This window comes from Hemiscyllium ocellatum, chromosome 13, assembly GCF_020745735.1.
Source record: "Hemiscyllium ocellatum isolate sHemOce1 chromosome 13, sHemOce1.pat.X.cur, whole genome shotgun sequence".
NCBI classification, from domain to species: domain Eukaryota; kingdom Metazoa; phylum Chordata; class Chondrichthyes; order Orectolobiformes; family Hemiscylliidae; genus Hemiscyllium; species Hemiscyllium ocellatum.
The window spans coordinates 68,340,229-68,412,317 of record NC_083413.1 but is presented as its reverse complement, the minus strand read 5'-3'; the positions used below and the strand labels follow the sequence as shown (position 1 = coordinate 68,412,317).

General features: G+C 43.7%; 1 protein-coding gene across 1 annotated transcript in view; it reads left to right on the top strand.

Moving 5' to 3' along the window:
• Positions 1 to 70,700: 70,700 nt before the first annotated feature.
• The window catches only part of LOC132821607 (eotaxin-like), a 4,080-nt gene continuing 2,691 nt past the window's right edge, over positions 70,701 to 72,089 (top strand). Inside the window, exons 1-3 of the mRNA XM_060834281.1 lie at positions 70,701 to 70,857; positions 71,167 to 71,287; positions 71,730 to 71,807. Coding sequence (XP_060690264.1) covers positions 70,794 to 70,857; positions 71,167 to 71,287; positions 71,730 to 71,807 — 263 coding nt within the window. The 5' untranslated portion in view covers positions 70,701 to 70,793. The remainder of the gene's footprint in view (positions 70,858 to 71,166; positions 71,288 to 71,729; positions 71,808 to 72,089) is intronic.

Here is a 72,089-nt window from a genome sequence, read left to right as displayed (position 1 = left end):
ACAGTTCTCAATTTTGTATAGCTGGATCAAGTTACATAGACACAATAGGGCAAAGGCATGCAATAATTTGAACATGAAGATAAAAAAAAATAATATTAAGATGTTTACAAAGTGAGGACCAATGTTAAACATCCAGGACAGAAGCTGCCTTATTTCTGAACAACTACTCACACATATGAAAATAAATATAGCTCTTTCCTTATTTAGTTACTGTTATAAAACAGAATAAACTAGAAGAAAATGAATGACTAAGTAACAGGCCAAACCCTGATCTTTGAATCTAAGGGAGCCTCACGCCTCTAGTACAGCAGAAGTTGTCACTTGCCGTCTTTTCATCCTAATGGGTTGGAAGTATGCTAAAAATGAGAAAAATTCCTGAGGGCAAACTAACCACTGCGTTTTCTTCCAGACCAGGTCTTGGCATCTGTTAAGCCCCATTCAAAGGCATGACAGGGTCAGGGCTTAGGTAGTTTAATATTTAAATATGTACCTTGTACATGCCCGCGTCTTTTGGACAACAATGGATATTGGACTTTGAACGTAATTTGGAGAGGAGAATATTTCATGAATATATCTATGTCAGGACCTTGCATGAATGGAGGCTAAGTTAAAATTGTTGGTGCTGTACATGTTTCAGAGGGTTCAGGAAACCCAGCATTGAAAGGGAGGCAGGAGCTGTTGGCTCTATTAGATAAATATCATTGAAAGCATACCTTGAAGGTCATAGCTTTTCAAAGACTTTTTTTAGGTCCTTTTTGACGGAAGACAGAAGCTAACTAAAAAAGAAATATTTGCAGAACACAACATCTTGATACACCGTTCCCAGAAACAGCGATCTCTGCACGCATGTGCAAAATGCAAGAAACAGTCTTTTACGGGCTTTTTGTTGTACATGTTATTCAGACTATAAAAACTGCTGTACCTGTTGTTCGGAGAGAGACAGCATGGTCAATTCCAGCGGTTAGGGTCAGAATCACGCTGCCATCCCAAAAGCTTTTGTTTAAAAAATTTGGTTGACTTGCCTCTATATTTGAGTTTTATTAAGTTCACTACAACATGACATACCAGATGGCTGCCAATAAGACTTTCCCTTTGTCTAGATACTGATAGGGAAACAGAAGTAAAATAATGAGATCCTTACAAGCCTAGGTTCCACCTCACATTAAGGATACCCCTTCATAATGTTGCGTGACACAAGCATCATGCTGTTTGGAGTGAATCTCGTCCAGGCCCAGCAACTCAACAATGATTTGGAGAAAGTGAGGACTGCAGATGCTGGAGAGTCCGAGTCAAACATTGTGGTGCTGGGAAAGCACAGCAGGTCAGGCAGCACGTGAGGAGCAGGAGAGTCAACTTTTCAGGCGTAGGCCCTTCACCAGGAATGCGATGGGGGAAGGGGGCTGAGAAATAATTGGGTGGTGGGGGTGGGGTTAAGGTAGCTGGGAAGGCAATAGGTGGATGCAGTTGGGCGTTAATTGTGATAGGTCGGTGGGGAGAGTGGAGCAAATAGGTGAGAAGGAAGATGGACAGGTAGGAAGGGGTCAAGAGGGCGGTGCCGAGTTGGAGGATTAGATCTGGCATGAGGTGGGGGGAGGGGAGATTTGAAAACTAATGAAGTAAATGTTGATGCCGTGTGGTTGGAGGGTCCCAAGAAGGAAGCTGATGCTTTCTTCCTCCAGGTGTCGGGTGGTGTGGATTTGGTGTGGAAGTGCAGGAAAATCTCTGCTGAATGTGAAAAGATCCCTTGGGGCCTTGGACAGAGGTGAGAGGGGAGGTGTATGTACATGTTTTAAACTTCTTGTGGCAGCAGAGGAAGGTCCTGGGTTTGGAGGGTGGGTTGGGGAGGGAGCATGGACCTAACAAGGGCATCACAGAGGGAATAGTCTCTGTGGAATGCAGATAGGATTGGGGAGAGAAATATATCTCTGATGGTGGGGCCTGGCTGTAGGTGGTGGAAATGGCAGAGGGTGATGTGTTGTATTTGGAGATTGGAGGGGTGGAAGGTGATGACTGTGGTTTTTATCCTGGTTGTGGTTGGAACGGTGAGGTTCAAAGTTGGAGGTGCGGGAAGTGGAGGAGATGCACTGGAGGGTATTGTTGATCATGTGGGAGAGAAAATTACGGAGCCATCTGGGATGTCCAGGAGTGGAATTGCTCCTCCTGGGAGCGGTTGCGGCAGAGGCGGAGGCATTGGGAATAAGGGATAGCGTTTTTAGAAGAGGCAGGATGGGACGAGGTGTAGACCGGGGAGCGGTAGAAGTCAGTGGGTTTGAAGTAGATGTCTGTATTGTGTGGGTCACCGGAGATGGAGACAGAGAGGTCCTGGAAGGGGAGGGAGGTATCCAGGTGAACTTTGAAGGTCAGGGTGGAAGGTGCTCATGCAGTTGACGAATTGTTCAATCTCCTTGTGGGAGCACGAGGTGGCACAAACACAGTCATTGATGTAGCGATGGAAAAGGTGGGAATGGTGCTAATGTAAACGGAAGATGGATTGTTCTATGTACTTGATGAAGAGACAAGCATAGCCGGGGCCCATGCAGGTGTCCATGGCTACCCCTTTGGTCTGAAGGAAGTGGGAAGATTCAAAGGAGACGTTGTTGAGGCTGAGGATCGGTTCAGCCAATCGAATGAGTGTGTCGGTGGAGGGATACTTGTTGGAGGGCTTGGAGGCCTTCACCATGGTGAATGGACGTGTTCAGGGACTGGATGTCGATGGTGAAGATGAGGCATTGGGGGCTGGGGAAATGAAAGTCATGGAGGAGGTGGAGGGCGTGGGTGACCTCCCGAACGTAGGTAAGGAGTTCCTGGACCAAGGGAGACAGGAAGGTGTCGAGATATGAGGAGGTAAGTTTGGTGGGGCAGGAGCAGGCTGAGACATTAGGTTCACCAGGGCAGTCAGGTTTGTGGATCTTGGGTAAGATGTAGAACCGGGCGGTGCAGGGTTCCTGGACGATGAGGTTGGAAGCTGTTGATGGGAGATCCCCTGAGGTGATGAGGTTGTGGATGGTTAGTTCAGTTTTGGGAGGTAAGGTTGTGGTTGAGGGGGCAGTAGGAAGGAGGCATCTGTGTGTTGGTGCCTGCCTTCAGTGGTGTACAGGTCGATGCGCCAAACTACAACCACACACACACCCCACACCCCCCCCCCCCACCCATCCCCGTCTGCTGGATTAATGGTGAGGTTTGGGTTGGAGAGAAGTTGGAGGCAGGGCTGCATGTTGTGAGGGTGAGAGGTTGGAGTGGGTGAGGGGGTGGATAGGTTAAGGTGGTCAATGTCGCAGTGGCAGTTGGGGAGGAAGAGATTGAGGGTGGGTGAATTGACACCAGCACCGGGTGTCCAGATGGATGGAGTACGTTGGATTCGGAAGAAGGGGTCCTCGGTGGTTGGCTAGGACCCACGATTGATTGTAAAGGTAAGCACAAAGGTGGAGGTAGCAGAAGAAACGTTCAATGTTGCAACATGTGTAGAATTTGTTGATCTGGGAGTGTAGTGGGATGAAGGTGAGACCTTTGCTGAGGGCTGATTGTTCATCCTCAGTGAGGGGGAACTCCTGGGTCAACAAATTCCATGCTTATATTTCTCCTCCCCCAGTGCTATCCAACACATCTCCACTTCCCGCATCTCTGCCCTTGATCCCCACCCCTCCAACCACAACGTGGATAGAATCCCCCCCCCCCACACCCTGTCCTCACCTTCCATCCCACTGACACCCTGATACTGCGTATTATCCTCTGCCATTTCTGCCACCTACAAACAGACCCCACTATCAGAGAGATACTTCCCTCCTCACCCCTATCTGCGTTCTGCAGGGATCATTCCCTCCGCTCCTCCCTCGTTAGGTCCGACTTGGGCCCCTCCAACCAAATGGCGTCAAAGGCAACTTCACCAGTTTCCTCATCTCTCCTCCCTGAACCTTCTCCCAGATCCAACCCTTCAACTCAGCACTGTCCTCTTGACTTGTTCTACCTGTCCATCTTCCTTCCCACCTATCCACTTCACCCTGCTATCCGACCTATCACAATCACTCCCCACCTGCATCTAACTATCGCCTTCCCAGCTACTTTTTCCCACCCCCACCCCAACCCCATTTATCTCTTCGGCCCTTCCCCCTCCTCATTCCTGATGAAGGGCTTATGCCCAAAATGTTGACTCTCCTGCTTCTCAGATGCTGCCTGACCTGCTGTGCTTTACCAGCGCCACACTTTTCAACTCTGACCCTCCAGCGTCTGCAGTCCTCACTTGCTCCAAATCATCATCATTCTCCAAATATCCTCCTTTTTAACAACTGTGAGCTCAACATGTCAGTGCAAATGGTAAAGTTGATGTTTTCACAATGCTGTTTAGCCAGAGGTGATCCATCTCAGGCTCCTCCAGAGAGCTCAGGGTTAGCACTGCTGCCTCACAGCACCAGAGTCCCAGGTTCGATTCCAGCCTTGGGTGACTGTCTGTGTGGAGTCTGCACATTCTCGCCGTGTCTGCTTGGGTTTCCTCCGGGTGCTCTGGTTTCCTCCCACAGTCCAAAGATGTGCAGGTCAGGTGAATTGGCCATGCTAAATTGCCCATAGTCAGAGGGAAATGGGTCTGGGTGGGTTACTCTTCAGAGGATCAGTGTGGACTTGTTGGGCTGAAGGGCCTGATTCCACACTGTAGGGAATCTAATCTAATCTAATCTCCACTATCACAGATACCAGTATTTAGCAAACTTGATTTATTTCATGTAACATCAAGAAATCACTGAAGGAATGAAATAATGGAAAGGATATAGGGCCTGACAACATTCTGGAAATAGTTCTGAAGACATATGTTCCAAACTAGCAGCCATCTGTCAGGATGGGGACACAATGTGAAAAATTGCGTAGGTATGCCCTGTGCAGCGAAATGTGCAGAACAAATCCAACCTTGCCAATTACAACTGTATCAGATTACTCTCAATCATCAGTAAAGTGGATGAAAAAGGTCACCAACAGTGCAATCAAATGGCACTTACTTCCTCACACACTGCTCTGAGACTGTGTCCCCACACACTGCTCTGGGACTACTTCCCCACTCCCTGCGCTGAGACTGCATCGCCACACGCTGCTCTAGGGCTGCGTCCCCACACACTCGGGACTGCGTCCCCACACACTGTTCGGGAACTGCGTCCCCACACACTGCGCTGAGACTGCATCCCCACACGCTGCTCTGGAACTGCTCCCCACACACTGTTCTAGGGCTGCGTACCCACACACTGCTCGGGACGGCTTCCCCACACACTGCTCTGGAACTACGTTCTAACTCCCTGCGCTGAGACTGCATCCCTACACTCAGCTCTGAGACTGCGTCCCCACACACTGCTCTGGGACTGTGTCCCCACTCCCTGCACTGAGACTGTGTCCCCACACAATGCTCTGGGACTGCTTCTTCACACACTGCTCTGAGACTGCATCCCCACACACTGCTCTGGGACTTCGTCCCCACACACTGCTCTATGACTGTGTCTCCACACACTGCTCTGGGGCTGCGTCCCAACACACTGCTCTGGGACTGTGTCCCCACACACTGCTCGGGACTGCTCCTCACACACTGCTCTGGGACTGCGTCCCCACACACTGCTCTGGGACTGCGTCCCCACACACTGCTCGGGACTGCTCCTCACACACTGCTCTGGGACTGCGTCCCCACACACTGCTCTGGGACTGCGTCCCCACACACTGCTCGGGACTGCTCCTCACACACTGCTCTGGGACTGCGTCCCCACACACTGCTCTGGGACTGCGTCCCCACACACTGCTCGGGACTGCTCCTCACACACTGCTCTGAGACTGCGTCCCCACACACTGCTCTGGGACTGTGTCCCCACACACTGCTCGGGACTGCTCCTCACACACTGCTCTGAGACTGCGTCCCCACACACTGCTCGGGACTGCTCCTCACACACTGCTCTGAGACTGCGTCCCCACACACTGCTCGGGACTGCTCCCCACACACTGCTCTGGGACTGTGTCCCCACACACTGCTCGGGACTGCTCCTCACACACTGCTCTGAGACTGCGTCCCCACACACTGCTCTGACACTGCGTCCCCACACACTGCTCTGGACTGCTCCTCACACTGCTCTGGGACTGCGTCCCCACACACTGCTCTGAGACTGCATCCCCACACACTGCTCTGGGACTGCATCCCCACACACTGCTCTGAGACTGCATCCCCACACACTGCTCTGGGACTGCGTCCCCACACACTGCTCTGGGACTGCGTCCCCACACACTGCTCTGAGACTGCATCCCCACACACTGCTCTGGGACTGCATCCCCACACACTGCTCGGGACTGCTCCTCACATGCTGCTCTGGGACTGTGTCCCCACACGCTGCTCTGGGACTGTGTCTCCACACGCTGCTCTGGAACTGCTCCCCACACACTGCTCTGAGACTGTGTCCCCACACACTGCTCTGGGACTGCGTCCCCACACACTGCTCTGGGACTGCGACCCCCCCACACTGCTCTGAGACTGTGCCCCCCAAACACTGCTCTGAGACTGCTTCCCCACACGCTGCTCTGGGACTGCACCCCACACACACACTGCTCTGGGACTACTTCCCCACATGCTGCTCTGGGACTGCATCCCCACACACACGCTGCTCTGGGACTGCATCCCCACACACACACTGCTCTAGGGCTGCGTCCCCATACACTGCTCTGGGACTACTTCCCCATTCCCTGCACTGAGACTGTGTCCCAACACACTGCTCTGGGACTACTTCCCCACTCCCTGCGCTGAGACTGCATCGCCACACGCTGCTCTAGGGCTGCGTCCCCACACACTCGGGACTGCGTCCCCACACACTGATCTGGAACTATGTCCCCACTCCCTGCGCTGAGACTGCATCCCCACACGCTGCTCTGGAACTGCTCCCCACACACTGTTCTAGGGCTGCGTACCCACACACTGCTCGGGACGGCTTCCCCACACACTGCTCTGGAACTACGTTCTAACTCCCTGCGCTGAGACTGCATCCCTACACTCAGCTCTGAGACTGCGTCCCCACACACTGCTCTGGGACTGTGTCCCCACTCCCTGCACTGAGACTGTGTCCCCACACAATGCTCTGGGACTGCGTCCCCACACATTGCTCTGAGACTGCATCCCCACACACTGCTCTGGGACTGCGTCCCAACACACTGCTCTGGGACTGCTCCCCACATGCTGTTCTGAGACTGCGTCCCCACACACTGCTCTGAGACTGCGTCCCCACACACTGCTCTGAGACTGCGTCCCCACACACTGCTCTGGGACTGTGTCCCCACACGCTGCTCTGGGACTGTGTCTCCACACGCTGCTCTGGAACTGCTCCCCACACACTGCTCTGAGACTGTGTCCCCAAGCACTACTCTGAGACTGCATCCCCACACGCTGCTCTGGGACTGTGTCTCCACATGCTGCTCTGGAACTGCTCCCCACACACCGCTCTGAGACTGCATCCCCACATGCTGCTCTGGGACTGCGTCCCCACACACTGCTCTGGGACTGCGTCCCCACACACTGCTCGGGACTGCTCCCACACACTGCTCTGGGACTGCATCCCCACACACTGCTCGGGACTGCTTCTCACATGCTGCTCTGAGACAGCATCCCCACACACTGCTCTGGGACTGCTCCTCACATGCTGCTCTGAGACTGCACCCCCTCGCACTGCTCTGGAACTGCTTCCCCATACACTGCTCTGGGACTACGTCCCCACACACTGCTCTGAGACTGCATCCTCACACGCTGTTCTGAGACTGTGTCCCCACACGCTGTTCTGAGACTGTGTCCCCACACACTGCTTGGGACTACTTCCCCATTCCCTGCGCTGAGACTGTGTCCCCACACAATGCTCTGGAACTGCATCTCCACACACTGCTCTGGGACTGCTTCCCCACACACTGCTCTGAGACTGCATCCCCACACACTGATCTGAGACTGCATCCCCACACGCTGCTCTGGAACTGCTCCCCACACACTGTTCTAGGGCTGCGTACCCACACACTGCTCGGGACGGCTTCCCCACACACTGCTCTGGAACTACGTTCTAACTCCCTGCGCTGAGACTGCATCCCTACACTCAGCTCTGAGACTGCGTCCCCACACACTGCTCTGGGACTGTGTCCCCACTCCCTGCACTGAGACTGTGTCCCCACACAATGCTCTGGGACTGCTTCTTCACACACTGCTCTGAGACTGCATCCCCACACACTGCTCTGGGACTTTGTCCCCACACACTGCTCTATGACTGTGTCTCCACACGCTGCTCTGGGACTGCGTCCCCACACATTGCTCTGAGACTGCATCCCCACACACTGCTCTGGGACTTCGTCCCCACACACTGCTCTATGACTGTGTCTCCACACACTGCTCTGGGACTGCGTCCCAACACACTGCTCTGGGACTGCTCCCCACATGCTGTTCTGGGACTGCGTCCCCACACACTGCTCTGGGACTGCGTCCCCACATGCTCCTCTGGGACTGCGTCCCTACACACTGCTCGGGACTGCTCCTCACACACTGCTCTGAGACTGCGTCCCCACACACTGCTCTGAGACTGCGTCCCCACACACTGCTCGGGACTGCTCCTCACATGCTGCTCTGAGTCTGCGTCCCCACATGCTGCTCTGAGACAGCGTCCCCACACACTGCTCTGGGACTGTGTCCCCACACACTGCTCGGGACTGCTCCTCACACACTGCTCTGAGACTGCGTCCCCACACACTGCTCTGACACTGCGTCCCCACACACTGCTCTGGACTGCTCCTCACACACTGCTCTGGGACTGCGTCCCCACACGCTGCTCTGAGACTGCGTCCCCACACACTGCTCTGAGACTGCATCCCCACACACTGCTCTGAGACTGCATCCCCACACACTGCTCTGGGACTGCGTCCCCACACACTGCTCTGAGACTGCTTCCCCACACGCCGCTCTGAGACTTCGTCCCCACGCACTGCTCTGAGACTGCGTCCCCACCCACTGCTCTGAGACTTCGTCCCCACACATTGCTTTGGGACTGCATCCCCATACACTAATCTGAGACTGCTTCCCCACACGCCGCTCTGGGACTGCGTTCTGACACACTGCTCTGAGACTGCGTCCCTACACGCTGCTCTGTGTCTGCTTTCCCACACACTGCTCTGGGCTGCTAAGAAGAAGGACAAAGAAGGAAGGAAACAAGAAGAACAGGCAGAGCAGACGAGATCTGGGTGTACCATCGTACTCTGCCGCCATCTTACACTGTCCTTATCTCGAGCAGGTGTTTGAACAAGCATGGTACTAGGAAAACCTATTCCAAGTGCCATCAATAAGACAATCTCCACTGGTTGGAGTCATATCTAGAATGAAGGAAGATCATTATAGTAGTTGGTCATCGAGAACTGTCAGAGGAAATGGTGGAGGCTGGTATAGTTATAACATTTAAAAGGCATCTGGATGGATATATGAATAAGAAGGCTTTGGATGGATATGAGCTAAGTGCTGGCAAATGAGATTAGATTATTTTGGGATGTCTGGTTGGCATGGCCAAGTTGGATTGAAATGTCTGCTTTTGTACTATACAATACTATAATAGTGTGCTAGGCCCAAATATCTCCAGCAGCTTCATCAATGACTTTCCCTCCATCATAAGGTAGGAAGTGTTTGCCAATGAGTGCACAATGTTCAGCTCCATTCACAACTCCTCAGGTACTGAAGCAGTCTATGGTCAAAAGCAGCAAGATCTAGAGAGCATTCAGGTATCAGCCGGCAAGAGGCCAGTAATATTCATGCCTCACAACTGCCGAGCAATGATAATCTCTAAAAAGAACAGTTAACGTTCCTTTATGTCCAATGATATTACCATTGAAACTGAAACTCCATTATCAACATCCTGGAGGTAACATTAACCAGATGCTGAACTGGATGAGCTATGTAAATACAGTTGCCACAGTATCAGGTCTGTGATAATTCATCTCCTGAACCATAGTATCATAGAATCCCTACAGTGTAGAGGAAGGCCATTTGGCCCATCAAGTCCTCACCAGTCCTCCAAAGAGCATCCTACCTTCTCCCACGCCCCTATCCTATCCTTGTAACTGTGGATTTCCCATGGCTAATCTACCTAGCTTATACATCTCTGGATACATTGGACAATTGGGCAATCCATCTAACCTACACATTTTTGAACTGTGGGAGGAAACTGGAACACACGGAGGAAACCCATGTGGACACAGGACGAATGTGCAAACTCCACACAGTTGCCCGAAGCACCATGCAGCCTCTCAATGCCTATTCATCATGTCCAAGCCCATGTCAGGAGAGTGATGAAATATTTCCCAATCGCCTGGATGAATGAAACTCCAATACCACTCAAGAAGGTTGGCAACATACAAGACCAAGCAGTTCACCCAATTGATACCCCATCCATCAACTTCAATATTCACTCTCTCTGCTGCCGGCACTCAGGAGCAGCAGTGTATACCATCTATAAAGCTAGACCACAGAAACTCATCAAGGTTCCTAAGACAACGCCTCTCAAACCCGTGGCCTCTACCACAGAGAACGGTAAGGCAACAGATACACGGGATCAACCACCTTCAGGTTCCTCCACCAGGCCCTCACCGTATCTAATTGGAATTATATTGTTGTATATTCACTGTCACTGGCTCAAAATTCTGTAACTCCCTTCCTACTTGCACCTACCTTTGGGACTGCAGTGGTTCCAGAACGTAACCAACTCCTTTCTTCTCCAGGGCATTTAGGAATGGGCAATAAATGTTGGTTTACCAGAAGCACTGACATCCCATAGCTGTGTTCAAAACAATGACCTTTTGAAAATCATGATACATAATGGTATTGGGGTTTCCAGTGTTTGGTTGGAAATTTGGTTCCTTAGAAAGGATATTGGCCAGGATATATTTCCTTTGGCTGCTAGTCATTCATTAATTAAGAGATCAGAACCAGCACCTCTTATACTCCACAGTATCCTGGGGGTGGACATAGCTGCTGGCAAAAGGGGATCTTGATGTTGCAGGGATGTGAAGAAGCCAGGGCAAAGGTTAGTGATTTGGAGTAGGGGTGGGATGGTGATGTGGGGTTGGGTGTGTGGGGAGAGAGAGCATGGGGATTAGAAATAAAGACAAGGAGGCCACCTTCCTGCTTGATGTCCATTCCCTTTATCTGGCCATTGAGTCCTTTGATTCCCTGCCCACCTACTGAGGTAATAACTGCCCCTCAGGGTAGCAGCTATTGTGAATGCAATATAGCTGTAAGCCCATTTGCAGCTGGTTCATTCCGGGCTGCGACCCTTAAGTACTCATTAATTGGACAGTTGAGAACCTCGATTTTTTTGGGGGTGTGGGAAGGTTGACCATGAGCATTCCTGTCCCAGAATGGGTTTTCAGGGGAGGCAGGAAGGTCAGAACATTTCAGAGTGTCAATAATTACAGAACCTCCCCAACTCTGAGCTTGTCAGCTCAGGAAGAGGGAGATTCCATCCTTTTCAACTGTCCACATAAATGTTGACCTTCCATCCTGTCTGCATAGACCAGCAAAGCAGTTTTCCTGTTGATGTTCTTTACAGTTTTTTACAGCACTTCACATGACCTGATGAATTTCACAATTATTGAAAACTGAACTGAATCTATGCACTCCCATGACTTTAAAGAATTTTGATTTTTATTTCACAAGTATTAACAAATATACAAGAACAGTTACTTCCTACCATAACCTACATCTTTTATTCTGCCTGATTTTCAATTTACTCTGTGTCAAATATCACACTTAATCTGTTTTTTGTTGCTACGCATTTTAATTTTCATTTGATGCAAATTGTAAATTACTTAAGGATGTTATCTTAACACCATCTTGTGAAGAGGACTCTTATCACTCCATCAGCGTAATTCATAGTTGTCAGCTGTACATTTTCCACTCCTTATTTATCATTCTGAATTAGTTATATCTGTTTTTAGCAGAATCGGGCTCCTTGTGACACATTGACTTTTACCCAAATATTCACACTATCCATCTTGGCCTATCTCATCTCCCAGCATCAGATCTGACTTCATTGGACTAAGACTCTGTTGGTTTTGACTGCACATGTTTCAGGAATTCTTTACTGTCCTTGCTATTCACTCAAACAAATGCCCAATGAATTTTTGAATTCTTCACACCCCCCCAATATCATGCAAATTTCTCTTTCTCTCTCTATTTGATTGCCTTTAGAACATCTACAGGACATTAACTCCCAACATTGGATTCTGCCCTTGCTGTCATGAGGAAATTCTCTTCCATAATCGCCCCCTTTCCCTTTTCCCTTGTGGTCTTTTTAAACATTTTGTTTAACAGCCTTGTCCTGACTATTTCAAAGCTACATTACCGTGATTGCCATGGCATCATATTCTTTTCAGTATGTGTCAGCTGCCTCAAAGCCACCATAATGCTCCACAAATCTAAAGCTTCCCCTCCTGCAACATGCATCAAGCCACACATTCATTCCTCCCTACTTTCCAATTGTACTCTTTCTGAGCATGGCACTGGTTAAATCGAAACATTACTATCTTTGAGATCTCATTTCTTAGTTGCCTCTCTGCCTCCTGAAATGCTGACCATAGGGCCTCAATACCTCATCTCTCTAAGTCATTGGCAGAAATACATACAATGCATAAATGCTCACCCCCTTCCCATTACAGATTATTTTGCATCTTCTTGTAATGTGCTATATTCTGGCACCAGGCAGACAACACAACATGCCGGTTACAGGACCATGACAACAGAAATGCCTTTCTGACCACATAGCTATAACTACTCATTTCTACCAGCACTGATGGCCCTTCACTACCCACCCTCTATGTAATCTTTTGCCCAGAGGTAGCACAGTCTGGACTACACCTTTTCAAAGTGTCATTGCTCTCAATGCTGCCAGTTTGAGAAAGATCCTGATTCCTACTCTTCTTCCCTCTTTCCATGATTCCAAGTGGCCATCCATTTACCATCTTAAACTCTCTATGCCTGAAGGGGCATAGGGACAATGGAGATGTGGAGTTCCTAAATGAATTATAAGGAAATGTTCCTGACTTTACAATAATGCTACATAGGAAAGTCACTAACAGGTGGGCACAAAACCTATTGATAGTCAATGTACCACCATGATAAACAAAAGCAAAGTAATTAAGAAATTTTCTCACATTAGCATTACCATGACCATTCAATGACCAGTAGTAAATCAGTGTATATTGGCAGGTCTGAACAGTATACCAAATAGATGTGCCTCACTCTGTCAATGAACTAACAGCACACTGTTGTTTGTGGAGCGCACATTCATTTTATGTCCATCAAAAACTGATCACTAGCCATTTAAGTGTAAACTCCAACATATCAGAGACCCCAAGCAGAGATCTGGCTGTGAGAAAGTGGAAGTCAGGTTGTTGTGGGTGGTTGCAAGTGTATCATACCTCAGATCATCCAAAAGAGACAGATGGCCACCGTTTTGAATAGATGACATAGAACTGTGGGGCCTTTGTGGGTAACACTAATAGATCTTTGCCTGTTACTTTAGAAATATAATGATGTAATTTCCTGAGTCAAAACAAGCAGTGTCAGTATTGTATGGGTCACTGATGCCTTTGTGTTGCTGAAATATCTGAGAAATGGATGACAATGAGATAGATTTGATATAAATCGATTGCTGTGACCCCATGCTGAATATCTAAAATGTCTTTTTCAAATTTACCGGCTAGAAAACCCAACTGATTTTTTTTACACCTTAAGCTGCATTCCAAGGACATTCCAAGAACTTGAAATTGCAGTTTTCTCACACATTTGGCTCACTGTACTTTATACAAGGAGAAAGTGCGGAGTGCAGATGCTGGAGATCAGAGCTGAAAAATGTGTTGCTGGAAAAGCGCAGCAGGTCAGGCAGCATCCAAGGAGCAGGAGAATCGACCTTTCGGGCATAAGCCCTTCTTCAGGAATGAGGAGGGTGTGCCAAGCAGGCTAAGATAAAAGGTAGGGAGGTGGGACTTGGGGGAGGGGCGTTGGGAATGCGATAGGTGGAAGGAGGTTAAGGTGAGGGTGATAGGCCGGAGAGAGGGTGGAGGCGGAGAGGTCGGGAAGAAGATTTCAGGTCAAGATGGTGGTGCTGAGTCCGAGGGTTGGGACTGAGATAAGGTGGGGGGGGAGGGGAAATGAGGAAGTTGGAGAAATCTGCATTCATCCCTTGTGGTTGGAGGGTTCCTAGGCGGAAGATGAGGTGCTCTTCCTCCAGGCGCCGTGTTGCCATGGTCTGGCGATGGAGGAGGCCAAGGATCTGCATGCCCTTGGCGGAGTGGGAGGGGGAGTTAAAGTGTTCAGCCACAGGACGGTTGGGTTGGTTGGTGCAGGTATCCCAGAGATGTTCTCTGAAACATTCCGCAAGTAGGCGGCTGTCTCCCCAATGTGGAGGAGGCCACATCGGGTGCAGCGGATGCAGCAAATGATGTGTGTGGAGGTGCAGGTGAATTTGTGATGGATATGGAAGGATCCCTATTGATAGGGGAGGGGAGGGAAATATATCCTTAGTGGTGGGGTCTATTTGGAGGTGGAAGAAATGACGAAGGATGATACGATGTATCTGGAGGTTGTATCTAGAGTTCTGGAAAGACCACTCCCTCCATAACTCCCTCGTCAGGTCCACACCCCCCACCAACCCAACCTCCACTCCCGGCACCTTCCCCTGTAACCGCAAGAAATGCAAAACTTGCGCCCACACCTCCCCCCTCACTTCCCTCCAAGTCCCCAAGGGATCCTTCCATATCCATCACAAATTCACCTGCACCTCCACACACATCATTTACTGCATCCGCTGTACCCGATGTAGCCTCCTCCACATTGGGGAGACAGGCCGCCTACTTGTAGAATGTTTCAGAGAACACCTCTGGGACACCCACACCAACCAACCCAACCGTCCTGTGGCTGAACACTTTAACTCCCCCTCCCAGTCCACCAAGGACACGCAGGTCCTTGGCCTCCTCCATCACCAGACCATGACAACATGACGCCTGGAGGAAGAGCGCCTCATCTTCCGCCTAGGAACCCTCCAACCACAAGGGATGAATGCAGATTTCTCCAACTTCCTCATTTCCCCTCCCACCACCTTATCTCAGTCCCAACTCTTGGACTCAGCACCACCTTCTTGACCTTCAATCTTCTTCCCGACCTCTTCGCCCCACCCCCTCTCCGGCCTATCACCCTCACCTAAACCTCCTTCCACCTATCGCATTCCCAACGCCCCTCCCCAAGTCCTTCCTCCCTACCTTTTATCTTAGCCTGCTTGGCACACCTTCCTCATTCCTGAAGAAGGGCTTATGCCCAAAACATCGATTCTCCCGCTTCTTGGATGCTGCCTGACCTGCTGCGCTTTTCTAGCAACATATGTTTCTGCACTTTATACATTCCAAAGTCAGTGAAATGGAGATAACCTATTTGTGAATCCTCAATAAGAATAATTACTAGCTCCTATCACATTCAGACCATCACTCGGATATTCAACTGAATACTGACAAATTATTCGATGTAGTCATTTAGACAATGGAAACCTGGCATTGAATGGAATGTAATTTGATCATGTAAGTTGGAATCCACTAAGGCAACTGGGCAGTTGGCAAAAGAGGGTGATATGAAATTGAATGCATGTGTGCATGAGAACGTTGGAGCATTTTTATTAAATTTCTTGGACTACGTTAGTGTAATAAATAAAAAGAAAATTCTAGGTAATGATTGCAGCATGTAAGCAGTCAAAGGTTCATTAAATTAGAAATATTTCCTTTTTTTAAAAAAACTCCTTTCTTGATCATACAAAGAGTGGGAATAGAGGGATATCATCTTAGCCTTCCTCACCTTATCCTTACAATACGGTAATTTAAAAAAATACAAGAAAATTTATCTCTCACCCATTTCCTAATTGTCCCTTCCTGATGCAAAGACCAAAAAAAACAGCAGGGTGTCTCAAGCACCAATTTGAGGTTCCTCTTAAAAGAGACATTAAAAACCCTCAACATTCATTAGCTCATTTGTGGGCAGGAGTTCACCAACACAATGACGTATGGTTTCAGATGTTCCAAAGCAGGTGTCAACTCTGCAAGCAAAACATCAGCAGACCAACTTTGTCTGTGGCATTTGTAGCAGATGTTCCCTTTCCAGAATTGGCTTGCTCAGCCATCAAAGCAACTACATCTGACCTCAGCTGAGGCTGCACCCTGTCATCTCTCACAGGCGGAAAGATGCCAATCATACCCTTCCAATACAATTAAATAAGGAAGAAGCAGCGAATTCTAATGGAAGTGTGAAATTCCCATTTTATTGTAAGAAACAAATGAAGGATCAAAGTTTCATCTTGTCACACAACCACTATATTCATAAATTATTAAAGTACAGTCTTTGCTTAAATGACCAAGACTGTAATGTTCCTGGTTCTTCAACCGGGACTTGCTTAGAGATGAAATCTCTGTGGATAATCAATTGAGCTAAATGATTAATGTTGCAAAATGTCATGGGGTACTGCCTCTGGTGACTACATTTCTATATGTTAAATGTGGGATAATTGGTAAAGTTATCTGTGTTGAAAAGGTTCATCGATAATCATCAGAACGATTTTGAAAAAAATGTTCAAATACGATTGAATGATATTAAATAAGTCTTTTACTCTCTTTCTTTTCTGCATTTTTTTGTTTGCTATTCTTATGATGCTTTTTGTGTCTTTTACCATGCAAAATGACATGAAATATATGTTCAAAGTTTTAGGATGTTACCACCAAACAGTCAGATCCCAGAATGATGGCATCACTAGCCAGGCAACATTTATTGCCCATCACTAAATGCCCACAGGGCAGTTAAGAGTCAACTACATTGCTTTGGATCTGGAGTCACATATGGACTGGACAAGGATGGCATTTTCCTTCCCGAAAGGATATTACTGTACCAGATGATTTTTCCCAACGATCAACAAGGGAATCACAGTCATCATTAGACTCTTAATTCCAGACTTCTATTAGATTCAAGCTCCAACATTTGCCATGGTGGGATTTGAACACAGGTCCCCAGACCATTATCTGGGTCTCCGGGTGAACAGTTCATTAGACCATTGCCTCCTGCTTGGAACTACACGAACAAGTAAATGGAGGGTATTCCATCAAAATCGTGCCTTGTAGACAGTGGCTAGGCTTTTGGATGAGAGATGGGTGACTTACACATGGTAGGATTCCTAGCCTCTGATCTGCCCTTGTAGCCACTGCATTTATATGGTTCATCCAGTTCATTTTCTGGTCAACTGCGACCCCAGGACATTGACCCAGGGTATTCAGTGATGGTAAAACTATTGAATGACAAGGGGTAATGGATAGATTCTCTCATGAATGGCAGTTTGGTGGCATGACTGTGACTTGCTACCATTTAAACCAAGCCTGAATATTGTTCAGGCCGAGCTGCATTCGAACATAGACTGAATCAGTATCTGAGGAATTAAGAAATGGTGTTTAACATTATACCATCATCAGTGGACATCAACACTTCTGACCTTATGAGAGAGAGAAGATTATTGAAGAAGCTGCAGAAGATAGTTGGGCCCAGGACACTAGACTATGAAATGCTTGCAAAGATGCCCTGGAGCTGAGATGACTGACATCCAACAGCCACAACCATCTTCCTATGTACAAGGTCTGACTCCAGAGTTTTCCTCCTGATTTCCATTTACTCCAGTTTTGCTCAGGCTACTTGGTGCCACACTCAGTCAAATGTGGCCTTGATGTCATGAGCATTCCTTCTCTCTCTCTCATCTCACCTCTGGAATTCAACTGTTTGTCCATGTTTGAACTAAGGCTGTAATGAGGTCAGGAGCTGAGTGACTCTGGTAGAACATAAACTGGGTGTCAGTGAGTAGATTATTGCCGAGCAAGTACTACTTAATAGCACTGTTGATGACACAGTCCATCTCTGTACTGATGTTTAAGGGTAGAAAAATGGGGCACAAATTGTCTGGGTTACATTTGTCCTGTTTTTGTGTATAGGGGCAAGTTTCTACATTGACGGGTAGATGCTAGCATTGCAATGTAACCAGAATAACTTAGCTCGGGGTGCGGAAAATTCAGAGCATTAAGTCTTTGGCACTATTGACAGAATCTGTCAAGACCCATAGCCTTTGCAGTATCCAGAACCTCCAACTGTTCCTTGATATGACATGGAGTGAACCAAATTAGTTAAAGAATGGTTTCTGTGATGTTGGGAACCTCAACAGGAGGCTGAAGCTTAGCACTTCTGGCTGAAACTTTTTGTGAATCTTCCAGTCTTTTGCACTGATGTACTAGGCTGTCACATCTTTGAAAAAGGGGATTTTTTTGATCCTCCTTCTTAATTGCGTTGTTTAATTGTCCACCACCATCCATGCCAGGATGTGGCAAAACTGCAAAGATTAAAGTCAACACATTGCTGTGGATCTAGAGCCACATGTAGGCCAGACTAACTAAGGATGGCTATATCCTTCTCTAAAGGACATTGATGAACCTGATGATGCTTTCCCACAATTGACTGTAGTTTCATATATTATTTATTATTCTATATTTTTATTGAATTTTCACACTCCATCATTTTTATGGTGGGATTGAAGCCAAGTCCCAAGAACATTATCTAGGTCTCTCGATTAATAGTCACATGATAATACCACTAGGTCATTTCCTCAATCTAATTTTTGATTAATAATACAATATGATGCTGCTGCAGTCTTTCTTTTTCAGGACAAGTAACCATTTGGTGAGATTGGATGCTATGGAAAGTAATAAAGATCAGGAAGCAGAAAATATGGAACCATTTTGTATTTTTTAAGAGAAAGCAGAATGATATGATTTAAAATGGGACTGCCTCTTTACAAACAGACTTTTGGTCACCCTAATGCCCATATATTTGGTACCACATGTGACATTCCAACATGGCTGCTGCAGTGTGAACATCACACTTCTGGTTCTGGTGGCCATTTTGGGAAGGAGGTTGAGAGGACAAAGGGAGCATGATGGTGGCATCAGCAAATGCCTTGAATCACAGGAGGCAGCTCCCACAGCTATTTAAAGGGATATTCACGTTAGTTGCTGACTGATTTCTACCGGCACTTGCTGAATTTGTCAAAGCGTTTGCATAGTTACATACAGTTATTGAAGTTTTCACAAAGTTGTGGCATGTGGTGAAGACTTTGGTCATGACTCGAAGGGTTGTGCTCAGACCAATTACACCCATTCCTTGATGCTATAGCCTCTAATCCATTTGGTTTACACAACATTGAGAGAGAGAGAGAGAAAGAGAGAGGGAGACAGAGCAAGAAAGGTCAGACTGCTCAAAGTAGGAGATGGTGGGTGGGGGGAGAGAGGAACTGTCAGCAGGCTACATCTAGGAACATCTCCTTGTCTTACCTTCAGTGAGGATCAGTGTGTCAGATACCTCTGCTTAAAGGAGAAGGCGCGTCCTGAACTCTGCCACTTGATGCATTCAGGAAGCTTAGAACAGGGTGAGGATAACATTGTCAGTGGATGGGAAGCTGGCAATGAACATGAACCTTTATGCATTGGATTTAAATTCTGAAATATGCCACAGATGAAAGGGATTTCATTTCCCCCAGTATCCAGCTGGTGTGCAGTGCCACTCCCGGGTTAACATTTGGTATTCTGGCATTGATGATTATGTCTATATCCTGCAGGAATCTGCAATACCTTTTCCATTTGACCCACCAAAACAAACCAATTGGTGACTACTGAGTGACCCATAGACCACCTGGCTGAGATGGCAGAAGAGACATATCTTTACATCATACAGGCTTTATAACTTGGAGATAATTGTGGGATGAGACAAAAGTTGCAGTTAAATGTTGCAGTTGAGATAAATGTTAAGTATAAATTGAGAATGATAGGATTGAATTTTGCAACCTTCTGAGAGGGGTGAGAGACAAGGGTTTAGGGGCTAATCCATGGGTGTTGTACCTGGCCATTACCCACCTGTTGATGGGTAATTTACCAACCATAGAGGAGACTTAGGGAGCATCATCTGCCTGTGAGCCAATTGAAGCTCTTAAATGTCCAAATAATGGTTAAATAAAGGGCTCATCCATTTCTCACTGGTATTTTAAAGTATGCAGCTTGATGGCATTCATTGTCTTGGCAGGGGGGCAGAGAAAGAGAGAGCGACTCCTTTTTGGGTACTTTATTGAACGACACCTATCATCCAAGTGTTTCCCAATGTTTTGGACAGTTATTTGAGATAAGTTTCCATTTTTCCTACCTAGTAGCTGAATTTAACAAGATGTAATTCTAAGAAAGAGCATTTTACCCTCTGTAAATTTCTCTCGTGCAAATGGGAAGCAATGCTATTAAAAGCTTTCTAAAAAAGTCTTGATGAGAATTTTAGCGTGGGAACATCGGCAAGGAAAGAAACAGCACCATTTCAGACAAGATTAATACTTCCTGTCTGGCTGAAGGAGACTGTAACAGCATGAGCCTATGATCTCGAATGGACAAACCATTGCTTTTTGTTTGGATGAAGGAAGATTAGAATTTGGCCAATGAGGTTCTTACGGTATAAAGATACTAAACTTTTCTGTATTCTTCAGAGTTTTGTTGTGATATTTTTTCAAATGAGGCGAATCTCTTCCTGCATCACTTGAATCAAATTATGATAAAACCTGTACTCTGTTCCCAGTGATTGATTGACACCCAGTTAGATAACAAGAGCATTGCATGTATTAAAATGTCTACTTGTTCACTAAAGGTTGAAGCTTTTGGGTCACGAATTCACAATAATTCACTCAGAGCAATTATAGGTTTCTGGCTTTTCCAAATGTTAAGTTGGTCAAATCCAAACAATGAAGCATGAAATATTGCAGTTAGAATGAACTAGCGCCATTTTACTACTGGTGGTGGATTTGCTAGATAGGGTCCTTCTTTTCACTTGGCAAAATGGCTTCCCTGGCAATTCTGGGCTGTGTTTCCAAAAATAAGATATGTGCTTTCTCAGACTAGTTTCTTTCATGTGACCATAGAATCAATGTTTCTATTATTCCTTAAAATAATTTGATGAGATAAGCTATCTGCATGTATTGAGGAATGAGTGATGGTCATTCAACATTCTTGCATTACGGTGTTTCCTGTACATCCTTTCAAGTTTACAGGGACCAACTCTGGGGCCACTACTGCATCTGAGTTTCTGTAAACATCCAGACAATAGGAGCTACTAATTGCACAAGTGATCAGCTGCATTCTGATGTTTCTTCAATGGAAATTCCCCCAAAAGTTCTCTCACATTCTAACAATTGGTCAGAGACATGTCCAAACATGAGTTAGTCACATTTTTGTACAGAAATCACAAAAAGGTCACCTGGACCTGGAACCCATTTTGTCAAGCAATATTGCCAACATTCCATGCTCCTTTTAAGAAGTAAGAATGTTCAGATGCATGTTAAAGGCATTTGACTCAAGTGTAACATCACTATCTGCTTGCATTGATGCAGATAGCTACCTGCCTTATTGCCCCTTCTGAATTTGTCAGATGGGATTCCTAGTCCCCTCTGAGTACAGGGTAACTTCCATTCCCTCAACCATCTTTACCAAGGTGTCCAGAAGGCCTTTGAGAAATTTCAGCACTCTGCTGTCTTATGCCATTATTCAGTGTTCTTCTTGCTCTTCTTCCCTAACTACTTCCATGCTTGCTCCAGCCAGAATGCACGGCCTCTGTAAGAGGTGTAGGTTGGCTTTAATAAGTTCCAGAGCTGAAAATGTGTTGCTGGAAATGTGCAACAGGTCAGGCAGCATCCAAGGAACAGGAGAATCGACGTTTCGGGCATGATTCCTAAAGAAGGGCTCATGCCCGAAATGTCGATTCGCCTGCTCCTTGGATGCTGCCTGACCTGCTGCGCTTTTCCAGCAACACATGTTCAGCTCTGATCTCCAGCATCTGCAGTCCTCACTTTCTCCTTTAAGAAGTACCAGCTGACTTTAAGTGGTGTGATCTTGTCATGAACTTGCACCCCTGCTGAGGCACACCACCTTTGGATGATAGGTGTAGTTCAATAAAGTACCTAAAAAGGAGTCGCTCTCTCTTTCTCTGCCCCGCCCTGCCAAGACAATGAATGCCATCAAGCTGCATACTTTAAAATACCAGTGGGAAATGGATGAGCCCTTTATTTGACCATTATTTGGACATTTAAGAGCTTCAATTGGTTCACAGATGGTGCTCCCTAAGTCTCCTCTATGGTTGGTAAATTACCCATCAACAAGTGGGTAATGGCCAGGTACAACACCCATGGATTAGCACCTATAATCCTCATGCCCATTTTCAGGACTACCATACTTGAATCTCCAGAAATTGGTGAAATTTAGCATCTCACTCCACCTTCTTTTCTTGCTAAAAATTCAGAAATGGAAGTATTTTCTCTCATTTGTTATTGTGTTGCTCCCCATTTTAGGAACTTACTAGGCACATGGTATTTATCAATAGGCTAATTTCAATAGGGGACATGGTTAGATTGGATTTTCGGTTTCAGTATTCCCAACTGCAGTCTATGAGGTTTTGGAGAACTTGCGATGCTTTCATCAGTCAAAACATCTGTAACGTTCACTTTCTAAGTTCATGAATGACAAGATGGAGTACAACGTAGGAAAGGATGAGGTTATGCATTTTGGTCGGAAGAAGCATAGACGTTTTTCGATATAGGGAAAGGCGTTGGAAAACTGAAGCAGAAAGGGACTTTCGAGTGCTAGTTCAGTATTCTCATAAGGTTGACATATAGGTTCAGTTGCCAGTTAGGAAGGCAAATGCAATGTTGGCATTCACTTCAAGAGGGCTAGAATACAAGAGCATAGATATACTGTTGAGCTGTATAAGGCTCTGGTTAAACTGTATTTGAAATATAGTGAGCAGTTTTGGTTCCCATATGAATGATCCTGGGGATGTTGGGCTTGTCATATGAAGAAGGTAAAAACAATGACTGCAGATGCTGGAAACCAGCTTCTGGATTAGTGGTGCTGGAAGAGCACAGCAGTTCAGGCAGCATCCAAGGAGCAGTAAAATCGATGCTTTGGGCAAAAGCCCTTCACCAGGAATACAGGCAGAGAGCCTGAAGGGTGGAGAGATAAGTGAGAGGAGGGTGGGGGTGGGGAGAAAGTAGCAAAGAGTACAATAGGTGAGTGGGGGAGGGGATGAAGGTGATAGATCGGGGGGGGGAGGGTGGAGTGGATAGGTGGAAAAGAAGATAGGCAGGTGGGACAAGTCATGGGGACAGTGCTGAGCTGGAAGTTTGGAACTGGGGTGATGTGGGGGAAGGGGAAATGAGGAAACTGTTAAAGTCCACATTGATGCCCTGGGGTTGAAGTGTTCCGAGGTGGAAGATGAGGCGCCCTTCCTCCAGGCGTCTGGTGGTGAGGGAGCGGTGGTAAAGGAGGCCCAGGATCTCCATGTCCTCGGCAGAGTGGGAGGGGTAGTTTAAATGTTGGGCCACAGGGCGGTGTGGTTGATTGGTGCGGGTGTCCCAACACCCCTGGTGCTCACCTTCCACCCTACAAACCTTCACATAAACCAAATCATCCGCCAACATTTCCACCACCTCCAAACAGACCCCACTCCCACCAGGGATATATTTCCCTCCCCACCCCTTTCTGCCTTCCGCAAAGACCGTTCCCTCCATGACTACCTGGTCAGGTCCAGGCCCTCCTACAACCCACCCTCCCCCCCGGCACCTTCCTCTGCCACCGCAGGAATTGCAAAACCTGCGCCCAGACCTCCTCCCTCACCTCCATCCAAGGCCGTAAAGGAGCCTTCCATATCCATCAAAGTTTTACCTGCACATCCACCAATATCATTTATTGTATCCGTTGCTCCCGATACGGTGTCCTCTACATTGGGGAGACTGGGCGCCTCCTAGCAGAGCGCTTTAGGGAACATCTCCGAGACACCTGCACCAATCAACCACACAGTCCTGTGGCCTAACATTTCAACTCCCCCTCCCACTCTGTCGAGGACATGGAGGTTCTGGGCCTCCTTCACCGCCGTTCCCTCACCACCAGACGCCTGGAGGAAGAACGCCTCATCTTCTGCCTCGGAACACTTCAACCCCAGGGCATCAATGTGGACTTCAACAGTTTCCTCATTTCCCCTTCCCCCACCTCACCCCAGTTCCAAACTTCCAGCTGAGCACTGTCCTCATGACTTGTCCTATCTGCATATTTTCTTTTCCACCTATCCACTCCATCCTCCCCTCCCCGACCTATCACCTTCATCCCCTCCCCCACTCACCTATTGTACTCTATTCTACTTTCTCCCCACCCCCACCCTCCTCTCACTTATCTCTCCACCCTTTAGGCTCTCTGCCTTTATTCCTGATGAAGGGCTTTTGCCCGAAACATCGATTTTACTGTTCCTCGGATGCTGCCTGAACTGCTGTGCTCTTCCAGCACCACTAATCCAGAATTGACATATGAAGAGTTGTTGAAGACTCGGGTCTGTACTTGATGGAGTTTAGAAAGATGAGAAAGGGATCTCACTGAAACTTACAGAAAAAAGGGGCCTGGATAGAGTGGACATGCAAAAGATATTTTCACTAGTAGCAGAGACCAGGACCCAAGGCAAAGCCTTCGAGTGAAGGGGTGACTGTTAAGAACTGAGATGAGTGGGAATTTCTTCAGCCAGAAGGTAGTGAATCTGTGGAACTCATTGCCTCACCGGGCTGTAGAGGCCAAGTCACTGAGTGTATTTAAGACAGCAGTAGGATAGATTCTTGATCCATAGGGGATCAAGGATAATGGGGCAATGGCAGGATAATGGGGCTGAGAAATATATCAGTAATGATTGAATGGTGGAGAAGACTTGATGGGCTGAATGGCCTAATTCTGTGCCTGTACCTTATGGTGATATGGTCTAACAGGAGATGAAAGCTAGCACCAATGCAGTTGTTGACTTCACAAGACAAGTACTAAGGGGAGAAATGTGATATAAGCTCTCATTTTATACATGAATGGTCATATGAGCTATTTTACCAGTAGGCTGATATGAGATGTCTCCATGATTGATATGAAGTCACTATTAACATGTGACAATTCATCATCTGTAACATCTTGACAGAACTGGAAGTGAGCTAAAGCAGCCTGGGAGTGTCTGTTTCTTTGCGGGTGATAAGGAAACAGTTTAAGGAAAGATTGCCTTTTGGCCTGTTCTTAAATTTTCAACTTCTTTCAATTGCAAAATTAACCATATATAAATATATAGTAAGGGATCGTTTGAATCAATGTTTGCTAGCAATTGGTGTATAATGAACATTCTCAGCCATTTTGAACCAAAGCATTTTGATGACCTAGTAAATATTACTAATATAATTCATGCTTTTTAAGTCTTTTATTGATATCTTTCAGTAGCTACTTACTCGTGCAGGTGGTGTCAGGGTGTGGTGAATTTGGACTTGACGTTTTTCGCAATCATTGCTATGGTTGAGTCACCATGAGTTGTTGACATTTACATTTCCTGTCAACATATCATGAGGAAATATTTCCGCAATGATACTCATGATTTTTGGAGGCCCAAACGTTTGCAAGTTGGAAGACACCCTCATCATTCCATTTCTGAAAGGCAGACTTTATCCTCACTCTCCCTCCATCTATAAACAGAGGACTGATGAAATTTGCGCACTGATGTGACTGAGGAGACAGGAAACTTCAAAACAATATTAATTTCAATGAGTAAAATCATTACATTTATTCACAAATTCCAAAATCTAATGTTAGTTGTTTTGCTGGTGAAAGTACAGCATTTTCAATAAGCATGTCAGCTAATTGGTGTTTTGAGTGGAAATGGAGATTTTGGCATCAAGGCCAATTGCTTGCACATTCAATGTTCCACGGAACTTCAGAGAGGTGACAGGAAAGGAATGATTGTGAATTTAGGGAAGGAGAGATGGTGGCCAAGTTGAGAGGAGGGGATATGTCGCTAATAATTTAGTCACATGATTTGGTGGGGTGGGGGGGAGATCCACAAAAGGCCAAAGTTGAACATTTTAGAAGATTTTAAAGCTATACCAATTGACAGACGTCCAGATAAACTGTGGAAACTGAAATCAACAGTTGGGCCATATCCGCGGTGACCTCTGCTGGTGTTAGGAAAGGTCAGCTAATCTAAAAGTCTCATGTAGATGCCCATGTCACTATGCACAATTCTTGGGAACTTACTACAGCCTTTCAGATGTAAGGATGTGTGCCACATCAAGCCCTTTGATAAGGAGGAGGTTATACAAAACATTGTACATCCAGCTTCATTGTACATCAGAGTCCAAGCCATGTGATGGTATGGTCTGTCAAGGTGGTTCCCACAATGACTATTTGGCTGCCTTCTGGAACTTATTTCACTGGATGGATCAGCGCCAATCCTTCATATGGCCAGGGAGGTGGGAATTTCCAACTTGATGAATTACTTTATCTGGATCTACCTCTTCTGATGTGGTTAACCTTGTAAGGAGTGGTCTAGGATTCCATCCCTAAATCTAGGAATCTGGCAATCAAAACCTTGGCCCTAAGTTTTAGACTGTTTGTCAAAATTAGTTGCTAACTCACCCTTTCAAGTCATATGATTAAGTGATTTATCAGTGGCCAATCATTAAGTATAGAAATGGATCCCGGCTGATATTTAGAGAATTTGACTACATTTTCCCTTCCCTTAGGAACTAAATGCTAGTTGAAGTCTAGAAACTGGCTTCCAGTGAATTTTTATCATTAGGAAGCTTTCCTAGGGACAGACTGGAAGTGGTTTGGCTGTGCATTGCATCGTAATGGAAAGCCAGTTAACCTAGTTAATGCCTCAATTCAGGATAGTTTTGTTGTCTTGTTGGCAATTTTCCAGTAGCAGAGAGGCCTTTGCCCCTTGTGCAGTCAATTGTAGCAGCCCAGAGGGCTAACTGCACCAGAGCTTCCAGAACCTATTGTCAAGGCCACAGGCAGGAAAGGCTGCCCGCCATGGTCCAAAGAACCCAGTGAGGTAGATTTCTACTCCCCTCTCTTTGCCCCTTAGATTTCTTCATTTACTGCATAGAAGTCTCCATGTTGAAATACACTCAGTCACTCACCTGCCTCAGCAGTGCCCAGCATCCCAGTTGAGCTGCAGTGGCTCCAGTGTTGCCAGCTATTCTGATTGAAGTGAACTTAGCATTTTCTGGTCAAGTATTAGCGTGGTTGATGAACCAGAGTTATGAACAAAAGCTGGAGCTGGAGTCTGTGAATGTCCCAAAGCCCAGGTGAGAGTGCACAAAGCAGCATTAGTTGGTGTAGGGAAGTATTGGACTGTGAGAAAGGAAGGGTCTGGTAACTGTGGCAACACATACTGTGAGCAATGGCCATACTCCTTAGGCAGGATATTCCAGTTCTGTGTTCTGCGGCTTCTCCTCGCAGCAAGTTTAATGTCAGTCACAATTCCATCCTCTCCCCCTCCCTGAGACCACCATACATTACTGGGAAAAGATATATAACTAGTTCACCTCCACAGGCAGTCCCAATTTATGTATATATGACTTAGAGACTTACAGATAAGATCTTGTACAGGGGTGAAATTTTAAAGATCCAACAAATGAGCAACTCCTACACTTATGAGCGGCTACTTTATATTATCGTGCGTTATGTTTCAACTTGTGTATGAACTAATTTGCAAACAGACTCAAGAATGGAACCTATTCATAAGCCAGGGACTGCCTGTATCTCACTTCAGCATTGACTTACAGCTTGCCACCCTCTGTATAGCTCATGTTGCTTTCTTAGTGCACAAGCTCTTCAGAGCTCAGTTACAAGTCGTCAGCCTTTGTTAATTCTGTTGCCTAATTTTAGCTCAGCAGCGGAAGCAGGCAGCTAGGCATGCTGGGGAACATTAACAGCCAGTGGGATGACACGTCACTGTGCAGCATCGTCCTATTTCAACTTTAATGTACGGCATGTGCTAGCAGCTTATGCAGCAAACACATCCTACATTGTGCTGCAAGCAAAACATCATGTGCATAAGTCACAGAGGAGCTGTTCTTAGTGAGTTGAAGGGAGGCTACAGTCAGTCAAGGGGTACAGCCATAGTCAGTCAAGGGGCTCACTTGTTTCCAAGGGGTAGATTGCAGATAGGTCAGTTGGAGTTCTGTACAGACATCAGTCCAGAAGCTGGACTGTGGTCAGTTACACTTACACTGCCAAGGCAGTCTGGAAAATGGGCTACAGTCAGTTCTGGGGTCAGTAACAGTCTGGCTTGTAACTGATGCCATTTGCTGTAGATCCTGGCTATTCATATCCTTGCCCCATGGCAAAGACAGCCCTCAGAAACAGTGACCATGACATAGCAGAATTTAGCATTCACCTTGAAAGGGAGGAACTTGGGATAGAAACAATTGTGCTCAGCCTAAAGAAGGGTACTTATAAAAGAACAAGGGGACAGCTGACTGGAGTGGACTGGGAAAGAAAGCATTTTAAAAAGAAAAAATGTTTAAGGATTAACGTAAGATATGTAAGAAAATAGATCATAGTCTATAGCAAAGATATATTCCAGTCAGGAAGAAGAATTCCAGGAAGAGGACAAGCCAATCATCATTAAACAGCAATTTATTTTGATTTATTACTGTCACGTGTACCGAGATACAGTGAAAAGTATTGTTTTGCACGCTAGCCAGACAAATCAGACCTTACATAAGTACATCCAGGTAATAATGCAGAATGCAGAATAAGTTACAGCTACAAACAAGTGCACAGAACAATCAACAGTAATATATGAGGGGTCCGTTCACAAATCTGATAACAGTGGATAAGAAGCTGTCCTTAAATCTGTTAGTATGTGTTTTCAAACTTTGTATCTTCTGTCCAATAGAAGAGGGTGAAAGAGAATATAACCAGGTGGAAGGGGTCCTGGATTATGTTTGCAGCTCTCCCAAGGCAGTGGGAATGGAAGGAAGGCTGGTTTTCATGATGGACTGGGCTACATTCAGAACTTTCTCTAATTTCTTGCAGTTTTAGATAGAGCAGTTGAGATATACAGCTTTGCTTCATTCAGATAGGATACTTTCCATAGTGCATCACTAAAAATTGCTAAGAATCATTGTGGACATGCTGAATTTCCTTATCCTTCTGAGGAAGTAGAGATGTTGGTGCACTTTCTTGACTGTCGCATCGACATCCAATCATGCCTAGATTCCAGACTGGTTATTTATAAATCAGCATATAAGATTGTAGAACTCAGCTCATCCTGAATAAAATTTGTAATTGAAATTCCTCTATCTTTTGCAACGATTTGGCCAATTACAGGTAATATTGTTCTGGAAAAACCATAACTACCTTGATCAAACTCAGCCTATTATTTGCTTCATATGTTGGGAGCATTGCAAAGATTACAAATGCACAAATATATCATCAACAATCCAGATATTACTGAGCCATTAGTGTTTTACATCCATCCAGAATCTTTCACATTTCACAAAAATGAATGACCCAATAGATGTGATATTGACCACTGCGAAAAGGATGATGGATGTTGATTTTGATAAACTTTTGGCATGAGTTTCCTTTACACATCACAATATTCATTTTCCGAGGCCAGCATCCCATCTCAAATTCACATTTTCATTGTAAATCTTTATACAAAAGAATAAAAATTTAGATATTTAAAAAATAGGTACTCAATGTTGAAAATGGCTTTGAACTATAGAAGTCACAGAGTGAAAATGGCACGGGGTTTGAATCCTCCTGTGTATTTTGTCCTACTCCTTGGCCTACTCTAGGATTTAGTAGGCACGGTGGCACAATGGTCAGCACTGCTGCCTCACAGCACCAGAGACCTGGGTTCAATTTGCACTCAGGCAGCTGTCTGTGTGGAGTTTGCATATTCTCCTCATGCCTGCGTGGGTTTCCTCTGGGTGCTCCGGTTTCCTCCCACAGTCCAAAGATGTGCTGGTTAGGTGAATTGGCCATGCTAAATTGCAGGGGAATGAGTCTGAGTGGGTTGCTCTTTGGTGGGTTGGTGTGGACTTGTTGGGCCAAAGGGCCTGTTTCCACACTGTCAGTAATCTAATCTAATCTAGATGTCCCACCTGGTTTTGGGACTCCAGAAATGCCACCAAATAAAGGGCCTCAAGCTCACACTTGATGGCAGTGGCATCAGCATTCTTGCAGATGGCCTCCTAATTGATCACTTCCATTCTCGCTATCTAATTAAAGAGTCTGCCCATCATCCTGATTCTGCTGGATCTAATTCTTGGCTGTGCCACAGAGAGAATTAGGTACTTCTGAGATAGGTTAGGATGTGGAAGGCACCTTAGTATGGAAGTACCTTTAAAGAGATGTGTTTAAGATACAGAGGGGACAACCAGAGAAGCCATTGGGATTAGCTGGAATACACATTAGGATGGTGCATTTGGAACCATGAGACCGACCTTCCTACCTACAGACCTCTCTTAGCATCAAGCAGCCTGTCTTCCCAGTGGTTACCTGAACTAGTGCAGCCAGATCATCTCCTTAGAACTGGTGGCCCATGGTGGGAGATGTAGCTCTTTTGTCCGTAAATGGCAATGGGCCATTTAAGTTGACCAAATTGAAGTCTTAAATATGGTAGTTGACTGTCTATCCCTGGTAAATGTAAACTAAATCGGAGTCACTCTTCAGCACTTGGAATCTTTCCTGGCAGCAGGAATAAGTCAGGGTACTGATGCCATCTGGCTCCTTAATGATTTCCCAGACACTTTGTCTCCACTTCTGGCACTCCAAAATTGGAAAATTCTATCCCTCATTTCTATCTGGGCATTGAGGATGGTTGTCAATATTCCTGGATTTCCCCTAGAGCTTCCTGGAATTTAAAATAGTTTCCAAGACATTGCTGTGAGTGACCTAGGAGGAAAAACTGACCATATTAAACATTAACTCTGTACTTACTTTGTTTTCTTTGAAGATTTGTTTTAAAACTAATGGAGTGGGTAAAGAGGGAATAGAAAGCTGTTTGGCAATGAGTCTTTGGGTACCTTGGGCAGGAATGAGTCTATTTGTTCCCCAAGTGGTGCAGGAAAGGATTGTGTTCCAGGGAGGAACATATTTACAGACCAAGACAGAGAAGAAGGCAGATGGATCATGAATGCCACATGATGAAACTTCAAGAAATATACCATTGAAGCATTGGCAAACCTATTGATTAGTGGGCTGCAGACTCAAACCCAAACTGGTTCCAAACATATTTCCAAGGAGATGTAAGTTAAGCTAAAGCCAGAAGAGCAATGAGTGTCTAAGTGTCATAAATGCTCAGCTACTGCGGCTCCTCCAGACTACTGCTCACTGTGCACTGAGTAATATATACAATTGAAGTAACTCCAAGCTCTCTAACTTTCCAGTTGTATTTATTTTCTTGTATTACCTTACAAGAAAAGAAATTAGATTAGATTAGATTACTTACAGTGTGGAAACAGGCCCGTCGGCCCAACAAGTCCACACCGACCCGCCGAAGCGCAATCCACCCATACCCCTACATATACCCCTTACCTAACACTACAGGCAATTTAGCATGGCCAATTCACCTGACCCACACATCTTTGGACTGTAGGAGGAAACCGGAGCACCCGGAGGAAACCCACGCAGACACGGGGAGAACGTGCAAACTCCACACAGTCAGTTGCCTGAGGCGGGAATTGAACCCAGGTCCCTGGCGCTGTGAGGCAGCAATGCTAACCACTGTGCCACCGTGCCGCCCAAAAGAAGGTTGTTTTCTTGTTCAACTCCAACGCTTGAGAAATGGTTAGGAAAGGATGTGTTTTAATAAGCCCCACTGACGTGTAAGAACAACTGTCAGCCTACGACTCTTGTGGTTTTGTTCTGGTATAACCTGTGCTGTGATAAAGGCTGTTATCAGAAAATCAAAAAGTCAACTTCGGCATGAACATACGATCACCCGAACCTGCAAACAACAAAAATAAAACAAATGATGTATGGTTCAACTGCTTTTAGATGTGAGAGAAAAATTGTTCAAAACGCTAATTTTATGTCTCTATCTAGATAAGAACTTGCATTTATATTGTTCCTTCGTTGTCCTCAAGTACCAAGTACTTTGAAGCCATTGAATTGCAACTGAAATGCAATTAGAGTTGCTGTGTGGGTAAGTATGATAATCAAAGTGTAGGCAGTAATAGACCACAAAAATGCCAACCAAGAGCACTAGTTTGTTAATATTTAATGCTGTTGGTTGAGGGATAAATTATAGATGGAATGTCTGAATAAGTTAGACCATAAGATCAAGGAGTGGAAGTAAGGCCATTTGTCCCATAGAGTCCACTCCGCCATTCAATCATGGCTAATAGGCATTTCAATTCCACTTACCTACACTCTCCCCGTATCCTTTAATTCCTTGCAAATTAAGAATTTATCAATCTCTGTCTTGAAGACATTTGATGTCCTGGCCTCCACTGCACTCCATGGCAATGAATTCCACAGACCCACCACTCTCTGGTTGAAGAAATGTCTCCTCATTTCCATTCTAAATTGACTCCCTCTAATTCTAAGGCTGTGCCCATGGGTCCTAGTATCCCCGCCTGATGGAAACAAATTCCAAGCGTCCACCCTTTCAAAACCATGTATTATCTTGTAAGTGTCTATTAGATCTCCCCTCAACCTTCTAAACTCTAATGAAATACAATCCCAGGATCCTTAGCCATTCACCGTAGTTTCTGCTTTACTTCAAGTCATGCTATGAGGAATTTTTAATTTCCATTTGAGCAGACTTTTAATTTCTGAGTTGAACATGATTCTGACCCTGCACCTCCAATACTCTTTCTATGTTCTCATTTCAGTACACAAATCCACGAACACCGTTTGGCCTCCTACTGTGATCTAAAATTTAATTACTTCATTGTACATTTTTTTCTCATCAGTAATGCCACAAGTTTAATTTGTTTGGGCGAAAAAGTAGTGGAAAGTCTAACAATGATGCAATTCTGTAGGTTGCAGATTTTGTTTTTGATTTATCACTTCGGATTTAAATGCTACCCATTTTAAAAGTCCATTTTGATCAACACTTTAATTTTAGTTTTGAAATGTTGCAAATGGTAATGAATTATAGAAGCAGCATTTCTGTTACAAATCACATCTATTGACCTGTGTGTATTCTGTGTTTTCTTGCAAAACAAGGTTATTGCTTCCTTAGAGGCTCAGTCACAAATGCACCCAAATAGTTTGACAGCTGACACATGAAAAGCAAGAGAGGATATCAGTACAGAAACTGTGAAAGACAACAACACTAAAATAAATGTAGAAACACAGGGTTAAACCTTACCAGCTGTTGGCTAAGTGTCATTTTATTCGTTTCAATGGAGGATTATTCTCCATGAGGCCTAGATTTTCTTTCTGCTATTGCCCCAAACTCATCCTGTTAACCATACGCCTATGGCATCTTGCTCACCATAGGCAGAAACACCTACCACTGTTGGGATATCCCAGGACTCCTGGTGACTGTGTGATATCTTATACACAGTTATGCAGTTGGTCAAGTGCTGGCAGACAAGAGTAATCCTGTGGCTTCAATTAATTTCCCTCAGACCTGACAAATAAGGGGAAGTTGGTGCCCATTTTGCAGATGGTGACATGGAGGTCCTGTTGGATAGGGTGGTACAGTGAGCTATCCATTTCTTCCAGGGTTGTGACACCAGACCCTAACAGCCTGGTCCAAATTTCCCACCCAGGCGAAAGTACGGTCCAGAGAGACACTCAACTGTGTAGAAAGACGGTTAATGAACTTCTGTTCTCTGCCAGAGTAAGTGCCAACTTCCTTCTCTCTCTGCTACCTCACCCTCAGTCTATTTCTGTTACCCACACTCTCCCCCACACCTACACTCTCACAACTGCATGAAACATCTTACTTCACTTACTACCACTCTGAACCTATTAAAACCATATTTCTTCATTACTGCCTACCCACTTATTCGGACACCTCACTACCTTTCCCCTTTTGCATGGACACAAACTGCTGAGGCATCCATTTTCATCTCACTCAATCCATCCCTTTGTCTCATTCCAGGAAAAAAGCAGCCCATTATAGAGTGGAGAGATTTAGAATGGGTGTTGGGATGGCTCACAGTTTGCTCCTCCCCACCCAAGAAGGCTAGGATCCTAGCCTTGGCAGGATCATTCCTAAGGAGCTGCCAAAGTTTCTGTGTTCTGGCAACCGAATAAGATCCATTGTTTATTGCTATGCTCCTCTCCCATTGCTGCCACAGTGAAGATACTGTGAACATTATCAAACTCCTACCCTTCATTTGCACCACATTCTCTCTTTTGTCTCCTTTAGATACCAATGAAACCAGAATAATGTTGGAATCCAAAAGGTTTGTCCCTCAAGACATCTACTGTTCCACTTCTGAAGGAGTTTGGAAAATAAGAGCAACCCTTCCATCCCAGGAATCATTCCAATCAACTTTGGTTGCACTCCTGTCATAACCAGAACATCCTTCCTCAGGTAAGGAGACCAAAACTGCATACAGAAAGCAATGCAACAAAAGCATTGAAGCTCCGATCCTGAAATCTCGATGGATACTTTAGCTCAGTTAGAGTTGGTTGATCACATTGCTCTCATGACTTCATAGTTGATCAAGGGAGATATGCCTCTGGTCATTGGCACTCCAGAGATCTGGAGGAACAAGTAGTGAGTGAGTGAAACCAAGTAACCGCATAGACTTTTCTGTCAGGAATTGTTACCATCTAGTTTCTCTCCAGCGAGTGGGAGAATGGGAAACTCATTGAGGTAAGGTAAACTAACAATGAGATCTCAATGCAAGCACTCCTGCTCATGAGTGAGAATCTCATCCTGTCATTCAAAACTTGGTTAGAAAATGGAACTTTCTGCTCTCGATGTTGAGAAGCTCCTCACTGGCCACCTCATGTGATGTTGCCAACATTCTCACTGTAACCCTTATCATTATTTGGAGATGCCAGTGTTGGACTGAGGTGTGCAAAGTTAAAAATCGCATGACACCAGGTTATAGTCCAACAGGTTTATTTGGAAGCACTAGCTTTCGGAGCACTGCTCCTTCATCAGGTAGTTGTGGAGAGCTGTGCTCCGAAAGCTAGTGCTCTTATGATTAAGGGGCTGGGAAAATTCCACATCAAGACGGAGAGAATTAAAAGAGACTACCATGGAGAAAGCCAACCACAGTTATATAGAGTGAAAGAGAAACAACCACAGATGTGCATGGCGAGCATAAATAGAGTCATACAGGAAGAGAGACAGACAGAGAGAGAAAGAAATACATGGCCACAATTGCAAAGAATGCAAAAGGAAAAGCCATAGAGACTCAGTGAGATACAACAGAAAAGTTCACAGCTGCATTGAAGAGGGACAAGGAGCCAAAATGTTACAGTTTCAAAGTGGGTTAGATAAGGAAAAGGATCAGTATATAAATGTAGAGAAATAGAGGGAGGGGTATGGAGCTATGATATATTCTGAATATGTTATTGGGCTAGACAACTATGGGTTTGTGAATTCATATCCTATCACAGCAGTGTACGAATTCTAATGTTTTGCTTAATAGAGATCCATTTGCAAGTGATCATAACCAAGTTGATGGATTGTTGTTAAAAATCTAAGTAAATCTCTCATGTGTTTAGGGATGGAAACCGAGCATGCTTACACTGTAGTCAGTTGAATAATGCTAACAATTGTTCAGTTTTCAACATCCATTATTGAACTGTTTCAGCTCCCCAGCAGAATGAGCTCCAGATAGAGCAATATAGCAAAATATATAGATCTTGCAAGTTACTAAAATCAGGATATCCAAAATGTGATTGCAGCCCGCCACTGGCGTGGTTGATTCTTAATTGCACTATGTATTGGCCTGGCAGGGTTGTCCTAGCCAATTGTCGAGAATAGCAAGAATCCCTTGGAAAAATCTCGATCAAATGATCAGAAGGCACAGCATCATATTCTTAAAGCAGTGACGGATGGGAATTAAATGTCAATACTGAGCATATCCTGAGACTTAAAAATAACAGGTAGAAGTGGTCAAAGAAAGACTCACAAATACACATAAGGAATAAAGAGACAAGGGACAATAGACATATGCAATGAGTATGAGATAATCAATGAAACACTCAAGGAGGTTATGAGAAAATTATTCTTCTGTTTCCCTGTATATTTGTCAGTGTTACGACACTGGCAGCTGCCTTTTCAGTTAAACGAAAATTGTAGGATAGTCAAACAATCTTTCAATGATTGCTACATTGAAAAGGATGTTCTAATGCAAATTACACACAATCATGCCTACAAAGCAAGACAGAACTTGTTGTGAGGACACTCAAAATAGCTCAGGTGTAATTGAACCGTCAGTTTTAGCTCACTAGTCAGTGTCAGCAATGTAGAATGTTTCTTATTTGGGGCTGCTGGTCAGTCAGTTCACAGTAGTAAGTCATAAGACTTTATACTGAAAATGTGCTACTTAGCAGCCTCCAGTCATTTAGGGTTCTGGGGTACCTTGTGAGCCAATAGGGGTAGCTAACAGTCAGAATTAGGGCTTAACAGACATACTGACATCTATCTAGAGTGGTTAAGTCTTAGAAGAAACTCTGGAAATTCTTTTTGATTCAAGCAGCTGGCAGTAGTAGTGAAGGAAGCTCACAAGCTGTATTTGCTGGGCACAGTTGGGAAATATTGAGACCCAGAAAAACCAAAAGTGAATGCCAGCTTAGTGAAGCTAGCTGTCTGCTAAAACGAGAGAAAGATGGCGATGATGAAGTGCTGGTATTCTGTAGCCTCAAGGATCCAGAGAGTGCGGTCCCAGGAAAAAAGTGATGATACTAGCAGGATGTGTAGTCTTTGAGGAAGTATCTGAAAGAGTGGCTTTTAAAGCTTGGCATTTGAATATGTATAATTGAAGTCCCTCATAAAGGAGACAAAGTTTGAATGAGATTTTGTGACCCACAGTGTTAGTGTCCCCGGTTGGGCTGCAGTGAAATCTGTGGAGCATTTCATGACTACACCTGCAAGTTGATGTATTCGGTGCAGTGTCTGACTACCTTACCTCTTAGCTCTTAAATACCTTAAGTTAATCCTGGATGGTAGAGTGAGTATATATCATAGGTTATTTTACTGTTCTGAATTGACATAGTAAAATTTTGTTTATCTGTTCAAAACCACAAAATAATTTAGACTAGATTCCCTACAGAGTGAAAACAGGCCCAACCAATCCACATTGACCCTCTGAAGAGTTACCTACCAAGACCCATTTCACTCTAACTAATTCACCTAACACTATGGGCAATTTAGCATGGCCAATTCAACTGAGCTGCACATCCTTGGACTGTGGGAGAAAACTAGAGCACTCAGACATGGGGAGAACGTGCACACTCTACACAGACAGTCACCTGAGACTGGAATTGAACCTGGAACCCTCGTGCAGGGAGGCAGCAGTGCTAACCACTGAGCCACCATGCCACCTGTTAGGTTTACAAATTTTGACTACTTTCAAGAAAAATCCAAATGGTTCCTAGTCAAACCTTCATCTAAATAGCTGCTCCCATCAGAGATTATAACAAAAATAAAGAACCAAACATATGTACAAATAGTAATAAAGCAGGAATGCTGCGGCTGGTTCAGTCTCTGGAGGGAATATTTACAGAATGAGATTGCCAGTAGAGAAATTGTTTACAACATGACCAAATTGCTCTTTACTGCAGCTGGGACAAGAGGTGAGAAAGCTGTGGCAATATTTCGAGGTAGACAGTGCAAGAACACAGCAAATATAACAAAAGAAGACTGGCCTTTCTCTTACCCAGCTGTATTTGTTAAAGACCAATATACTTCAGTTCTCTTGGCATTTTATCCAGTAGCCCACAATGCTGCTTCCATGCTGATATTAATATTGACTGAGGTATGTTCCAGGTTCTGTTGAACCCTTGAAAAGAGCAATTTGGTCATGTTGTAAACAATTCCTCTGCTGGCAATCTCATTCTGTAAATATTGCCTCCAGAGACTGAACCAGGAAAAATCAATTGAGTTGTGGTGAAAATGATGAGAAATGAGAAATGTTAAACAAAAAAACCCAAAAAAACACAGAAGTGTTTTAATTCAGTACCTTCAAACTGAATGTTGGGTTACTTATTTTTGTTACAAATGGGGGGAGGTGGAGATGCAAAACTCGAGCAGGTAGGACTTCTTTCTAGTCATGAGTTTTTTCCTAAATTGCATGAGCTTCATATTTCACTCCAACAGAAACTTACCCAGTGTGCATTTTTAATGGGTAGAACTATGGAACTTAAAAATAGAATACTATTAGAAATATGCAGAATCTCAAGACATATTTTTAGCTTTAAAACAGCCACTTAATTTCAGCTTCATAATCTAGTAAAATATGCAATTCTTTCTTTGCTGTTTAATTTTTATTCAATAAAAATGATTTGTTATTTGTGATTTTCAGAGTAAAGCCTGACAAAGTGTCAATTCATTTTGAGTTAGAGAGATCATGAGTATAACATCGAGTAGAAGGCTTATGAAAGCCTATTGGCTGTTGTGGAACTTGACTAGGCGTATTGTAAAAGGAAATGCTATTATCTTCAATGTTCTCAATATTACACATTATCAGTTTGCCGCAACTGATACCATGTAGGAGAAAACATTCTCTTCTGTAGGGCTCAAGTGACCTAGGTGTCTTTGCCCCTAATGGTCCTCCTTTAATCCCACAAGAAAGAGGCAGACTAGCAGCAGTTGTGCAACACAGTGCTGTAGGTAAATGGCCCTGTCTTTGGTAAATAGCTGGAGTATATGGGGCAATGACAAGAGGTTCTGAGGTTGGCAGCTTTGGTAGATATATGAGGATGATGGACTACTTGATAAACTAAGATCCCATTATGTTGAGGATAGTATATTAACATGGACAGAGGATTAGCTAATTAATAAAAGGCAGAGAGCTGGGTAAGATGGTGTACTTTCAGGATAGCAACATACAGCTATAAAAGTGCTGAGGCCGCGATTATTCACGATACACATGAATAACTTTGATGAGGGAGGTGAATGCCATTATAATCAGGTTTGTGGGTGATATAAAAATAGATGAGAAGGCAAGTGGTGCAGGTGGCACCCAGAGCTGCAGGTGAATACATGCCAGGAAAAAACGTGGCAGATGAAATATAACGTGGGAAAATATAAGGTGGTACTCTTTGGCAAGAAAATAAGAGTTGAATATTCTTTAAATGGAGAAAGACTGCAGAAACCTACAGCACAGAGGGATTTAAGATTGCTTGTGCATCAATTACAAAGGGAGAAAGTGAAGATTGCAGATACTGGAGAGTCAGAGTTGAAAAGGGTGGCACTGGTAAAGCACAACAAGTCAGGCAGCATCCAAGGAGCAGGAGAGTTGATGTTTCAGGCATAATGCCCATCATCATGAATGACTGATGAAGGGCTTATGCCCGAAATGTCAACTCTCCTCCCTCACCTCCTCCGCGGCAGCTGCCTGACCTGTTGTGCTTTTCCAGCGCCACACTTTTTGACATAAATTACAAAAAGCGAGCACAGAAGTTCAGCAGGTAATAGGGAAGGTAAATTAACTGTTGGTCTTTATTTCAAAGGGAATAGCTTGTAAAAATAGGGAAGTCTTGTTAAAACCATATAAGGTACTAGGTAGACCACACTGGAATGTTGTAAATTATTTTGATCCGCTTATTTAAGTACAGCTATATTGGCATCAGAGGCAAGAGAAAGGATTCACTAGATTGGTCCTGGATAAGGAAGAATTATCTCATAGGAGAGCTTGTGTAGATGGGCTTGAACACATGGAGTTTAAAAGTATGAAAAGTGACCTTATTGAAATATGCAAGACCTTTATAGTCTTGACAAGATCAAAGACGATAAATCAATTCCATGCGTGGTAGATTATCAGATCTGAGGGCGTAATCTCACAGTAAGGGATTACCCTGGTAGGACAGAGATGAGGTATTCTTTACCAGAATTCCGCAACCAATTCTGGTTGTGAAAGACAGGTCACTAAATGTATTCAAGCTTGGGATGGACAGATTTTTAATCTTTTAATGTCATGGGAAAAGACAGAAGGGTGAAATTGGGGATTATCAGATCAGCTATGATCTCTTTGAATGATGGAGCAGATTTGATGGGCTGAATGGGCTACTTCTGCTCCAATATTGTATGGTCTTACATAGAACATAGCAAAGTACAGCACAGAACAGGCCATAAGGCCCATGATGTTGTGCCGAGACTTAATCCTAGTGTAAAATATAGTAACTTAACCTACACACCCCTCAACTCACTGCTATGCATGTGCATGTCCAGCAGTCACTTAAATGTCCCCAATGACTCTGCTTCTACCACCTCCGCTGGCAATGCATTCCATGCATTCACAACTCTCTGCATAATGAACCTACCTCTGACATCTCCTTTATACCTTCCTCCTAATATCTTTAAACAATGACTTCTTGTACAGTCAATCCTGCCTGGGGAAAAGTCTCTGGCTATTGACTCTATCTATTCCTCTCATTATTTTGTACGCCTTGATCAGGTCTCGTCTCTTCCTCCTCTCCAGAGAGAAAAGTCTGAGCTTATTCAACATTTCTTCATAAGGCAAGCCCTCCAGTCCAGGCAGCATCCTGGTAAAGCTTCTTTGCACTCTCTCCAAAGCCTCTGTATCTTTCCTACATTAGGGTGACCAGAACTGGACACAATATTCCAAGTGTGGTCTCACCAGGGACTTGTAGAGCTGCAGCAAAACCTCGTGGCTCTTCAACTCAAAAACATGGGGGTGTATGGATGGTAAGGGTGACTCCTGTCTTCCAAGTAATGTCACAGCGTGAGTAATGGAACAGCTTTGAACAGTGTGAAAGAGTGTTAGTGGTGTTGTAATGAGTAGGTTACGTCATTTGAGAAGCAATCACTGACATTCATCACCCACATAGGGTCATTTGTCCTCTGTGCTACTGCTGCCAGGACTTCAGATTCAGATTCCAGGAACTGGCCTCCCTGACATCCTGCTCCCCATCTCTCTCAGTGTGGTTATAAAGTCATAGAGATATACAGCATGGAAACAGACCCTTCGGTCCAACTTGTCCATGCTGACCAGATATCCCAACCTAATCTATTCCCACTTGTCAGCACCCGGCCCATATCCCTCCAAACCCTTCCTATTCAAATACCCATCCAGGTGCCTTTTAAAAACTGCAATTGTACCAGCCTCCACCAATTCCTCTGGCAGCATCTTTCTGGAATTGTCACACACCTGAGCTTCAATGTACTTAGTCTTAAGTAATCTCTTCGGGGTTTTATCTCAACACTTCTGGTCTGGGACTAACATAAGTCTTGACTCCACAGCTCATTATATATCCTTCCCTCATACAGCATCCCATATCAAGGACTTCACAGATCTGCTCAAAACTCAATATTAAGACTATGACACAAAAGTGTCCCTCTTTAAGCTTTGGATGTCTTCCTAAACTTAAAATACCCAAGTTCCAGAATAGTCTGACAAACATACAGGCTCTATTATTTATCTTGTTGGATCACTAAATGATTGAAGATAAGTATAAGTTCATAATTGGTATATTAAACTAATACACCATAAAATGGGGTCTCAAAAACTATTTCAAAATGAAATCTCCATGACTACAAAGTTACTATAAGTAAATTATTAACTTTAAACATACAGAAAACCCACTGGTTACTAACTTAAAAACAAGAAACTCAGTTTACATCACACATCATCCAGGACAAAGCAGCACCACATCCATAAACATTCACTCCCTCCACCACTTGTATTTGGAACAGCAGTATATACCACCAGATGTACTACAGACATTCACCAAGGTTCCCAGGAAACAACTTCCAAACCAATAACTACTACCAACTAGAAGGACATGGGTTGCAAATAAACTTGCAAAACCTGTGCAAGTTTCTCTTCAAACCACTCACCATACTGACTTGGAAATATTCACTGTTCCTTCAGTGTCATTGAATCAAAATCCTGAAACTCTTTCCCTAACAGCACTGGGGGTATCCCTCCATGAAATGGATGGCAATAGTTCAAGAAGGGAACTCACCACCACCTTTTTAAGGGAAACACAGGATGGGCTGTAAATACTGGCCCAGCTAGTGTTACACATGAACAATGTTGTTTTTTTATAAAATCATTAGTATTTGCACCATTAAAACCAGAAAATTAAAATTATATTTTAATTGGAGAGTCTCTTTTGAGCCTTACACCTTAAAACATCCCACTGTTCTGATCAAACGGCTCTTCGTGCTGAACTAACTGCATTATCTACATTGAGAATGTGCTGTGTAGTTAGCTTTAAAACAAATTGCCTGTTTGGTGAGAGAGAGATTATTGTTGTGGTTCTGTTCGCCGAGCTGGAAGTTTTTGCTGCAAATGTTTCGTTCCCTGGCTAGGGAACATCATCAGTGCTATTGGAGCCTCCTGTGAAGCGCTGCTTTGATGTTTCTTCTGGTATTTATAGTGGTTTGTTCTTGCCGCTTCCGGGTGTCAGTTTCAGCTGTAGTAGTTTGTATGTGGGGTCCAGGTCGATGTGTCTGTTGACGGATGTTCTTGCCGCTTCCGGGTGTCAGTTTCAGCTGTAGTGGTTTGTATGTGGGGTCCAGGTCGATGTGTCTGTTGACGGATGTTCTTGCCGCTTCCGGGTGTCAGTTTCAGCTGTAGTGGTTTGTATATTGGGTCCAGGTCCATGTGTCTGTTAATGGAGTTTGTGGATGAATGCCATGCCTCTAGGAATTCCCTGGCTGTTCTCTGTCTGGCTTGTCCTATGATGGTAGTGTTTTCCCAGTCAAATTCATGTTCCTGGTTGTCTGAGTGTATGGCTACTAGGGATAGCTGGTCGTGTCGTTTTGTGGCTAGCTGATGTTCATGGATGCAGATTGTTAGCTGTCTTCCTGTTTGTCCTATATAGTGTTTTGTGCAGTCCTTGCATGGTATTTTGTAAACTACGTTAGTTTGGCTCGTGCTGGCTATTGGGTCCTTTGTTCTAGTGAGTTGTTGTCTGAGTGTGGAAGTTGGCTTGTGTGCTGTTATGAGTCCTAAGAGTCGCAGTAGTCTGGCTGTCAGTTCTGAGACGCTCCTGACGTATGGTAGTGTGGCTAGTCCTTTTGGTTGTGGCATGTCCTCGTTCTGTGGTCTATCTCTTAGGCATCTGGTGATAAAGTTGCGTGGGTATCCGTTTTTGGCGAATACCTTGTATAGGTGTTCCTCTTCCTCTTTTCGCAGTTCTGGTGTACTGCAGTGTGTTGTGGCTCTTTTGAATAGTGTCCTGATGCAGCTTCGTTTGTGTGTGTTGGGGTGGTTACTTTCATAGTTTAGGACTTGGTCTGTGTGTGTTGGTTTCCTGTGTACCCTTGTGGTGAATTCTCCGTTGGGTGTTCTCTCTACTAACACGTCTAGGAATGGGAGTTGGCTATCCTTTTCCTCTTCTCTCGTGAATCGTATTCCTGTGAGTGTGGCGTTGATGATTCGGTGTGTTTTTTCTATTTCTGTGTTTTTGATGATTACAAAGGTGTCATCGACGTATCTGATCCAGAGTTTGGGTTGGATTTGTGGTAGGGCTGTATGTTCTAACCTTTGCATAACTGCCTCTGCTGTGAGTCCCGAGATTGGTGATCCCATGGGTGTTCCGTTGATTTGTTTGTATATCTGATTGTTGAATGTAAAGTGTGTGGTGAGGCACAGGTCTAGTAGTTTAAGTATGCCGTCCTTGTTGATAGGTTCGGCCTCCTGTGTTCTGTTATGTATGTCCAGTAGGTTGGCTATTGTTTCTCTGGCTAGGGTTTTGTCAATCGATGTGAACAGTGCCATCACGTCGAATGATACCATGGTTTCTTCTTTGTCTATGTGTGCATTCCTGATGATGTCCAAGAATTCCTGTGTTGATTGTATGGAGTGTTTGGATCCGCTGACTAGGTGTTTCAGTTTTTGTTGTAGTTCTTTGGCCAGTTTGTATGCTGGTGTCCCTGGTAGTGATACTATGGGTCTGAGTGGGATGTCTGGTTTGTGTACTTTGGGTAGTCCGTAGAATCTGGGGGTGTTGTTGCTTTCAGGTTTCATTCTTTGCTGGTCCGCTTTGGTTATCTGTCCGTTTTTTTGTAGATTCCTTAGTGTGTTGATTATTCTATTGGTGAGTTGTGGTGTGGGGTCGGAATCCTTCATTTGGTAGGTGTTGGTGTCTGCAAGTAGTTGTTGTGCTTTATTGATGTAGTCTGATTTATCTAAGATGACCGTCATTCTGCCTTTATCTGCCGGTGGTATGATTATGTTCTTGTCATTTTTCAGTGCTTTCAGTGCTTCCCTCTCCTTGGTGTTGAGGTTATGTGTATGACGTTTTCTTATCATCATAGGTACGACCGTTTGTCTCACTGTTTGTTGTGTCTCTTCTGTCCGTCCATTGTTCCTGAGTGTGCATTCTAGTGCTGCTAGGAAGTCTGCTGTGTTGGCATCCCTGTAGTTGTATTTGAGTCCCTTGGCCAGTATAGTTCTTTCCATGTCTGTGAGCTGTCTGTGGGAGAGGTTTTTAACCCAGGTGTGTGTTGTAGTGTCCTCCTGTTTGTGGGTTAGTTTGTCCATTTTTGCTTTTAGTGCCGTTTTTTTGCGAAGTGTTGTCCTGTTCTGTCCTATAGTGATAGCCTGTTCTATGGTCTGGGTCCATTCCGCCAAAAGTCGTTAATTTTAAAAACCACGAAACAGGAAAGAATATAGACAAAGAAGAAACCATGGTATCATTCGACGTGATGGCACTGTTCACATCGATTGACAAAACCCTAGCCAGAGAAACAATAGCCAACCTACTGGACATACATAACAGAACACAGGAGGCCGAACCTATCAACAAGGACGGCATACTTAAACTACTAGACCTGTGCCTCACCACACACTTTACATTCAACAATCAGATATACGAACAAATCAACGGAACACCCATGGGATCACCAATCTCGGGACTCATAGCAGAGGCAGTTATGCAAAGGTTAGAACATACAGCCCTACCACAAATCCAACCCAAACTCTGGATCAGATACGTCGATGACACCTTTGTAATCATCAAAAACACAGAAATAGAAAAAACACACCGAATCATCAACGCCACACTCACAGGAATACGATTCACGAGAGAAGAGGAAAAGGATAGCCAACTCCCATTCCTAGACGTGTTAGTAGAGAGAACACCCAACGGAGAATTCACCACAAGGGTACACAGGAAACCAACACACACAGACCAAGTCCTAAACTATGAAAGTAACCACCCCAACACACACAAACGAAGCTGCATCAGGACACTATTCAAAAGAGCCACAACACACTGCAGTACACCAGAACTGCGAAAAGAGGAAGAGGAACACCTATACAAGGTATTCGCCAAAAACGGATACCCACGCAACTTTATCACCAGATGCCTAAGAGATAGACCACGGAACGAGGACATGCCACAACCAAAAGGACTAGCCACACTACCATACGTCAGGAGCGTCTCAGAACTGACAGCCAGACTACTGCGACCCTTAGGACTCATAACAGTACACAAGCCAACTTCCACACTCAGACAACAACTCACTAGAACAAAGGACCCAATAGCCAGCACGAGCCAAACTAACGTAGTTTACAAAATACCATGCAAGGACTGCACAAAACACTATATAGGACAAACAGGAAGACAGCTAACAATCTGCATCCATGAACATCAGCTAGCCACAAAACGACACGACCAGCTATCCCTAGTAGCCATACACTCAGACAACCAGGAACATGAATTTGACTGGGAAAACACTACCATCATAGGACAAGCCAGACAGAGAACAGCCAGGGAATTCCTAGAGGCATGGCATTCATCCACAAACTCCATTAACAGACACATGGACCTGGACCCAATATACAAACCACTACAGCTGAAACTGACACCCGGAAGCGGCAAGAACATCCGTCAACAGACACATCGACCTGGACCCCACATACAAACCACTACAGCTGAAACTGACACCCGGAAGCGGCAAGAACATCCGTCAACAGACACATCGACCTGGACCCCACATACAAACTACTACAGCTGAAACTGACACCCGGAAGCGGCAAGAACAAACCACTATAAATACCAGAAGAAACATCAAAGCAGCGCTTCACAGGAGGCTCCAATAGCACTGATGATGTTCCCTAGCCAGGGAACGAAACGTTTGCAGCAAAAACTTCCAGCTCGGCGAACAGAACCACAACAACGGACACCCGAGCTACAAATCTTCAACCAGACTTTAGAGAGAGATTAGATAGACAATCTGGACAGAACGTCTGACAATTCACCAATTCTTCAGAGTTTTAAAATGAAATCCACCACAAACATAAATTAGGATAAGGAAAATAAATTTGTCAAAATTCAAATGTTTGTGAATGTCTAAACCTTCTGAGGTGCATTATTTTTTCTTCTTGTCAGGAGACAGAACACTGACCTTTCCCCAGCATCTAGTCAATCTCAGAATCACAAAAGTGGTCATAGAGCAAAAGTCAACACTATACACAAATAGTGATCTATAATTGTCCAGCTCTTCATAAATCAGCTCTTTGTTACACTAGCTATTCCTACCCAGTTGGCTGAGTACCAGCTTGAAGCCTCAGAGTCACATAGTCCTACAGTCCTGCCTGCCTCCTGACATTTATTCCAGGTTGCTGGTATACATTTGTAACGGCCGACACAGTTAAATAGACCAATTCATTTAGATCTTTGGGGTTTCCTGACCTTCATGGAACAATGGCACCTCTCCTCCTATCCACTTCCACTATGAATGCCAACGGTGCCCCATCCATTTACAGTCATAGAATCAAAGAGATGTACAGCATGGAAACAAACCCTTTGGTCCAACCTATCCATGCCGACTAGATATCCCAACCCAATCTAGTCCCAACTGCCAGCACCCAGCCCATATCCCTCCAAACCCTTCCTATTCATATACTCATCCAAATGCCTCTTAAATGTTGCAATTGTACCAGCCTCCACCACATCCTCTGGCAGCTCATTCTACACACGTACTACCCTCTGTGTGAAAGCCTTGCCCCTTAGGTTTCTTTTATATCTTTCCCCTCTCACCCGAAACCTATGCCCTCTAGTTCTGGACTCCCCGACCCCAGGAGAAACATTTTGCCTATTTATCCTATCCATGCCCCTCATAATTTTGTATAACTTTATTAGGTCACCCCTTAGCCTCCAACATTCCAGGGAAAACAGCCCCAGCCTGTTCAGCCTCTCCCTCTAGCTCAGATACTCCAACCCTGGCAACATCCTTGTAAATCTTTTCTGAACCCTTTCAAGTTTCACAACATCTTTCTGATAGGAAGGAGACCAGAATTGCACGCAATATTCCAACAGTGGCCTAACCAATATCCTGTACAGCCGCAACATGACCTCCCAACTCCTGTACTCAATACTCTGACCAATAAAGGAAAGCATACCAAACACCACCTTCATTATCTTATCTACCTGCGACTCCACTTTCAAGGAGCTATGAACCTGCACTCCAAGGTCTCTTTGTTCAGCAACACTCCCTAGGACCTGGCCATTAAGTGTATAAGTCCTGCTAAGATTTGCTTTCCCAAAATGCAGCACCTCGCATTTATCTGAATTGAACTCCATCTGCCACTTCTCAGCCCATTGGCCCATCTGGTCAAGATCCTGGTGTAATCTGAGGTAACCCTCTTTGCTGTCCGCTACACCTCCAATTTTGGTGTCATCTCCATACTTACTAACTGTACCGCTTATGCTCGCATCCAAATCATTTACGTAAATGACAAACAGTGGAGGGCCCAGCACCGATTCTTGTGGCACTCCACTGGTCACAGGCCTCCAGTCTGAAAAACAACCCACCACCACCACCCTATGTCTTCTACCTTTGAGCCAGTTCTGTATCCAAATGGCTAGTTCTTCCTGTATTCCATGAGATTTAACCTTGCTAATCAGTCTCCCATGGGGAGGCTTGTCGAACACCTTACTGAAGTCCATAGAGATCACATCTACAGCTCTGCCCTCATCAATTTTCTTTGTTACTTCATCAAAAAAACTCAATCAAGTTTGTGAGACATGATTTCCCACACACAAAGCCATGTTGATTATCCCGAATCAATCCTTGCCTTTCCAAATACGTGTATATCCTGTCCCTCAGGATTCCCTTCAACAGCTTGCCTACCACTGAGGTCAGGCTCACTGGCCTATAGTTCCCTGGCTTATCCTTACCACCCTTCTTAAACAGTGGCACCACGTTTGCCAACCTCCAGTCTTCTAGCACCTCACCTGTGACTATCTATGATACAAATATCTCAGCAAGAGGCCCAGCAATCACTTCTCTAGCTTCCCACAGAGTTCTCGGGTACACTTGATCAGGTTCTGGGGATTTATCCACCTTTAACTGTTTCAATACATCCAGCAGTTCATCCTCTGTAATCTGGACATTTTGCAAGATGTCACCATCTATTTCCCTACAGTCTGTGTCTTCCATATCCTTTTCCACAGTAAATACTGATGCAAAATATTCATTTAGTATCGCCCCCATTTTCTGTGGCTCCACACAAAGACCGTCTTGCTGATCTTTGAGGGGCCCTATTCTCTCCCTAGTTACCCTTTTGTCCTTAATATATTTATAAAATCCCTTTGGATTCTCCTTAATTCTATTTGCCAAAGCTATCTCATGTCCCCGTTTTACCCTCTTGATTTCCCTCTTAAGTATACTCCTACTTCCTTTATACTCTTCTAAGGATTCACTCGATCTATCTTGTCTATACCTGACATATGCTTGCTTCTTTTTCTTAACCAAACCCTCAATTTCTTTAGTCCTCCAGCATTCCCTATACCTACCAGCCTTTCCTTTCACCCTGACAGGAATATACTTTCTCTGGATTTTTGTTATCTCATTTCTGAAGGCTTCCCATTTTCCAGCTGTCCCTTTACCTCTGAACATCTGCCACCAATCAGCTTTTGAAAGTTGTTGCCTAACACCGTCAAAATTGGCCTTTCTCCAATTTATAACTTCTACTTTTAGATCTGGTCTATCCTTTTCCATTTTTATTTTAAAACGAATAGAATTATGGTCACTAGCCCCAAAGTGATCCCCCACTGACACTCAGTCACCTGCCCTGCCTTATTTCCCAAGAATAGGTCAAATTTTGCACCTTCTCTAGTAGGTACATCCACATACTGAATCAGAAAATTGTCTTGTACACACTTAAGTAATTCCTCTCCATCTAAACCTTTAACAATATGGCAGTCCCAGTTGATGTTTGGAAAGTTAAAATCCCCTACCATAACCACCTTATTATTCTTACAGATAGCTGAGATCTCCTTACAAGTTTGTTTCTCAATTTCCCTCAGACTATTGGGGGGTCCATAATACAATCCCAATAAGGTGATCATCCCTTTCTTATTTCTCAGTTCCCCCCAAATAACTTCCCTGGATGTATTTCCGGGAATATCCTCTCTCAGTACAGCTGTAATGCTATCCCTTATCAAAAACGCCACTCCCCCTCCTCTCTTGCCTCCCTTTCTATCCTTCCTGTAGCATTTGTATCCTGGAACATTAAGCTGCCAGTCCTGTCCATCCCTGAGCCATGTTTCTGTAATTGCTATGATATCCCAGTCCCATGTTCCTAACCATGTCCTGAGTTCATCTGCCTTTCCTGTTAGGCCCCTTGCATTAAAATAAATGCAGTTTAATTTATTAGTCCTACCTTGTCCCTGCCTGCCCTGACTGTTTGACTCACTTCTGTTCTCAGCTGTACCCGTCTCAGATCGATCTCTTTCCTCACTATCTCCTTGGGTCCCACACCCCCTCCTTATTAGTTTAAATCCTCCCAAGCAGTTCTAGCAAATTTCCCTGCCAGTATATTAGTCCCCTTCCAATTCAGATGCAATCTGTCCTTCTTGTACAGGCCACTTCTACCCCAAAAGAGATTCCAATGATCCAAAAATGTGAATCCTTCTTCCATACACCAGCTCCTCAGCCATGCATTCATCTGCTCTATCCTCCTATTCCTGCCCTCACTAGCTCATAGCACTGGGAGTAATCCAGATATTACTACCGTTGAGGACCTCCTTTTTAAAATTCTACACAACTCTCTGTAATCTCCCTTCAGAGTCTCAACCTTTTCTCTTCTAACATCATTGGTTCCAATGTGGACAATGACCTCCTGCTGGCTCCTCTCCCCGTGAGAACATTCCGCACCCACTCTGAGACATCCTTGATCCTGGCACCAGGGGAATAACACACCATTCTGCTTTTTCTCTGCTGGCCACAGAAATGTCGGTCTGTACCTCGGACTACAGAATCCCCTAACACAATTGATCTCTTGGAAGCTGACGTACCCCTCATTGCATTCGAGCCAGTCTCAATACCAGAAACTTGGCTGTTCGTGCTACATTCTCCTGAGAATCCATCACCCCCTACATTTTCCAAAACAGCATACCTGTTTGAAATGGGTATATCCACAAAAGACTCCTGCTCTAGCTGCCTACCTCTCTTACCCTTCCTGGAGTTAACCCATCTATGTGACTGTATCTGAGACCTTCCCCCCTTCCTTTAACTGCCATCCATCATATACTGTAGCTGTTACAAATTCCTCATCGCTTCTATCTGTCCCTCCAACCGATCCACTCGATCTGATAAGATTTGGATACAACAGCATTTATGGCAGATATAATCCGCAGTAACCCTTAAACTCTCTTTAAACTCCCATATCTGACAAGAAGTACATATCACTGCAAAAGCCTTTTTTGCTCCTTCACAATCTACAGACCCAGAAAATAACACCGTCTTATTCCTCTACAAAACACTGCCCCTGGTTAAATTAATAGCTATGACTTACATTTTAAGTTTAATCAAGAGACTTATCTCCAAAAACATATAATCAAGAAAGAATCCACTGTACCCATGACTGCAGCCTTTCTATTGGACAGACTTAAAACAACCATTAACTTATCTGTTTCGGTGCTGTGAACTTTGCCCAACAGTTCCTCCAAGATTAGTTGTGAATTTCACTGTTTGTTAGTTTTCCCAGATGCACTCCGATGTCCAGTGATACATGAATTTAAACAGCAAAGGCAGTAACTGTGCAGGTCCTCTCTCTCTCTCCTGCACTGTCCATACCATGTGCTTCCTTTGTCTGCCCTTCTCCCTTTTAAACTGCTGTTGTTTTGACTTTTTTTTCCCAAAGTTCCAAAACAATGCAACAGAATATAAAACAGTAATTGCTGCTCCTGGAATTCGAGGAAATCACCTCCAACACCTAAAATATCTCAAAAAAAGGAGCAGCTCTTACAGCCAGAAATTCTTCCCGTCCTCCATTTTGGATTAGCCAGGATTTGTTTGGATCCCTCTGTTTCCCAAGTATACCATTGTAACAATCTCTGAACCCAACTTCTTTTTATTCGGGAGCTTGCCTTTAAGAAAGAGCGAGCAGTTTGTACCACTTGATTGACAATGTTGCTAGGCCTTCTGATTGGGCGCTGATCTCACATGGCAACTTTAAGAACCAGAGATAAGCATCAGAGGCCGACCAGCCAACTCCATTATCATTCAATGGAAGAAGGTACAAACATTGCAGGTCACCCATATCACTGGAAATGAGCACAGGCCTGTTGCAAATCATAAACCATCCCCCCCATCTGAAAAATGGGAAGAGGAAATTTCTAGCGCCTAGACTTTATTATGGTAATTTGCACCATGCTTGTCATCTGAAAAAAATAGTTAATGATTCATTCTGTAAATTGTGAATACTAGACTACAGGAAAATAAGAAAGTTATGCCGTGGCAATGAATTAGATCACATGATGATGGAACAATACTGAAGTGAGAACCTGGGCAGTACAGTAACTCAGTGGTTCGCACTACTGTCTCATAGCACCAAGGACCCAGGTTCAATTCCACCCTTGGGCAACTATTTGTGTGGAATTGACACATCCTCATGTCTGTGTGGGTTTCCTCTGGATGCTCCAGTTTCCTCCACCAGTCTAATGCTGCGCATGCTGGGTGGATTAGCCATGGGAAATGCAGGGTAATAGGATGGGGTGGGTTTGGGCGGGATGCTATTCAGAGGGTCAATATGGGCCAAATGGCCTGCTTCCACACTGCAGGGAGTCTACGATTCTTTTAATGTAGAAGTAAGAGACTAGAATTTGTGCTCAGTCAAAGTGTACATAAATATTACTCTGAAAAGACTTTAGACTCCAGAATCCTCTTAATTGTAATGTAGCAAGACCATAAGAAATACGAACAGGTACAGGCTGTTCAGCCCCTTAAGCCAGCTCCATCATTTAATAGGATTATGGCTGATCTGATATTCCTCATGTCCACTTTCCTGCCCTTTCTCCTGGTTGAGAATCTATCAATTTATCCAAAGTCCACTCCCTGTGGCAGGGAGTTCCAAAGACGCACAACCCAGTAAGAGAAGAAATTCCTCCTCATGTCAATCTTAAATTGACGGCCCTTTATTCTGAGACTATGCTCCCAGTCCTAGAGTCTCCCATGAGGAGAAACATCCTCTCAACATTTACCTGTCAATGCCCTGTAAGAATCCTACATGTTTCAATGAGATCACCTCTCATTCTTCTAAACTTGAGTGAGTAGCATCCCAACCTGTTAAGTCTTTACTCAAAAGACAATCACTTCATACTGGTGATCATCCTGGTGAACCTTCTCTTCACTGCCTCCAATGAAATGATATCTTTCCCTAAATAGTATATCCAACCTCCTGAGAGATGACTCACACAATAGCAAAAGGTGGCTGGGGCCATGTTGGACAGAATGAAGAGTGGAAGCGGATTGACATGGAAGGCGGCAAGGCCTCCCCCACCCAACTCCACTTTACAGCAGCATACAGGATCAAACCTGGTAGGAAACACATTGGGCACAGGCATCTCCCACCACTCAGAGTGGTAGTAGGATAACATTCTTAATTGAGCATCACTGGACCATGGGGCAGTGACTGACTTGACATGTCCCTTGTTATCTGTAAAATCATGACAAAGCATGGGCAAGCGAGTCAGCATTGTGTGGGTATGACGTTAATGGCTCTCTATTTACCCACCCATTTGTTTTCTCACATGTGGCTGGCCTGCAAATTCCACCTGATTGAGCAGTGGTTCTACTTGCTTTCTAGTTTTCAGATGTTTATGTTCCATATATTTAGTGATAGAGTGATGAAGCCTTGTAACACTGTAGGCACATTTCCAGTTATTCTGAGTCATCCCTTGTGTAATCCTCAACGGAACAAGAGATGTTGGGCAGCTAAAAGACCTGCATTTTTCAGTTGCAATTTTACAATATTGCGAAGTTTGTTTTTCTAAAGATAAGAAGGTGAGAAGAGTGGGTTGAGAGACTGATGAATGAATAGGGACATGAGTAAAATATACATCTGATCTGCCCATGCAGATACAACACAAATCGAAACACAACCCAACGGGGGAATTTGGAACTTGGATGGTTTACTTGGCTTATTCTTAATTGAAATTGTTTAGTCTAACATCCAACTGTTCAGTATTTGTAGCATGGACAGACATTGAGAACTTCAGATTAATATTTGACTGCCTTAATTCACATCAGTAAAAAATGCTTCTTGAGATCTTGGGACTCTGATTAAAATCAAAAAGTTCCAAATTGAATTAGACTGGTAGAATGAATGGCTGCTGTGTGCTACCTTGCTTCCACATGAAATCTTAACTTCCACTCACTTATCTTATTCCATTGCTACTTATTCATGAGATGATTGAGTAACCTCATACAGGCTCCGGGTGTAAAACAATTCATAGTTGTTCATGATCAGCTGAATTCCAAATGATAATAATGCCACTCAAATATATGTAAGGATTGCAAGTGTGTAAAATGCAATACTTACACATTAACTGGTTAAGGCACAATGTTGGAATCAAGCAATTTCACTGCAGGTAGGCTGGGAGAGCTTAATAGCAAAACTTTAGAATCAAAATTACAGATGATACTCTTTTCAAATAAACACTTTTTAAAAATCTGGGACCAAATTCTCATTATAAAATTTTACTTGTATTGGGTCACCTCTGCATTGAGATAGCAGGAGAGGAACTTGGTGCGTGTTTTGCATGTTTGTATGGGACCATTGACTGTCAAGATTTCTACCCTTTGATGCCCAGATAACTAATTGTAGTGTGAATCACCACCATGAGTATAATGTTAAAAAAAACAAGGCTACATTAATAAAGATGCTGCCTCATCATTTTGACAGTTTTGTCTTAACTTAGTATGTAATCTGTGTGCTGAAAAATCTAAGAAATTATAACAGAGAGTTTTCAATCACAGAATTTCTTCAAAATCACTGTAACTGCAAATTGACTCCCTGACCCTTTAAGTGCTTCCAATGTAAGGATTCTAACGTCTGCTATAGTGTTGGGCCCGCCTTGTAGTCTATTTCTTGATTTCTGGTCATTAACAGGCAAATTTGTTGAATGATCCTACATGGTGCAAATTTGTAAAGGGACATCACACTGGCGAGTAGAATTATGAAATGTCATGACAGGATAACCTCAGTTGTTTCTGGAACAAGCAGGGAACACCACTGTCAATGCCCTTCTGAAGGTGGCTTTGGGATCCTGTCCACAAGCTGCTGATCGCTGCTGGCTCCAGTAAAGCTATTGATGCACATTTTTACACCCAGAGTACTGGAGGAGTGTGAAGCCAGCATATTAGGTAGACAAGGGACTATAGCACTGAGGCAGGGGGGAGACAGGGGCTGCCTTATGCCTGCCTACCTCTGTTGGACACTTACAGTGTGGTCTGGCCTCAGGCTGATTGAAGTCTTAAAGTCACCAATAAATCGCCACTTAAGGGCCTATTCACATCACCCTCGTATTGTAGCAGTGGTTGAACGAGACAGTTGTGCCATGTAGTGAGACCAGCAAGTATGGCAGACAGTCCAACTGCAGGCTTCAGGAAATCCCAACTGAAGGCCTTTCTCCAGAGGAAATTTCAGGTTCTGCTTGATCACACCTCCCTGATCTCACTACCTATTCTGAAGGAGCATATTGCAGCACTGAAGAAAGAAATAGATGACCTCAGACTCATCCGAGAGAGTGAGAATTTCCTGGACAGGACCTTCAGCAAGGTCAATACTCCGAGCATATCAGAAGAGAGAAGGGAGATGACGATAAGGAAGGAAAGGATGATTCAAGTAGAAGAGTCTCCGGGGGAAGTACCTCTCATGAACAGGTTTAATCTCTTGGAAACTGTAGAGAGAGACGACACTGCCGGTCCAAAAGGCGGACAGGTCTGCCGATCGAAAATTGGCATGGAGGCGGAGCTGAAGTGTCAGACATCATGCAGAGCCATGATAACAGGGGACTCCATTGTGAGAGGGATTGAAAGGGGTTTCTGCTGCAACAGGCAGGATTTGAGGATGTTGACTTCCTGGTGCCAGAATCCAGGATGTCAACAAGGGCAAAAGTGAACAGCGAGAGGTGGTGATGCATGTCGGCACAAATGACGTCAGGAAGAAGAGGAGGGACATTGTACATCGGTTCTTCAGAGAACTCGGAAGAAGGCTGAAAGGCAGAGCTTCTAGGGTGGTTATCTCCAGTTTGCTTCCAGTTCCTTGGGCTGGAGAGGGCAGGAATAGGGAGATAATGGCCTTGAATGTGTGGTTGAGCAACTGGTGCAGGAAGCAAGGATTTAAATTCTTGGATCACTGAGGTATGTTTTGCGGTAAGGATAAATTATACAAGAGGGATGGGTTGCACCTTAACAGGTGGGGGGGCCAACATTCTGACAGGCAGGTTTGCCACTGTAACACAGGTTTGTTTAAACTAAGTAGTTGGGGGGAGGGGACACACTGGAAATTTAAGACGGAAGTTAAAGGGAAAGTGAGAATAAGAGAAGTTAAGAAAGACAACAGAATCAATGGAGCAGAAGACCCAAGAAGGAATCATACAGTATGGTCAAGTGAAATAAGGATTATTAGGAAGGGTGAGGGGAGTAACAAATTAAAATTAATATATATAAATGCATGAAGTATAAGAAATAAGGTGGATGAGCTTGAGGCTCAGTTGGAAATTGTCAGGTACAATGTTTTGGGGCTAACTGAGATGTGGCTTCAAGTGGACAGGGCCTGGGAAATAGATATTCAAGGCTACACGTGCTTTCGAAAGGTTAGACTGACAGGCAGAGGGGGTAGGGTGGCCTTGTTGGTGAGGAATGATATTCAGTCCCTTGCGAGGGGGGACATATAATCAGGAGATGTAGCGTCAGTATGGATAGAGCTGAGAAATTCTAAGGGTAGAAAGACCTTAATGGGAGTCATTTACAGGCCTCCCAACAGTAGTCTGGATGTAGGGTGTAAGTTGAATAAGGAATTGAAATTGGCCTGTCGCAAAGGTATTACTACAGAGGTTATGGGGGATTTCAACATGGAGGTAGACTGGGAGAATCAGGATGGTACTGGAGTTTGTGGAGTGCCTCTGAGATGGATTCTTAGAACAGCTTGTACTGGAACCTACCAGGGAGAAGGCAATTCTGGATCTGGTGTTGGGCAATGAACCGGATTTCATCGGGGACCATGAAGTAAAGGAGCCATTAAGAGGTGGTGACCATAATATAATAAGTTTTAATCTGCAATTTGAGAGGGAGAAGGGAGAATTGAAAGTGTCAGTATTGCAGTTGAACAAAGGGAATTATGGAGCTATGAGGGAGGAGCTGGCCAAAGTTCAATGGTTCAATACCCGAGCAGGGATGGCAATGGATCAACAATGGCAGGTATTTCTGGATATAATGCAGAAGGTGCAGGATCAGTTCATTCCAAAGAGAAAGGAAGATCCTAAGGGGAGGTAGGGGTGGCCAAGGCTGATGAGGGAAGTTAAGGACTGTATAAAGCTAAAAGAAAAGAAGTATAACAGCAAAGATGAGAGGGAAGCCAGAGGACTGGGAAACTTCTAAAGAGTAAAGAGTAACTAAAAAGGCAATACATGGAGAAAAATGAAGTACGAAGGCAAACTGGCCAAAGATATAAAGGAAGATAGTAAAAGCCTTTTTTAAGTACATGAAAAGAAAAAAATGGTTAAGACTAAAATTGGGCACTTGAAGACAGAAACAGGGGAATTTATTATGGGGAACAAAGAAATGGCAGAAGAGTTGAATGGGTACTTTGGACCGGTCTTCACTGGGAAAGACACAAGCAATCTCCCAGATGTAATAGTCGCTGAAGGACCTGGGCTAATGGATGAACTGAAGGGAATTTATATTAGGCAGGAAATGGTGTTGGATAGACTGTTAGGTCTGAAGGCTGCTAAGTCCCCAGGACTTGATGGTCTGCATCCCAGGGTACTTAAGGAGGTGGTTCTAGAAATCATGGACACATTGGTAATCATTTTCCAATGTTCTATAGATTCAGGATCAATTCCTATGGATTGGAAGGTGGGGAATGTTGTCCCATTTTTCAAGAAAGGAGGGAGAGAGAAAACAGGGAATTATAGACCAGTTAGCCTGACGGCAGTGGTGGGAAAGATGCAGGAATCAATTATAAAGGTTGAAATTATGACTCATTTGGATAGCAATAGCAGGATTGGTCAGAGTCAGCATGGATTTACAAAGGAGAAATCATGCTTGACTAATCTTCTGGAATTTTTTGAGAATGTAACTATGAAGATAGACAAGAGAGAGCCAGTAGATGTATTGTACCTGGACTTTCAGAAAGCCTTTGATAAAGTCCCACATAGGAGATTAGTGAGCAAAATTAGGGCACATGGTACTGGGGACAAAATACTGACTTGGATTGAAGATTGGCTGGCTGACAGGAGGCAAAGAGTAGTGATAAATCCATCCCTTTTGGATGGCAGATGGTGACCAGTAGGGTACCACACATTTTGGTGCTGGGACCACAGCTGTTTGCAATAAACATGAATGATATAGATGAAGGTATTAAAAGTAAAATTAGCAAATTTGCTGATGACACAAAGATGGGTGGCAGGGTAAAATGTGAGGAAGATGTTATGAGAATACAGGGTGATTTAGACAGGCTAGGTGTGTGGACGGATGCATGGCAGATGCAGTTTAATGTGGATAAATGTGTGGTTATCCACTTCGGTGGCAAGAACAGGAAGGCAAATTACTATCTAAATGGAGTCAAGTTTGGTAAAGGGGAAGTACAATGAGATCTAGGTGTTCTTGTGCATCAGTCAGTGAAAGCAAGCATGCAGGTACAGCAGGCAGTGAAGAAAGCTAATGGCATACTGGCCTTCATAACAAGAGGAATTGAGTATAGGAGAAAAGAGGTCTTTCTGCAGCTGTACAGAGCCCTGGTGAGACTGTATCTAGAATATTATGTGCAGTTTTGGTCTCCAAATTTGAGGAAAGAATTCTGGCTATTGAGGGAGTGCAGCATAGGTTCACAAAGTCAATTCCCAGAATGGCAGGACTATCATATGCTGAAAGATTGGAGCAACGAGGCTTGTATGCATTAGAGTTTAGAAGGACTAGAGGGGATCTGATCGAGACGTATAAGATTATTAAAGGATTGGACACTCGGGAGGCAGAAAGCATGCTTCCACTGATGGGTGAATGCAGAACCAGAGGGCACAGTTTAAAAATAAGGGGTAGGCCATTTAGAACAGAGTTGAGGAGAAATTTCTTCACCCAGAGAGTGGTGTGTGTATGGAATGTCTGCCCCAAAAGGCAGTGGAGGCCAAGTCTCTGGATACTTTCAAGAAAGCGATGGATAGAACTCTTAAAGATAGTGGAATCAAGGGTTATTGGGATAAGGCAGGAACAGGATACTGATTGTGGATGATTGGCCATGATCATAATGAATGGTGGTGCTGGCTCGAAGGCCTGAATGGCCTACTCCTGCACCTATTGTCTATTATCTATTGTTTTCTCCTTCTGATCCCACAATGCAGCTTGCCTGACCAAGGTCACACCACGGACCTGCTCCTGTAGTCGCCCTCATTGTTTCAGGTGGAGGATGGCTTGTAGTCCTAGCAACAGTCACTACCCTCAGTGCTACTGGAACTGAAGAGTTGCCATCATTTAATGGCAGCCTCAGGGGTTGAAAGCCTCAAATTTAGGCAACATTGTTAGACACCAGTAAAATCAAATCAAGGCTTCTAAGGCTGACATAAGCAGGCCTGTCCCTGAGATATCAGCCAGTGGGTGAAGCCAGCACCTCTGTGTAAAATCTGAGCCAGGCTGCTGGGGCAGATTTCAGCCAGAGGCAGAATATTTTATGTTGAGGCAGAGAACCATTTCAACTGGATTTGGTGAAAATAGTGATCAGAATTCTAAAATATGGGAGGTTTCATGATTATCAAAGAAATTTAATCAGGAAAATATTAAAACAGAATGTCAGTCCCAAGTAAACATAGAACATTACAGTGCAGTACAGGCCCTTCAGCCCTCAATGTTGCGTCAACCTGTGGAACCAATCTGAAGCCCATCTAACCTACACTATTCCATTCTTGTCCATATCCCTATCCAATGGCCATTTAAATGGCCTTCATGTTGGCGGCTCCATTGCTGCTGCAGGCAGTGTCATCCATGCCCCTACTACTCTCTGTGTAAAGGCCTATATCTATCACATCTCAATTTAAAGCTGCGTCCCCTCATGCTAGCCATTGCCATCTAAGGAAAAAGGCTCTCACTGTCCAACCTATCTAACTCTCTGATTATCTTATATTTCTCAATTAAGTCACCTCTCAACTTTCTTCTCTCTAACAAATTCAGCTTCAAGTCCATTAGCCTTTCCTTGTAAGACCTTCCCTCCATACCAGGCAACATCCTAGCAAATCTCCTCTGAACCCTTTCCAAAGCTCCCACATCCTTCCTCTAATGTGGAGACCAGAACTGTACACAATACTGTACACAAATGTGGCTGCACCAGAGTTTTGTCCAGCTGCAGCATGATCTCATGGTTCTGAGACTCAATCCCTCTACCAATAAAAGCTGACACACAGTATGCCTTCTTAACAATCCGATCAACTTGGGTGGCAACTTTCAGGATGTATGTACCTGGTCACTGAGATCTCTCTGCTCATCTACACTGCCAAGGGACTTACCATGAGCCCAGTATGCTGCAGTTCTGTTACTCCATCCAAAGTGAATCACCACATTTTTTTTCACATTAAACTCCATTTGCCACCTCACAGCCCAGAGTAGTCAGCATAATTTATCTTTCAATCTGAACCACCTTGTAAATCCCTGTTCCCATGTCCTTTTCAGAGAAGTGTTCAGAGCTTGGGAAACCCCAAGCCATTCAGCCCAATGGGTCCACACTGACCCTCAAAAGAGCATCCTACCCAATCCCCATACTCTGCATTTTCCATGGTTAACCCACCTAGCCTGCACATCCCTGCTCACTATGGGCAATTAGCATGGCCAATCCACCTAACCTACACATCTTTGGACTGTGGGAAGAAACTGGAACACTCGATGAACTCACGCAAACACGGGGCCAATGTGGAAACACCACACAGATAGTGATCTAAGGGTGGAATGGAACCCCGGCCCTGGCACAGTGAGGTAGCAGTGCTAACAACTGAGCCACTCTGCCGCCCTCATCACCGAGCCACCGTGCCTCCATTTCTGTTCTTTTAGTCTATTCAATCTAATCTTGAATACAGTACTAACATAAATTCTAATTTGATCGTCATGTTGAAATTAATACAATCTGTTACAATTCTGTCTGTAAAGCTTTTCCAACCATGTAATCTAAATTCCTTAACTTTGTAGATCTCAGTCATGACCTAGCAACAGTTAAAAATGCCAAAGCAGAGAACTAACCAGTCTACGTCAAAAAGGTATGCGCCTGAATACTTAACTGCCTCTGGAAATAACATCTGTTACAGCTGTTTAAACAATAAAGTCTTTAGACTTCTTTTAGGGGATTTCCAAGCCAGTGATTTCTCTTCATTCTGGGCCAACACCCCTCCCCAGTCCCCTGCCGTCCCTACACCTGGCTAACATCCTCAGATATTAGTGTTAAATAAAATGCAGTTGGTGGACATGGATACAAAGATTCTATTAAAAGTATTCTTCAACCTACCAAGCCATGTGTTGCTGTATACTCTTTAGAAGTTGTATTGCTTTGGGCAATGGACGAGAGGAGGGGCTGTTGGTGGTAAGCCAACCCATTTATTGCAATGTTACAGTGAACCATAGCAAACAGGCAGCTCAAGAAGCTTAGACTTTTATCTGGAGGTCAGTCCACTCTCGGCACAAGTTTTGACAAAGTATTTGGCAGACATCAAATAACATATCGTTAAGCAGTTGAAGAAAAAGCAGTTAAATAAGGAATAATGAAAGCAAAGCAAATAATGATTTTGTGCATGATAATCTGTGACTTTTTAAAAAGACTTATGGAAAAGATTTTATTTATTTAAAGCAGAGTCATTTGAGCTATGCTGCATAGAATATCTCCTTAATAGGGTTAGTGAACTCAGATTAGTTTCTGTTTCCTTGCGCATGACTCATCAAATAGCTGCATTAGGATTTTCCCACATTATGATTAAAATGTAAATATCTCTGAGTTTCTCTGAGAATATTGGCACTGGATGCCTTGCATCACAATGGATCTTTATTTTTTTTATAGATCCATGCAGAAAATAAAACTTTATATTTAGCTACACTGGTGTGAAGACCACATGAAAATTAGTGTTGAGTGGTCATGAAATTGGTATCGTTACTAATTTAGTTTCATAGTAATTAAAATTAGTAAGTTGCTACTAAGTGGACAGAAGAGGAAAACTTGACTAAGTCCTGACAAATCATCAATCACAGATTACTTGTACATCGATGAACTTTTGTTAACCGTTTACTAGTAATATACAACTCAATTACAACAGCACTGCGTATGATACATTAGGCATGCCGGCTATAATGGACAATTAGTTCTATCAGCTGTTTTCATCATTTGTAGATGCTAGTTGTGATTCAGGTCTAACTCTGAACAATTTTTAGAGGCAATTGTTAAGTGTGAATTTCTGTGTTCTGCAGCAAGCCTATGTTCCTTTAATGCCTTAGCAATAAACCTCAGTGGTTAACACTACTGCCTCACAGGTTTTGTGATCAAGGCCCATTGCATTAAAAACTAAGGTGACAGTGCGGAATGGAGAAAATGCTGGCAATTAGAAGTGCCATCTTTCTGATAAGTCTGACCTCTGCCTGCCCTTTCAGATGCTATAACTTTGAAGACATCGAGACATTGCCATTTTATTTCTCTGCATTTAAGTGTGGACTAAAATCAGTAAAGATCTGTTTCAAAAACAAGAATTTTTGTGACTGCATGCTTTGAAAACAGGTGACCCGACATCTTTCACTCAGCTGCTTGTTCCAGCAGCAAATAAAGTGTAGATAGTAAATGTGATATAGCCCAACGGCTTGTGCACAAATGAAGCTTTGTGTGGCAACAATGGATGATTGATCTATGGACTAGTTACCAGTTATTGATAACAAATGTCTTTTGCCTCCAAACAACTACTTGAGTCAGGTAACTGAACAGCTTAGGACAGTGAGCAAGTTAGAGGGAACCTTCAGACCTCTACCAACTCAAGATCTTTCTTTGTTCGCCACAGCAAAAGCCACTGTAAGCCAGAAGAAAGTCAGATTTCCTTTTCTTCAGCATTTGCAGTAAGCTGTGAGTTTTAGTTGTTAAATCAGAGATGATTTATAAATGAATCAGCCACTCTGTGTCTCTTTCAAGTCAGTGGAAGCATCCAGAGAAGGATGACCGAGAATCAATGTTCTGACCAGTTTGAGAATCGTAAGAATCATCCCAACAAGCCTATAAACTGACACCACTGAAATGCCTTCCCAGTTTCTCTGTCCATACCATTACGTATTTTTTCTTCTGTGTGTATATGAGTGAGGGGAAGTTTATAGGGGTATTAGAATTTTAACTGGTAGATTTATATACCAACCATTCATAGTCGTTTACCAAAGCTAGAGTCTATTTACTTTTAATAAATAGGAATTCATGTCAAAAACCCAGCCCATGCTTTCCTGCAATCCGGAACTAAAAGACTGATAAATTATGGCATTGTGTGTGCTTCTATAAAATCTTTAATTTTTGAGATAACTCAGAGAATAGCAGAGTTAGACTTCCTGGGCAACACCTCAGTGAGGTGCAACAAAAGAAAGCAAAGAAACTATTGCTAGGTAAAGTTTCCTCCTCAATCAATGCCATTAAAAGAAACAGATTATCTGATAATTATCACATTGCTGTTTATAGGAGTGGCTGTGTTCAAATTGCTTCAATAAATTGGAGAAGCCATGCAGAAGTGCTACCTTTCTGGTAAGCCTAAACCCTGCTTATACATTTTGATGGCTATTTAATGTCCCATGTTACCATTTTGAAGATGTGAGGGCATTTTCTTTTTATTTTTCCATATTTAAATTGTGGACTGAAATGAGCAAAGATCCACTTTAAAGCCAAGGATTGCTGGAGGGTTAGCACTTCATTCCAATAGTAGATTTGAGTGCAGTATGGAGTTCATTTTGCTATATAAAGAAATTCTTTGATGCAGCTGTGGATTCAAATATCACAAATGTGTCATCTATATATCAGGCAGAGAGAAAGGGTAGAACGTTAATGGTCATTCCATCCAAGATGCACATCTCATGATAACCAAGAAAGGTATGAGCAAAAGTTGGACCTCGAGTGTATCCCATGGCAATGCATGCATAGTGCCATTGAAAATGAACTCAACTGCACAAGTTACTAAATTCATGAGTTCAATCAGCATTGATTCAGACTCTGATGAAACACCTGCATTGCCACGATATAGTGACGTAATGCAAATGTCAATAGCTTCTTTGAGTGGTATTCTGTCCTAGAAGTATTTAAATGTGCATGTGTGACACCAAGGCATGCAAGGCTGTGGGGCAAGTGATTGAAAATGGGGTGAGAATAGATAGCTGATTGTTTTTCACCAGTGCAGACTCAATGGACCAAAGGGCCTATTTCTGTGCTGTAGACTGCCATGACTCTATATCAGCTAGTAATGTCAAAACAGCACATGCCATTGTTTTCAATATGTTGGTCTTCCATTGTCTTAGTGAAAATGAAAGAATCCTTTGCACTATATATGGAAATCTCATTTAGAATGATTGCACCATCAATATTTCAATTCATGTTGTGCCAGTCCAGTCATAGAAATAGTAGGGGATAAAGCAATATTGCTTTGTGTGTTTTTACTTGTTCATAGATGCATGGCCACAGTCAGCCATAAGGATGAAACCTATCATATCCCACCATCATCAGACAGGTTGTCACTGTTACACAAGTCCAACAAGTACCTCAACAAATTGTGTCTGTTCATTCATATATATAGTGGGAGGTCCTATAGTTCAAACCATCATTGAGCACAGCTTGCATTCGGTTGATATAATCACATTTGCTGAGTATGTTTACTCTAGCCCCTTAGTTGAGTTTGCATATCTGCATATCAGGGTTTGCTGGGAAGTTACAAAATGCTACAAACCATTTGTGCTCTGTCAGGTTCACAAAAGGAATGTGGCAGATCTGCTCGGAGTGCTTTCAGGGCTTCTAAATCCTAGTTGGGCAGTAGTTTGTGATAAGATAACTGATAATAACTAATAACTGATAATGGTGCAGACTGGAAGTTAAGTGCCAACATGGTCTGGTGTTCTGAACTTTTATTTCTATAATGCTGGGTATTTTGTTTCTCTATTGGCTAAGACCTTGTAATTAAAGAAGCTGTTCCTAGGTGCTTTTGTAACTAAGTCAGCACTGTAATTGGCAACACATAAACTTTTCACTCTCCTCATTGAGTATGTGTGCAACAGAGACAATTCTATTCTATTCTAATGAAGGAGCTTAAACTCAGCAAATATGTCTTCACATTTAACGCAGGATGAGAACCATCGAAATCTTCAGCCATGAGCAAGAATAAACTCTTCATTTTCGGAGAGGACATGCTCGGAGAGATTTTCCACATGTTTAATGGCATCTTTAATTGGACTACCAAACTGCTTTGTTTTAAGTTGATAGCGCAGGTATTGTTGAGAGTGTGGTTGGCCATAGATCATTATAGTGGCACAAATTGACTAAATAAAAGAATGACAGAAATGTTCACACTTCCTAACAACCTTGGAGTAAAGCACAATATAGATTAGTAATCCTGCTAACAATCTGTTCAATCAGATGTTTTATACTTGTTACAACCAACTAAGGGGAAGTGCGAGGTGTTTTGAAGGGAGGCAAATCATTCCTTCAGATCTGGATATGACATATAGCCAACTTGTCTGCTTATCACACAACTCAGCTCAAGCATTAGAGGTTAGTGCACAAGGAGTTGGGTGCTATGCTCTATGTGTCAGTCCATAATGGTGATTTCCCTCTCTGCAGTTAGCAATGTGCTCAGATTCCTGGAAATTGGTACCACTCAGAGCATAAATGGATACCTCCACTGATGTCACAGGGATATGAACAACCTCTGAAAATTCTGACAATTATCCACACATCTCTGACTGCCGCTTCAGTGGCTGCTAATTTGTCATAGAGTCATAGAGTCATAGAGACGTACAGCATGGTCCAATCCATCCATGCCAACCAGATATCCCAACCCAATCTAGCCCCACCTGCCAGCGCCCAGCCATTTCCCTCCAAACTCTTCCTATTCATATACTCATCCAAATGCCTCTTAGATGTTGCAATTGTACCAGCCTCCACCACATCCTCTGGCAGCTCATTCCATACACGTACCACCCTTTGCATGAAAAAGTTGCCCCTTAGGTTTCCTTTATATCTTTCCTCTCTCACCATAAACCTATGCCCTCTAGTTCTGGACTCCCCGACCCCAGGGAAAAGACTTTGTCTATTTATCCTATCCATGCCCATCATAATTTTGTATACCTTTATTAGGTCACCCCTCAGCCTCTAACACTCCAGGGAAAACAGCCCCAGCCTGTTCAGCCTCTCCCTCTAGCTCAAATACTCCAACCCTGGCAACATCCTTGCAAATCTTTTCTGAACCCTTTCAAGTTTCACAACATCTTTCTGATAGGAAGGAGACCAGAATTGCACGCAATATTCCAAAAGTGGCCTAACAAATGTCCTGTACAGCCGCAACATAACCTCCCAACTCCTGTACTCAATACTCTGACCAATAAAGGAAAGCATACCAAATGCCTTCTTCACTATCCTATCTACCTGCGACTTCACTTTCAAGGAGCTATGAACCTGCACTCCAAGGTCTCTTTGTTCAGCAACACTCCCTAGGATCTTACCATTAAGTGTATAAGTCCTGCTAAGATTTGCTTTCCCAAAATGCAGCACCTCACATTTATCTGAATTAAACTCCATCTGCCACTCCAGCCCATTGGCCCATCTGGTCCAGATCCTGTTGTAATCTGAGGTAACCCTCTTTGCTGTACACTACACCTCCAATTTTGGTGTCATCTGCAAACTTACTAACGGTATCTCTTATGCTCGCATCCAAATAATTTATGTAAATGACAAAAAGTAAAGGGCTCAGCACCGATCCTTGTGGCACTCCACTGGTCACAGGCCTCCAGTCTGAAAAACAACCTTCTATTACCACCCTTTGTCTTCTACTTTTGAGCCAGTTCTATATCCAAATGGCTAGTTCTCCCTGTATTCCATGAGATCTAACCTTGCTAATCAGTCTCCCATGGGGAACCTTGTCGAAAGCCTTACTGAAATCCATATAGATCACATCCACTGCTCTGCCCTCATCAATCTTCTTTGTTACTTCTTCAAAAAACTCAATCAAGTTTGTGAGACATGATTTCCCACGCAAAAAACCATGTTGACTATCCTGAATCAGTCTTTGCCTTTCCAAATACATGTACATCCTGTCCTTCAGGATTCCCTCCAACAACTTACCCACCACCGAGGTCAGGCTTACCGGTCTATAGTTCCCTGGCTTGTCCTTACCACCCTTCTTAAACAGTGGCACCACGTTTGCCAACCTCCAGTCTTCCGACACCTCACAAATATCTCAGCAAGAGGCCCAGCAATCACTTCTCTGGCTTCCCACAGAGTTCTTGGGTACACCTGATCAGGTGCTGGGGATTTATCCACCTTTAACTGTTTCAATACATCCAGCACTTCCTCCTCTGTAATCTGGACATTTTGAAAGATGTCACAATCTATTTCCCTACAGTTTATATCGTCCATATCCTTTCCACAGTAAATACTGATGCAAAATATTCATTTAGTATCTCCCCCATTTTCTGTGGGTCCATACAAAGGCCGCCTTGCTGATCTTTGAGGGGCCCTATTCTCTCCCTAGTTACCCTTTTGTCCTTAATATATTTGTAAAAACCCTCTGGATTCTCCTTTATTCTATATGCCAAAGCTATCTCATGTCCCCGTTTTGCCCTCCTGATTTCCCTCTTAAGTATACTCCTACTTTCTTTATACTCATCTAAGGATTCACTCAATCTATCCTGTCTATACCTGACATATGCTTCCTTCTTTTTCTTAACCAAACCCTCAATTTCTTTAGTCATCCAGCATTCCCTATACCTACTAGCCTTCCCTTTCATCCTGACAGGAATATACTTTCTCTGGATTCTTGTTATCTCATTTCTGAAGGCTTCCCATTTTCCAGCTGTCCCTTTACCTGCAAACATCTGCCTCCAACCAGCTTTTGAAAGTTCTTGCCTAATACCGTCAAAATTGGCCTTTCTCTAGTTTAGAACTTCATCTTTTAGATCTGGCCTATCCTTTTCCATAACTATTTTGAAACGAATAGAATTATGGTCGCTGGCCCCAAAGTGGGCACCTGCCCTGCCTTATTTCCCAAGAGTAGGTCAAGTTTTGCACCTTCTTTCGTAGGTACATCCACATACTGAATCAGAAAATTATCTTGTACACACTTAAGAAATTCCTCTTCATCTAAACCTTTAAAACTATGACAGCCCCAGTCGATGTCTGGAAAGTTAAAATCCCCTCCCATAACCACCCTATTATTCTTACAGATAGCTGAGATCTCTTTACAAGTTTGTTTCTCAATTTCCCTCTGACTATTGAGAGGTCTATTATACAATCCCAATAAGGTGATCATCCCCTTCTTATATCTCAGTTCCTCCCAAATAACTTCCCTGGATATATTTCTGGGATATCCTCCCTTAGCATAGCTGTAATGGTATCCCTTATCGATGATTTCCAAGACTTATCACTGGAGTGAAGCTGCATATCTAGGTCCATACTCATTCCTCTGATAGGGAATAGCTGCCACTATCGCTTTTGTGTGCTTCAGTGCTCTGTTCTAACAATGGGTCGTTACCTACTGACATGAGTGCCTTTACACTAGTGGAGGATGAGCTTATATGGTGTCAGAGTCTAATCAGTTCACAGATCTTTCCTTCAGATTACATGTGGTCCTCAAGTTATTTATCCTTCATCCAAATGAATGATTTGGATTTTCAAAGAACTTGTGATGTATCATTTTGGTTTGGAATCTTCATCATGGCAAAAAGACATGAGTCAGAAGTATTGATGCTTGCACTCATTGCATTACTTCCTCAGTGTAGGCTCCACACGTACCCTTTTCTTAGTGACAGTGTTGCCCTGCCGTACGATGCCTGACTTCCAATGCCTCCGCCTCTATCAGTCATTTCCCCATGGATTGATACACCACTTCTATTTCCTGTCTACTCCCAAGTATTCAGAGTGTGCACACGGTGTCACCTATGTTCTGTAATCTAAATGTACTTAATCACTTATGTTACTTTCCATGCACAGCATCATGCCAATACCAGGCCTGGTGAAAGCGCCATTCAGTTTTGGCAACAAAGTGAACCACTCTGACAAACCATGAGTCTCCGTGTGAGTCAGGCCTTCATCTCTCTCGAGACACTGGTCCCTGATCAAACTGGACTATTAATCCAGAGACCCTGGTAATGTTCTGGGGACCCGGGTTCAAATCCCATCATGGCAGCTGGTGGAGTTTGAATTCAATAAGAGAAAGTCTGGAATTAAGAGTCCAATGATGGCCATGAATCCATTGTTTGATTGTCAGAAAAGCCCATTTCATTCACCCATGTCCTTCAGAGAAAGAAACTGCCATCTTTACCTGGTCTGTACTTCCATGTAACTCCAGACCCACAGCAATGTGGTTGATACTTAACTGCCCTCTGGCTAATTAAGAATGGGCAATAAATGCTGCCTAGCCAATGATGTCCTCATCCTATGAATGAATTAAGAAAAAGGGAGCCTAATGCATGGGTTGCCCATCTTGCCTCATATCTCATGGATACCATTTGGGATATGCAAGGACACCACCCTCTCCCCAAAGGAAGTGTCAGCAAAACCATTCTGTCTCCTGTCAAACCTACAGAGTTTAACCAAGTTCACGCTTTGGAGATCAGTACACATGTCCCATAGCCACTATTTACCTTGTTCACCTTCTTTCCCATTGACCTTATGTAGTCTGTATGATGGCTGCTGACTGCCCTTTACAAATGCTGCTTGCCTTAACAAGTTAGAACTTCCTTATGCCTGTCACCAGTTATTGATGGACTCCCCTGGATGAATAACCATTGGCTGCAGTGGGGAAAATCCAAGGGGATGCTGCACCATCAATCTCCAATGTAGACGGACAACCAAAATAAATACATCAGAATTTTCTCTCAGTTGGAAGAATCCTGTCCACTCTTTACAAGTGTATAGCTTCTCTCTTTTTTCCCCTCTTCAGAGTCAAAAAGTGTGATTCTGGAAAAGCATAACTGGTCAGGCAGCATCCAAGGGGCAGGAGAGTCGAAGATTCGAGCATGAGCTCGTCATCAGGAATGTTGTAGAGGGAGGAGAACTTTTTCAAGGTGGCCATCCTTGCAAGAGGCTTCACAGTAAGGTTATAATCAACTGGAAGAAAGTGAGGACTGCAAATGCTGGAGATCAGAGTCAAAACGTGGGGTGCTGGAAAAGCACAGCAGGTCAGGCAGCATCCGAGGAGCAGGAGAGTTTATATTTCGAGCATAATTCTTCTTATTTGTCCTTTTTGTTAGGTTGCAAATGTCTTATGAAATGGCCTAGCACAACATTCAGTTGTATCAAATTGCATGAACAGAGGAACCACTATGTTGTACAATGTCATTTGACTGAGAAAAGTGCAATTTTAACATAATGGTTTTTTGAGTTCTTCTATTCTACTTTAAGTGGTGTGGTTATTTCAAAAAGGTTTCACTGTTGCTATTGCCCTTATATGATCTGATCATATGACCTTATATTGCCCAAGTTGAATCCTTGTGTAAGAATTGGTAAGAGGTTCATTTCCTGAACCACCAGGAAATCTGGTGACAGAATCTATAACGGTTGCTGTAGCAGGAACTTTTGCAAGAAGTAATTCCATTTCATTCAGAAGTGAAGTTGATATATTTTAAAATAAACAATGAATTTTTCTAGTGAAGATTCTCTGAAAAATGATAAACATACCTGATGTTATGAAAGCATTAATGAGTACATTGGAAGCATCTTTAGAATGAGTTGTCAAATAAATTTCAAGCCCATCATGTCTCTTTTTTAAAAAAAAACAGAGGAATTGGCATCGCTCCAATAGTTACAAGTTTCCTGGGCTGATATCACATGGAGCCTGAGTATGATTTAACACTTCTTACTAAAATGTATACTTTTCATCTGCACTTTTTTTTCCACACTCCTCTATGTGTCATACATTCTTTCCTTTCTTGAACAGGAAATCCCCTAAAACAACAATGTATAAAAGAACGGAGCTCAGAGCAGTCAATGAAGGACTCTGGCTGACTGAGCGTGCTTAGTGAATAGGCAAAGTCAGTCTGCTAAAGACTTCAGTTCTTCAACAACATGCAACTGAAAATTGCTCTGCTTCTCGTTCTTTTCTGTGCTGTATCAGTGTTCAGCAGATCATGTAAGTTTCTATATTTATTTTTAATACATTGTCTTATAACTTAGCGACTAATAATATTTATTTACCATTACTTGTGTTTCACAGTGCCATTGTACAAAGCTGGCAAGGGATAGTAATACAACAGAAAACTGTAACAATGAGCAGGCAGCTCAATAATAATGCCTAGTGACTATTGAGAGTTAAAATTAGAGACAGCATAAACTATAAAACAATCTGAGTCAGCCTTGAGTCAGCAAAGCATGAAATAATATTTAAAATGCAAGTTTTTTTGAGCAAAACGTTATTCAAATTATGTGTCTTATTTTTCAGATCGAGGTCCTGGAATAGTTTCCACAAACTGCTGCACGAAGGTGTCCCGAAGGCCAATTCCATTTCAGGTTACACACTATAGGATGCAGCCACAGTTGGCCCCATGTGTCGAAGCCGTCATGTACGAGACCATTATGTTTCTTGTAACCAGAAATCTGTCCTCCTGTCTGATATTTTATTTTTAAACATTTCTCATTGTTGTGTATTTCGTTCCTTTTTAGATAAGAATCTTGCTTCATTTTCAATTTCTAAAATCCCAACATTTAAATAAATTATGACTTTGCTTTGATTTGTGGAAAAATTGAATTTTGATCAAACATTGAGAAATGTTTTTTCAATGTTAAGTGAAAAGATTTTAAGAGCTAACCTACTCTTAAAATTGTCATTTAAAGAAAATTTGAAAATAGCCAATACCGAACTGATAAAATTAGCTTATTATGCACTGCAAACAGAATTGGATCAATTTAGTAAAAAGAAACACTATTTGTCTTGGGGTTGATTCATGTGTAATTACATGTTTAGACAATTTTAATCCATTTCCCAATGTTTCTGCTCTGTTTCAGATTTTACACAGTAGAGAAAGGACCTCTGTGCGCTGATCCAAAAGCACGCTGGGTATCAAGAAAGATTAAGGAGATTAAGTAAGTACTGCTTGTGAAGTTAGTACAGGTTGACGTTAACAGTTAGAAGATCTAAGTAGCATAAAAAGTAAACATGACTCTAAACATTACTCTTCAAACTATATTACAACATTTTTATTCATGTTAGTCTGACTTATCAAACATCCACAATTAGTTGCAGTCTATGAGGAACTGTCAACTTTTCCACCTGTGCATTGAGTGCAACCGTCTTTTCTCCCTCTGCCCAGTTTCTGATGTGGTTCTCCCATTCAGTCCTTCTCTTATGTCACCTGTTTTTCCCTG